Raw genomic sequence first — 72089 nt, 5'->3', positions numbered from 1 at the left:
ACACCGTGGACCTTCTTGACAATGTCAGTGCTGACCACTCAGTCACCTTGGTGTCCCCAAAACACCTTGTGATGGATTTCTTTTCCAATGCAACACAGCGCCCTCTGCAGGTGAGTACATTTACGGACCTTTAGCTAAAATAGAAAGTGATCTTCAGCCAACGGTAGTCGACCACAGCAGCTATCACACATAGGGACTTTGGAAGTAAATGCTTTAAGGTGAACGGAAGTTGGGCTTCATTTTAGAAAAATAAAATGTCAAAACTAAATTTGGCAATATTCCCCTCCGGTTTCAGCGCTCATCTCCAATTAGGACGTAACATACTGCTCGATTTAATTTACAACCCCTCCAAATTTAGAGCAATGACAGCGCCTATACTTTCATTTCAAGGTAATGACAGGCGTCATGTTACTGACATGAAATATAGAGATAAGTTGGGCGAACAGTTTTCCTCTGGCTTGAAAGCAAGACCGCAGTTACTGCACCGAAAGATGAACTGCAGAACAAGCACAGACTTCCAGAGACTTGTCAACATTTTTGAAAAGATGATAAATACCTTCGACTACAGCAGGTGCGCTTTGTTTGGCTTACTCCATCTCCACTTGATAAGTTTCAGTGTCAGAGTCCCTCCAGGCGCTCCACTTCTCCGTGTCGGTCTCCCTCCATCAGCTCTGCAGGGACAGGCTCCGCCCCCCCCCCCCCCCCCCCCCCCCCCCCCCCCCCAGCAGCCACCCTGCTCACGTCCTCCTGAATAATGAAAAACATGCAAAGCATTGGCTTTCCTCATTCTGTATGATGACCTGGCCCAGAGCCATGTCAGCCGCTTTGAAACGCATCTGCGGCTCTTTGGTCAGCTACACAGGACAGCTACACTAGTAGCACAGTAAAGGCATACATCATGTAGCTACTGTAGGATGGTATGTAAAGTATTATAGGGACATTTAAATTCACAATGATTCTCAATGAATCTAAAAAACATAATAAATATTCAAATGATACAAGTGAATAGATTAATTGTAAATGTAATTGAACAGGAATGTCTCAATGAACAAAAATATTCACATTTATTATTTATTTTATTAATCTTTTCAGCTAACAATATATTCACTTATTTTATGTTTATTTTTAAAAGGACACCTGAACCAGTGTCACATAGCCACAGTATTTTTAGTCTGGGTGTGTTTGCAACACTTGTCCCTAGATGGGTCTTTACACAACTTAGCAGAGGGGAAAAAAAACATGAAATCAATACAGAAAACAGTGTTAGAATAAGATATAATAAATGCTTAAAAAACGCCAGATCACCTATGACTATGACTGATCCCTTTTTAAAAACTGATGGAAAATGAACGAGTTTGTCCACATGTACTGCTGCAGCTACTCTATCCACACAGGAGATTTTGTCCATAATAGACTTAACAAGCTTCCTGGCCTGGGGCCTTGTCTGCCATTTCAACTCCACTCATTTGTTGTTTTTTTTTCCATATACACATTTGCGTAATGTTTCCAAATCAAATCAATAAGAAAGGCAAATGAAATAAAATAATCTTGGTGAGATAATTCAGGGAATTTGCTCCAGTGTAGCTTTGCCTCAAACAATACAGCACGGAAGAGTTGGCAATTACCTGCAAATGCCATACAAATAAACACAATTGCAGAATGATGTGTATTGTATTAATGTGTTCAGTGAGTCAGACTGCCACTTTGAACGTGCAGTACCTTTAGTTTAATGAGGATCCAGCAGATGGCGTCAAAGAACCTGATAAAAGTAGAAATATCTTTGAAGAGGAGGTGGGGAAGAGCAACACCACTGATATGTAATTGTAAAACAAGAAGAGCAGGAGAGAATGATTTTCACTGAGATGAAATATGCGAAAGTGCACATATTATAGTTTGACAAGCCTCAATGTTTTCTTTAGTTTACTATGGAGCTTCAAACGCCCACACGTCTTGAGAGGACAGCACTCGCAGATGTCTCTCTTGGCTCTAATAGATGTGTCAGAAGTTAAAGTTTAAGGTCTGAGTTGCTTTCTGAAAAAGATCTTTGTAATGTGTGAACCCAAAGCCACAGAGAGGCCCAGCGCTTGTTCATGAGAGCAGATACTCTGGCAGGGTTGGACGCAGTTCAATGGCTGGCCATCAACCTCTTAGACATCACGGTTTTCGCACTCAGGGAGAGAGAATGTTACTGATTCAAGATGATAGCATGCCCAAGAGCTCTGTCCAGACCAGGACAAAAAAAAAATTGCTTTGTCAACTGTACACACACACCAGGGCTGGTCATGATGACAGCAGAGCCTGACAGTGAGCTATAGAGCTATAGAGCACCAGGTGCACTGCAAGGAAAAACATTAAAAAAAAACATATTTGTGCATGGAAATAATTGTATTGCTTTGATAAAACCAACCTGTACTGAACTTGAATGAGAAGTAGTACTGGTACAGTGCAATTTATTTTATAATTGAGCTGTGGAAAATGCTTTCCTGTGTGTTTTTTGTTCTAAAGTGAGCCAGGTGTTCTTGGCTTGCAACATATTGGCTGCTGTGATAATTCTGTTAGGCTGCCCATCAATGAAATAACACATCAGTGCCACAGCACAAAAGACAGACAGACTCAAAAGCAGCTGCAGAAGTCAGCACTGCAGCTCTGACCTGATCCAAGTGCTCCTCTCTGGTTTGTTCAAGGAATAGAGCAAATGCAGGATAAAGGAGGATGTGGATTATTGTCACAGCACAGCACATTGATGCACATGCAGGTAGTTTTCAGCTCAGATTAAAGCCTGCAAACCAATTAAAAAGAGATTCCATAAACCGGTTGTGAAAGCCATGACCCACACAGGCATGTGTAAAATCACATTAGCCACATCTTCTTCAAAGTAAGTCATGCTTCACTTTGCGCTTGCGGGGAGTAGGTTCAATGCCGTCCTGACATTTTTCAGGGGTATTCTTTGGCTGCTGACACTCCTGCAGCAACTCCACATTGGAGGGATTTCTTGTTATAATATGAAAGTTTCAGCTTGGCAGCTGAAAGTCTGAGGCATGATGACCCTTGATTCATGCTTTGGCTCTTTTAATGGAGAATATGGCTATGCCTTTGAAACCTTTGAGTTACAGCACAAGAGATCAGTCCCCCACACAGGGCAGGGAGGGAGAGGGCACTGAAGCGGCAGGTCAGGAGTGTGGATCAAAGCTCTCATGTCTTGCAGGGATGCTTTGACTGCATGGATTGGGCTGTGCTGCACAATTCCACAAACAATATTGATGAGGCCACAGATGAGCTGCGCAGCTTCAGTGAGCCTTCAGTCAGTCTGCTAAGTATCTGAGCGAGGACACACAGTAACATTTTGATGCCACAGCCCTGTAATGGATTTATGATGTTAGAATAGATGGATGATGTGTCAGGTTTGTCTTTATTTAAGGACTATGATCTAGATTCTGCCAGCAGTTATAAAGCTGCCCAGACCTTAGTCTCATAATTTGAATTACCATCAAGAGTGAGGAACAGAAAATATCATTAACATTGTTCAGATAATTGGAGTCGACTGAGATATTTGCCATTTTTACCAGAGAGAAACTTGGCATGATTAGTGGTTTCTCGTGGAGAAGCCTGAAAGCAGCAGGTGATGTTGTTACTGGAGAGGAGGAAAAAAGAGAAATGAGGTGAGAGTGGATATGTATAAGAATGAAGCAAGAACTTTAAAGCTACTTAGAAAAGCCAGTGATTTATGTCTAGTTATAAGTCTGGCAAACAGCTGGTCGATGCGACTAATGGTTTTAAGACAGATGGAAAGTGTATGAGATCCTATATGATTTGCATACAGGACCTGGGGAGGTGTAAAGATGTCACCTTACAACATTGATGTTTTTATACCAACATCTTAAGGGCTAAATACTCTATCCATGATTTTTCAACCATCTCCAAAGCCTCACTTGGCAAGCTGACAACTCCAAATAGTGGCAAGAAGTAACTGTTTATACCCAGAATTCATGTATCATCAGCAAACTGCACACAGCATGTTCATGTGTACTAAACCAGGCTTCATGCCACAGGACACCAAAAAGATGAAGGAGGCAAAAGATGAAATGAGACCAGCCTTCACTGAATGTAGCGGTCACACACTTGCTGTTTGTTTGTATTTGTGCTTTTAAATTTGTTTTTCTTCTGCGAGCTGACAAGTGTTCGGTGTCTTACTTAGCAGGGGTGGGACGCTCTTCTCCACTGCAGCTCAATGTTTTAATCTGGGCTGCTAAAACAGGTGCATTTTCCCATTAATATCTTGCCTAGTGTGGTGTTAATGCTACTCTGCCACCCTAATTATGGGCTCTAATGCCACCACGGCAAAGGCATGTTTAATGTGCACATCAAGACTATTTGTACATGAGCAGAAATGATCAATGCAAAAATAGTAAAAAGATAATAAATTCTGTAAATGGAAGTATGAATGTATATCTATGGTGCAACTAAACCTGAAACCCAGTGATACTTACCCCGTATGTAAAATTTGAATTTTAAATAGAAAGGTCCAGAAGGAACAGAAGAGGGCATGTAAGTAAAAGACAATATATCATATTATTCAGATAAACCAGTTACAATTGACTTAAGTGCAAATCAGGAGCTGCCAGCCTCAACCAGAGCAGTGATTTCCTTTTATGCACAGCTAGCCACTTGGCACACTGTGCACGGCACACTGCAGCCCCGATGCTCTGCACAGCTAAGAGGACTTTAATGGGTTTTTCTTTCCACTTTAGGTTTAGCAACAAAACCTCCTGCAACTCGCTGGTCAGGACATCAGTGGCGTAACACCTGTCTTGTTTGAGTGCATTTTGCGTGGTCAGCATTTCACACACAACAGTGTAGCCTTGAGGTAATTTATAAGGACCTTGTAGCTTTACACCCTGATTGTTAACTTTCAAGTGCCTGTGATTACCTGATGTGTGGATGTCCTGTCTATCTATACTTGCCTGCTTGTCACAGACGGTTGAAGTCAAGGCTTAAAAAGTTCAGTCAAGTTCATAACTTTAAGTGCATATATAGCAGCAGTGTTTTTAATAATATGCTGTGAATTGTGCCAGTATCCATATATTTTGCAAGAGGCGGTGCCACAGAGTTGTCCTCTGGGGATGAATACATTACTTTCATATCTGTAAACATATGATGGATCTGTTCAATTTGCATGTTTTCCATTGGTGGCTACTCTGGACATTGTCATTTTATCTTTCATTAGAAATGTATTAGACAGGCTTGTCAAACTCTTAATGTAGTTTTTTTTACACACACTGTAAAAAGAAATCAGCCTTATCTGCTCTGTATCATCTCACCCTGAACATCGCTTTACTGCAAAATTAAAGCTGATTGAAGGTTGCTGCCTCACTGCTGTTTAGCTCATATCATTATTCTTAATAAATATAATGACCTTAACATCTCTGTGTCCAATTCTGGCCTAATTTGCACAATCTGCAATTATTGCATCTGCTTATTTTTGACCTTGATGTTTTTGTTGTTGTTATGATGGCTCTGTAATGCTAACTGACTGCTCCACATGTGAGGCAACAACAGTGGCAGCTGGAACATCTGTGTAGTGTACGAACAGCATCAGTCTTACTGTTAGGACTCTATGGGAAAGCAAAGGTGAGTACTGTGGATAATTTTCCTGAAACGGATGCTCCAATTCATCATCCCCTCTCTGTCTGGTTTCAATCTGTCCTCTACCTGCTAATCTCCCCCAGGAGGGATAGCAGGCCTAGGTCTGGCACAAAAGCATGCAGGAAGTCCGCTTGTTTATCTTTGATTTTATCAACAATCTGCTTCTCTGGAAATATAACACACCACAAGACAACACAGCTTCAAGTTATGAGGCTGCTGTAAGAAATATCATTCAAAATTGCAACATAAAAAAAGAGGACGGCCAGATGGGCTTATCAAATCAATTTTGGAAGGAGATTATTCTTGGGCATGGTGTAACTCACTATAACTGAGATGCATCTTCAGAAGCTGAAGATGCAAACGAGTGATCAAATCTGCCTGGATGCACATATATAACTCTCAGAATTATATAGGGCACAGAGCTGAAAAGGCATCAAATGCATAAACAAAAAAGCAGAGTTATAGACTTATTGAATTTGTCATCAGACAACATTAACAGGCCTCTGATAATATTAAAGAGAATCTCGAATCCTACTTGTCATTTCATTGATTGAGAGGCTACTGAAAAAACACAAACATCCGTCTCAGTATCTGCACATTTTGCCACAAGTAAGATGCACTCTGCATGTTTTTAGTGTAAGGCGTGAAATTTGTCCTCTAGTCATTTCCTAATTTAATTTCTGAGTACAGATCTAAAGGATGAAGGGCAGTGACATCAGATCATTAAACGCCGGAATATGTATCACTCTTTGTGTTCAACACAAATTTGCCTCACATAACCGGGTTGGACAACTTCAATCAGAGCCTCTATCAGTGACTGTAAATCTCTAACAGATGCCAAGATGAATGCAAACTAATATTATTAAGAGAGTCATTCACTCACATTGAGTACACTTACAGGGAAGCAAATGCAGACAAATTATACCATATCACATACAATATATACTTAATGTTCTTACAGCGCGTATAATGCTGCTATTAGTCATGAGCATGAAGTAATCCAGTAAACCAAACAGAGCTGAACTCTATTTTTTAATGTTTATTCATTTTCATGCGGAATTAGTTGTCTCACATTTTTAACAGTGCAATATCGTTTCTCATTAACAGCATAAAATGCATTGCTAATTACATCTGTGATGTTTTTTTAATAAGGATTTAGATAAGAAAACAGACCACGAAGCCTGTCAATCCAGAGGTGACTGCAATACAATAAAAATCCATTACAACTTTGGCAAAGCAATCATGTCTGGGTGAGAAGGTTAACACAAGTATGCTTACTTGCATCTGAACTTTGTTTGTCTTTCACTGCTCTGTGAGTAGCTTTTAGCGTGATGTTTTGGTCAAAACTGAAATATCTCTAACTTTTTGGCGGACTGCCAAATTTGGCACGGATATCCATGATGCCCTGATGCAATTTATCAATTGTAATAACTTTGGTGCTCGATCCCTTTTTCCCTTTTTCCTGAGGACCACCAGCAGGTCAACATTTTCATTTATCCAGTGAAACATTTATCTACAAGATGCATTGGCAAAAAAGTTTGTGCTTGGGAAGAATTGTAACTTTTCATTTAGAACTATGATCAGGTTAGATATACTTTGATGTTGACTAATCAAACTAATAAAAATCCAGTCAGGGTCAAGTGTATTTTGTTTAGTGCTAATAAGCAAATGTTAGCATGCTAAAAAATAAACTAACTAAAATGTGATCATGGAAAACATTATATTGACCTTGTTAGCTTAATAATGACATTAGCATTTAACTTGCTCAAAGGACTGTTGTGCCTATGTACAGCCAAGTTGATGTCCCCCTCAGGATTAATTACAACTTTAGTTATCTCCTTGCTTTTCATCTGGCACCACCATCAGGTTAATGTCTAATTGTGCAATGCTTTGATTTATGACCTGAAAAGCTAATGACATTTCCATTACCCTCAGATGTAGTTTGTGTTTGGAAAATGTCAGCAGGCAAAGACACTAAACTAAGATAGTGGTTTACTTGCTAAACATCAGCATGTTAGTATTGTCATTGTGAGCATAATAGCAAGCTGACGTAAGCACAACACTCAAGCGGCAACCTCTGGAGCTGAAAAATGAAGCCAACAAAGGCGAGCCAAAAACTGCAGTTCTGCGAATGACCACTTGAGGCTGGCTCAAAAAGCGAGTCAATCCCAATAGACTACCATGTTTACAATGTGGTACAAAAGACAGTCCTTGTCTCTATAGCTAATTTCCCCCTTCATGACAACTGTACAGGGGGTGAATTTTTATATAACTCACCCGTTTAAATTTTATTGAATAGACAGGTGGGTGCTGTCACAGTTGGCATCACCTCAGCTAATTCGAGTCACTGAACGTGACCTCTTGGCCGTGTTTGTAGTGTTGGTGCCATTTGGAGGATTAGTCATGCAGATATTGGTGGACAGATAATATGACTTGCTGTGCGGTTAATTGACAAACAGAACATGAGACAGTCTATGCTGCTGTATTCTAAGGTGAGTGCAATTACATTATTTTATTTAAATGTTAGCACTAATTAGCAGTGTCTGTGTTCACCATACATGGCTTGTTATCTTAACTCGTTAACTAGCTAATTTGCCAGAAGATGAATTAGCTTTGGGTTAGCCTTTGAGCAAGCTGCCCAGCTGTGCTAACGATGCTAATGAGAGCTAATGATGCTTTCCACACTTATTAACTGGCAGTGCGCCATATACACCCCCACCTCTTTGCTCATTTTTTGATTAGCTAGGAGTTAGGTGGAGTCAGACACTGCCAAGATGGCAATAGTAGAGCGGCCCACTCGGAACCTCAAAACCGCTCTTCAGAAACCTGTGGGTGACATCCTTCTTTATATACAGTATGGTACAGCCTCACAAAGCTGCTAACATGGCTGTCTTTTTTTTCTTTTTTTTTTTAAGTATTTCAAAGTACCTAGAATCATAAACTAACCTAGTTTTGACTTGAAACAGGCACATACAGAGAATACTGAGATTACTAAACAAAACAAAGGTGGAGACATAGTGGCTCCCTTCAGAGTCCCTGGGCAGAGAGGACTGAGGAAACGACAGAGCTTCATTCTGCTTTAAATGTCTTGCTTAATTAATTTTTTCCCTGTTTCCCTGTTTACCTGTTAAAACTTTATGCACTTCGACTTCATTGCTGCTGTATGAATTTGCATGAGCCCTGACTTTCATGGGGCCAGAGCAATAATAATAGAGACAATAAAGATAATGTAATACTGACGGCAATTTAAGTGATATTAATGACCACTGGGACACATTACTGCAGACATACTGGACTGATATAAGGAGATTTAAGGTGAATGACAGAATAGATTTATCCCCAAGCATTCCAAGTCACCTCAACACTGACAAGGGACATAAACTCTGAATGTGTCCTCTGTGTGTGTTATGTTTGTTTTTCTGCTAACATGTTGGCAGTGTGCCTATAGAAGAATTATACCAAGAGTCAAATTCAGAGCAGCTACTGACAGTTTCATTGCTCTGATTAAAATTTCAAACACGCTTGAGGATTCATCGTAATTATTCTTTCACATTCATCATATGGTGAAACTGAAGATGCAAACACTATAGGGAAAGAGTATTTTCACTTCAAACAATTCCAACCTCTTGTTTCTGTCACTGAATCATACAGACTATTACAGATTGGCCTCAAAAAAGCAGGACCAGCATCTCTGCCTTTTATAGTTTCATACTTGAGCTATACTGGAGGGCAAACTCCTTTTAAAATAAATTCACTATAGGTGCTTGATCTCATTCCCCTCATACTGTAGAAGCACAGCTCTTACATCTACAGTACGATCCTACGTGATGAGGGAATTAATAAAGCAGAAAACTGGACCCCAGCTTCTACTGAGCCATGATGACAGTTGCTTATTTTAGTATGCAGTTGAAGAGAGCAATCTGAAGTTATTTCTAATCACCTCCTGAACCCCCCCATGTGCAAATTGCTATCTATCTTTTGTGCTCTCCTGTTTTAGATTGCCTAAGTGGGCACTAATGGATTCAGCAATTAATGTTTTCCCTTTATTATGACTGATTGTTATGTTTGTTTAGCTGCTTTTATTCTACAATACAGCATCCTTGGGGCAAACCTGTTGAAATCTGGTCTTATACAGCATCTCTGTGGACTGAGCGTAGCGCTGGTGGTAGAAAGATTTAGAGGTTTAATTCCCCACCGCTGCTATCCATGCTAAAAAAAGTATTCACTCATGAGCTCTTTGAATAGCCCATAAAAATGCATATATTAAAAACCTACATTTGTCTAGACTTCAATATGAAACTTTGCTTCACCACATCTTACTGCACCTTTCCTATAAATTTACAGAAGCTGCAAGATGAACAGATAATAATCTTAAAACATGTACGTAATTCATCATAAGATGACATCAGTGTGATGATTTAAGAAGACCAGGAAGCAGCCAGGAAATTTTGATCAAGAGTGCATCAAAGAAATCACTATTCAGTTAGTTACTATGCTGCTTGATATTTGATGGCAGTTGTCACCATACAGAGCTGGGAGTATTCATGAGATTTGCTTTCTCTGTATGGTGCCACCAACACAGTGCCGATTCACAAATCAACAACAGCTTAAAGAGTGTATCCTGGCGTGCTTTGTGAAAAGCCGGCACGCACGAGAAAGACAGTGAACCGACCGCCAACACCAACAACAAACCCATAATAAATTGTTAGTTGCAGCCAAACACAATTTGCAGTTTTTTGAATTTTATCTTTAGAATTCTTCCTTCGTACTCCGGCAGCGCGTAATTAATTCTGCACTTCATTAAAATGCAGGTTGCACCTTGTGTCAAAACTGCTCTCCCCTCTCTACCACCACACCATATCATTGTGCAGTTTGTTCGGGACAATTTTGTTAGGTTTTTGAGCTTGCGAGTAGACATATCACATAAAGACTAAAGACATTATTTTCATTACTCTATCACATTCATACCTGCATCCTCTCTGGTGATTGATTGAACTACATACATCATAAACCCAAACAAACAAAACAAAAATTAAAAAACAAACAAAAAAACCCCACTAACAATATCATACCATAAGAGGATTATGAGCTTTTTTGAAATTATTTCAATTTTAATTTTCACCTTTGATGTCGAACATGAAATGAGGGAAGATTAAGACAAAGAGCTGTAATTATTTTATATTTATTTATTACTTACTATGATAAATATTGTTGCAGCAAATGGAGGAAATTAAACCGTTATCTCTTATAATCTTTGCAAATATTCCATCTGTAGCTTTTGTGTTTCTGGCGACTGTTATCCTACAATATATCATCCTTTAATGACACAATTCCCATGTGGATGAAGTACTGTTGTTGGATTTAAAACTGATAACGGTAATGGTGTAGCCTGACCTATTTATAGCAACATGACAGGTGAGGTCACTTCAGTACACAGGAAGTAGGGAACCTAACCTTATGAAAGAAAAACAAAACATCTATTACCTGACATGAAATGAGCTCTCTGTACTGTGAAAGCTGGATTCACAGCAGACTGTGAAAGAACAAAATTATTTTTATCACCATCGCCACCTTACTAAAAAGCAGGTTTTGTTCAGCTTACACCATCTTGCACTCTGGGTAATGAAATCCTCCGAGTGAGAAGTTCAAATAGCTGCCTCCCGTTTTTGAATCCAAAATGTAAAATTATATGGAGCAGATTTTCCAGACTTTTCTTCTCATATCAGAGACTATAGCAGAGACCTATGGAGCTTGTTCCTCTCTGACTTACCCACACCTCTCAAAATAATTACATTTCATGCGGAGATGAAAGTGAACAGGTGGCCATTTTTCTCTGCTTTCTGTGTCTGAAAGATAAATGAGGGTTAACATGTGTGGGAGGAATTCTGACTAGTTTCATCACACCACGTTGTTTCATTACACGGTTACAGTATTGAGGCACCTGCACACAGAGCTGCTTTGCAATCTTTAAATCCTGGTTCCTGAATAACTAGGCTCACCACCATCATAACAGTGGTATTTCTCACTGTCATTTGAAAGCAGACCAGTGTTGAACAGTATTTTTCTGACACACACTACCTGAATATAATATGACTCGGTCAAGGACAGTGGCCTTAGAATTGGAGTTGCTCCCCAGGTGCAGCAGTGTGGCTGGCCACTGCTCCTAAAAAGTTGTGATGGGTCAAATTCAAAGACAAAATCACCCTCAGGCATTAGTTAAGTACTAATGAAGTCACAGAGACACACTACCTTTGCACCATGCAGTATTATACTGCTGGAGCAAAACCAGACAGTGCACATTTTCCTCTGTGACATACAGAAGTCTCCTCCACTCCTGCAGCAGGACCACACCTCCGTACACTACGTGCAGCTCATACAGTTTGGGGAACTGGAGGTGAAACCTCACATAATCAAATGCTCCCACTCCTTTCTCGCTTAACAAACTAAGCCTGTTAAAGTTAGCACTTTCCCTGAGCCCATGACTATCAACACAGCTGCTGTCAGTCTCTCCCCCATCCTTGTCAATTTTTACACAAAAAAAAACAAACTGAAAAATACTGATTGAGTGTTGAACATTAAAGGCGAATTTCACTGATGTTACACACAGAGATCATTTTTTTTTATTCATGAAGAGTACCACTCTTCAATTTTTATACATTTTTATACATCCCCTAGGGGATAAATAAAGTATCTAGCTATCTATCTATATATATATATATATATATGCTGTATAAAAATGTATATGTTCTGTGGTTCTGGTAGGAGGCAGATAATGAAAGATCCTGTTGAGTTGCTTTATATGGAATATAGGATCCATCTTATACTTATATAAGGGAGCAAAAGTCAAGGTATCTCAACCTCTGCAGCTTCAATTTTGACAATTTGTTTTGAAAACATTTCTCTTGCAATTCCCTAAACTTTATGGATGTGCAATACTAAATTATGGGAGTTCTCCTGAAGAGCTTGTAAGACCACCAGCAAACAACAATGTTCTGCAGCTAAAGAACATGTAGTAATTCAGGGTCAGCTTGTACTGCCATCAATGTACAGCTGTTGAAGGGAACCAACAAACAGTGTTTCAGTGTAGTGGGCCATGGGGACACAGTAAAAACTGTGTAAAAACTCACAACTACATTGAAGTCACACAGCACAACAAGTTTAAGCTTTGCCCACAGGACTGACTTATTTTTTAACTGTATGTGCTATGCTGTATTTTAGTGATCTGTCTGTGAATGTTCTCATTCGTCCAGGTCATAGTTATCTCTCTCTCAAATTAAATCGAAGGCAACTGGACTTGTATTTGTCTGTGGAAGACGTTTCGCCTCTTATATAACCTCAGACGACTCTCAACGATCGTCATCCACCAGGGGCTCACCTGACCCTAACGACTGTCGTTCACAGGGGACAACAACAGGGTCACCTGACCCCTAACGACGGTCGTCCACACGAGACCACAACAATGGTCAGGTGAAACCAGTACTTTCACAGGTACTTTGGTGGACCCACCCACAAGAGGTTAAATACCTGGGTCCTACTCCATTTTCTTGGTCAGACTAGTGCGGACTAGAGAGACCAATACATGATGAACTGATGAAGCCGCTTGGATAAGAGGCGAAACGTCTTCCACAGACAAATACAAGTCCAGTTGCCTTCGATTTAATTTGAGAGAGAGATATTTTAGTGATTTATGTTGAGGTTTGTTTTTGGGATGTTTACCTCTTGCCCCAGCTAGAGGTCTTGTCTCTACTGTGTGTGTATACACACACATAGAATAGAATATATAGTACATCTCATAAGCATATACTGTATATATATATATATATATACATATATATATATATATATATATATATATATATATATTATATGTAAGACAATAGACTTAAGAGACTGCTAATATCGTCTCTCTCCAACGGGCAGATGATACAGTGTCCCATGCCGCAGCCTGAACAGATACAAGGAGTCTGTTGTTCCCCTGCCAATAAAAGTGATTAACTCAGAATGATAGTCTGAGTCTCCACTGCACAAACACACACTGCCTCACATTCCCTTCCTTCCTTTCCTTAGTTCCTGTAATTTATTTATGGTTTGGTAGAAAAATTGGACAAGATTTTTTTCCAAGTTGTGTATCATTAATTGCAATGCATATATTATATATTATGATTCTGGTCTGTACTGTTGGTCATTGTACTTTCCTTTGACTGTTCCTTGTCCTTGCCGCTGTGACTTCTATGACAAATTTCCCTGCAAGGGCAATAAAGTTTATTTGATCTAATCTAATCTTCTCTTGGAATAAGCAGCTGGTGAAGGATAAGTATTCAGAAATATTTTAATTGCTATCAGTAGACTGACACTATGACCGCATACTATTTATTTTACTGTTGAACTAGCTATAAAATCAATCTTGCGTTACAGATAGTTAAGAGCCAGTGGCATTTTGACTTTCAACACTTGTCCTTGGCCTGTGTTTAACAGCAACCTGCCCATTTACCAGCACATCTACACAGGTTTAACACCCTGCTGTGTTATCCACTTTGCCTTTTTAAAGAGACCCTTCTCAATCTCAGTACTGTCATTTCACAATGAGTTTATACTTTTGGGCTAAATCACTGAGCTACAATCATATTATCCATAGCAGTGTTGATCTACACATGTACATGAAAATAATTAATTTGCCAGCCTTGCCAACATTCATTATCATGATTTTCTCATTGACGTATGTTGTGAATTGGCGCTATTCTTACAAAATTGACTTGACTTATTCCAGATTGACAGGTGAGGGGATGACTCCTGCTGTGGTACACCCTTTGAATGCATAATGTTCAAAATCAGTGCAACGTGATTTTATTGGAAAGCATCAATGAAAGTCCCCATCGGCAAAACAAGATTTTAGACTACAACTTCTGTGTCTGCATCTAGAGTGTTTTTAACTGTGAACTTACAAACCATGTACACATCGGACTTAGAAAACTGGCAAATATTTGGACCTGTGTGTGTGTGTGTGTGTGTGTGTGTATGTGTGTAAGTGATTGAGTAAGTGAGTGAGTGACTGAATGAGAGAGAGAGACAGACAGAGAGAGAGAGAAAGAGAGAGCGAGAGCGGAAGTGGAATTGGCAGTAGTCTCATATTAATGACAAAACATTAAAATGCAATGAGTGATGAATGAATCTGTTGCACTCTCAACTTGACCCCTAAACTGGCTGACATTATGTAAATGCTTACTTTGTGTTTATTACTAAAAGATTCAATTTGGCACACAGTGCTACATCTATGCTATTAACACGACTCACTTAATTACCTGCAAGCATGAATAAAAAAGGAGGAAAATTACAATTATTCACAGAAATACAATTTTTATAATACATAGAAATATGCGTGGAAGTTTTATTTACATTTCAGCTCGGTGTGAAATCAACTGTGTAATTTACAAAGTGCTCTTTCACTAATGTCAAAAACGTCAAAGATGGTTTTTGGTTTGGTTAAAATGAATGGAGCCAGAGTTTACTGATATTTAGCAGGTATAGTGTTCTCCATCTCAGTTTAGCATGTTAGCATATTATCATTTGCTAATTAGCACTAAGTATAGAAAGCACACCTGGGGCTGATGGGAATGTGGTTATTTCTGCAGGTGTGATGGGACCAAAGTAATTAAGATTCATCCTCTGAGGACAAGAATTTCATGCAATCCATCCTGTGGTTGTAAAGATATTTTAGACTGGACCAAAGTAGTGCACCAACCAACAGACAAAAAAACTGCCATCCATATAGTATGTATAAATACTACAGCTGAAATATGAACATCGTATTGTAGAGTACATGAATCACCGGGCTTCATTTTACCCTAACGAGATCACTGTAGCTGGGGAGAAGCTTCTGCAGATCAAGACTCGTAATTGTTTTGCTAAAGAGATCTTTGCAGTCGTTGTTGTTGCCCTGAAGGGATGGGAAACAGATTGGCAACAAGTGAGAAAAACGGAGTGATGATAAAAAGTCTCAGCAGAGCCAGCTGTGACAGAGATTTGAGATGGCACTGACTGCCGCAGTTCTTCTCGCTTCATTTTGGAGGCCCTGCTGGTCACAGTGAATCCTCAGAGGAAAACGCACTCATATTCACACAGCCCCAACTGAAAATTCAAAACCCTCCAACGGCTCTCCAGCCAGGGCTCTCCACTGCTCACACATGCTTTTATTCAAATAAAGCTTTATGAATATTCATCTGTCCATGTGACCCAAAATCTACACTTAAAAAGACACTGAAATATGATGTGAACCTGGACGTTCTGTACAGATAATTTGTTATCTAGTGAACAGCTTCAGAGTGAGTGTCACCTCCTTGCTGCTGCTCCCAACTTAGCTCACTGCAGTTTTAAAGGGCTGGTTCAACCAAATTACAAAACATGCTGCCCAGCTGTCATTGAAAACCAGGAGATTGGAGAAAGATTTTGATGTTGAAGATTTTCATTGTAATTTTCCAGCACTTTATGTACACAAATACAATTCCATTCCAAGAGTCTTGAATCTTAGAGGCAGATATCTAAACACCAGGACACACAAAACTGAAACTGACTGCATGACTAGATACGTGAAAGTTAGTGCGAAAACATTTCCTGTAATTTGATTTAATCAACCTGCTAAAAATGAACACAAAAAACCTAACGGAAGAGTATTGTCAAGGTCATGATTCCATCATCTTTCCATCAGCATAATGAATAAATCACAAACCCCTGACTGGATAAAATGCATGAATTATGATGAGGATGAAATGAAAAAAAAAAAAAAAGGCATCAAATGAAAAAAAAAAAAAAAGGCATCAAATGAAAAAAAAAAAAACTTACGAGAACTGAAACAGTTCACAGAGCAATATTGCAGCATAAATGATTGGAATTAGGTAATGTAGGCAGCTGTGATGTTTTTTGAAGCACATGATGCAAAATCCCTTCAGTGACTTAAATAATCATCAAAGCTGTATTCATAGCTGCACAGCTGATGTTTTAAGTCAGGTTTGGACGTCACTCTGTAGACTATAGTGCTCTTACAACCGAGGACATTGAAGTATTTTTTTTATGTGGAAACTGAAATTTCTCTTCAGGGGCATTTACAGTTCGAGGTGACACATGGTGGAGTTTTAAGCATAATTCCATATATTTATGTCAACAAAATGAAATATAAATAATTCAGTATTTACCCTTCAGAGTTTTCAAGAGGCTATGAAATAACATTTAGACCCTCACGTAGGGTATAAAATCTATAGAAAATATAATCAAACATTTCACTGAAAAAAAGACAAATGTTAGAAAAAAAAAACAAACTCTTTTTTGAGTGTCTGGTCAATTTTCTTCTGAGGGGTTGGAGTGAACAACCTCAGTATCTCTAAAATCCTGGAGACAACTCAGACTTTCAGGAAGAAGATCTGTTGAGGCAAATACAGCAGTACACTCATTCTCCTCCCTCACTGCGTTGGACTTGGATTAAAGAATAAAATTCAACACCAGACAAAAGTCTAACCTGACTGGGACGCTGTTGCTGACACGCTAGAAATACTGGCGATGCAAGCATGTTGTGTGGACCTACTGTGAATTATGCAGAGGATTTCCCTGAGTGCAAAGCACTGTCTTACCACCACTCATCACTCCATGTGTGGGTGAGTCCCGATAGGAATTTAACTTGTTTCCTGCAAATAGGTTACAATTCATAGGTGTGTTACGAGATGTCTACTTGACTTATTGCACTGCTTCAAATGCCTGAGGCTAATAGACTTTTCATGATCTTGAGCTGGCCTACTGTGCTATCAGGACAGTGTAAATTTAGCACCACAAATACTGACAAAATCTTGGGAGTAGAGCAACAGCTTCTGCGTTACATTGTGCATTTGAGTGACTGACAGTAATGAGTTTTCCCATATTAACATTTCAGGTTTTCATTAGGTCAGTGCAATTAATATTAGGCCTTTCTTAATCCTAAGGTTTTATACAGCTTTTGCATCCATTATGAGGCAGCAGTTTCTTCAAGTTTTTTTTTTTTTTTTTTTTAAAGAGTATGAAGAATTACAACTGCAAATTAACTTTTCAACAGGGCAAACAGCCAGAAGAAAGGTTTCTTTCTACATCCGAGGCTCAAGGTCTTTGAAAGACCTTTAATAATGGTTAGCAAATCATTGAGTCTGCCAATTAATTATCTGAGACAGTTAATTTTATGTGGAAAAAAAAAAAAAAAAAAAAAAAAGGAAAATGAAAAATTGGTACTGATGTTGATAAAAGCAATTTCCACCAGGATATCTACTAATGTTTTACAAGCATGTCCATGAAATTATGTCAACGTTTTTTTTTTTATTTTCTACTGAAACTCGGAGGTCAGAGTGAGCTTTGAGAAACACATGGTTTTGGCCAAAGACATAATGAGGGTGTTTAGTGAAGTTCAAAGTAAAGGTAAGACGTTTGTCTGCCTGAGCACCAGTTGGACCCTTTTTAAAAACTACATGTTGGGAGTAATTAAAAACCTTTATGCTTTAGAGCGCTTTAATGCTGCTGCCTTTTAGCCGCACCACTCAGTGTAAGTACTGTATTTTCACCATTTTAGTCTGAGCCACAATTAACCTTAAACAGCCGCATAATTTATACATTTGGGTACTGGTTTAGACTAAATCCTATAATAGGCCTCCAGTGGAGTAGAAAAGCAAAACATTCTCAAATATTCATACTTTTATGTCAAAATAGACCACATTGTACAGCATTGGTGATACTTGTTGAAAGATACAGTATCTCCCAGAGAAGAAGATATGCTCCTCTGTAAGGTTTTAGATTACTATGATATAAATATACACATATTATATTCATATTTCCAAAATAACAATAACCTCAACATGCAACTCAGTCATGAAAAGACCCACATATTAAGTCATGGACACACACTTGCATGGTCCCTCTTAATAACAGCTCAACATTAACAATACAAAAACATTTACAACTGTGAAGGACAACATTTCAAACCCATAAGTCCGTAATACACAATCTCTCTTTGTCTCACACACACACTGTACATACACACATACTCATACAGGCTAGTCATGTGCTTAAAATTATTATAACTCCGTCTTAGCGCTCTTATTAAGTCCACCTGAAGGTTTTTCCCTCAAGTCGTCCTTAAGCCATTTGTTGAAAACCGCAATGGGGTCGATGTTCCAATGTTTATGGAAAGAGATGGGCACCTGGTGAGCTAAGAAGTCTCTGGCATAGTCCTCCGGGCGCGCCTGAAAGGTAAGATTAAGTACAGTAATTTATATTTGGAAGCAGTCACAAGAGGCTGCGTACTAATGCTGCAGAGAGCAACAGTGAAGGCATGAAAGTGCAAGTTTGTGTTCAAACACACACTGCATACTGAAAACTGAGCAGCCCCTGCACTTATGTTTATTTTAGTGGCTGATTCTTTGACATAGTGACCTTTAATTTGGTTTAAACGAATGCAATGGTTTGTCAACTCTATAGAAAATTGGTGCTTTATTATAGGCCTGCACTCATGGTGCACTCACACAGCTGATTTTACCTATCTCTGCAAATCAGCTTTTTACTTTCACGACGGTGCAGGGGTGTATACGGGCTACATTTGATTGACACCTTGCTCACTCCTCTGTGGTTTTGTTTGGGTGGGACTAATTACACCCAGACATTTTGACATGGCAAGGTAATAAAAGCACAGGTGCAAGTAATAAAATTAAAGATCGGCTAAATTCCATTTAGCTGCTTCAGTTTCAGGATGCTGCTATTATGCATGCAGGCTCTCACGCTTGAATTACCATAATCACCCATTTCTGATCTGTAAATACTGTTCACATCAGCGTCCCAGTTATAACTAAGAACGGGAAACTCAGATTGCTCTGAAAGCTGCAAAACATTCGACTTAACAATATGGTGGGTTAATAAATATTCTCGTATCAAAATTGTTGTTTAATTTCATTAAACACAAATTTAATGGATATACACAGTATATATGCACAGTATTTTTTTAACACCACACAACCAACACTGCAACCGCCTTGACATGTCCGATGATCTTATGATGTGAACATGATGCTGCATTCATGATATGTTGGCAGAACGGGGAAACCTGACGTTATTCCGAAATTAACCAGACTGCTAGCTTTGTATTCACCATAATACCAGACGGCTAACATATTTGTAAGGATGCAAATAAATAATATATAACTACTACAATTTAAATGAGTTGAATTTACCATATTATTGTTAGTATTGCCTTTTACTTAGATTTAAATGCCAGTTTTGAGGTCATTTTTCCTCTGTTGGCAGGAAATTGTTGCCGTCATAAATTCTTGATATTTAAAACTGAGAATTACAAGCACGCAGAACTCGTAATTACAGACTCTTAGAAATAACTTTAACACAGCTTCAGTATAATCAGCAAGAAAAACTGAAAACACCTGTGTGGGTGTGCAGGTTGTCAACTAAGAATAAGGTGAGGTGTCTATCTGTCTCTTGATAATGAGTCTGTAAAACCTGAGAAGAAACTTGACTTTCTTTGCACAGTTTAATTGTTAAAAGGCATCATGTATCTCGCTGTACAATTTCCCCTATGACTGAACGGGTGCTGGGGAAATTTTAAACGATGATTGTTTACCAAGCCAAAGAATTTCATTCTCAGCCCCACGTACAGATACAGAGAGAGAGAGAGAGAGACACACACATAAAGAATGTACTGGAAGGGTGTGAATACAACCTGATGGAAGAGTGGACTGTGTGTGACAGGAAGTCCAAGAGCATTGAGGCACATTCCCAGCACCATGTCATCTGGCGCATCATTGCTGTAGCACTTGCAGCCGCTGTCAAGAAGTTGGACCACAGCCTCCCTGCTGAACACCATACTGCAGCAACACACACGCACAAATAAACACATAACACAGCCGATTCAGTTGCACTGTAAATGATTAGTTCATTAGCACGTGTTGAAAACAGGCCTAATAATATGCATGTCTCTCACTTATCATCCTAACAGCCATCATGCTTACTTTATTCATCTGCTGAGAGGGTGACAGTGTAAGTAGTGAAACTGCAAATCAAACTGAGAGGGAGATGCGGTTTTTCTGTGAATCGGCTCTGCACAACAATGATGTGACAACTCTTTGAAAAGAAAAGCAATTACACATGAAAAAACAAATCTTAGGCTGCCAGGAAAATCGCTCATTGCCACTCAAAACAGTTTTTAGGAGATATCACTTTTGGGAAAACTGGCAGTTGCAGTGTTGTAAAGTGACACAGCAACTGAAGTGTCCCTAAATAGAGCTTCTCACACGGCTCACTCACAGCTCGAGATTTATCTACAGTGTAGCTGACAGCTGACATATAACTTTGCTTCTTGTCCAATTTCACTTACATGCAATAAGAGGACTTTAAAATATGGATGTTATAGAAATGTGATAATTTTTCTCCTATGTTTTCTTGCAGTAACCATCAGTTTCTATCTCTGTCTCGTCTTATCATCTAATGACTGTTTACTGCATTTTTCAGATATTATATTCAGTATGTTTACTGTAATGCAGTCTGCAAGATTTCCCTCAAAGGAGTAACTCACTTTTAAACTTTACTGAAAAGGTTTATCTGTAAATTTCAGATTACAGGTTTTTCATTACACATTTTACAGTCCCTCTGCAGCATCTGCATCTTTCAGCATTACTTCCCTGAGCATCTGAGCTGTGAAACTCACCCTCCACCTCCCGTGATGTAGCTGTAGCCGCCTTGGCTCAGGCCGTAGCCGTACCTCTCCCCGAGACACACCGGTTCAGAGGGGTCGTAACAGCTCAGCAAGACGCGCAGTCTGGGGAGGCTGCGGGAAGTGCAGATCAAGCTCATCACACACTCATCACACATATACAGTATGGATGGGCCTACACATGTATGAAAATGTCCATTCAGAAGGTGAAATAACTGCTCTCCCTCAGGCGCTGTTACACATCCAGAGGGCTCCACATGAAGGGGAAACCTGACGGATATAAAGTGAAGCCAGCTGGACTTGAATTCATATACTGAGCTTTTCAGATGTTTGACAGGATGGTTATATCTCTGGAATGTATTTTCCCCAAATGAATTCATTCTAAGTGTTTCTCTCTTTCACTATACTAACTTTTTTTTTTTTTTTCTTATGGCTGTGAGACAGAATCTTTTATCAATAAATGTCAATCAAACGATGAGGAAAAATGAAACCATGGCATGTAAAGATCAAAACAGTGTCTCAGATGAAAAAAGGAAGAGAAATACCATGTTTAATAACCACTTCCAGATCACAAAAATATACCTGATGAGTGTGTCATCGTCCACAACAAGGAGCCACCTGGTGTTCGGGACAGTGCTGCTTAGAAATCTTTGAAGGATCGCAAATGTTTTCCCGCAGTGGCCTGTAAATTGAGACATGCTGTCAATAGAGTGGCCGGTACGACTTAATCACATATTGACCATGTGCTGTATTCTGCTTTATAAAGATAAACGACCCTGTTACTGAAAGAAAAACACAACTTGGCATAAGCGGGAATTTACATGCACACACACGAGTGCATACGAGGGTTAACGGCTCGGCCACAAAAAGAAAAAATTACGGTCATAAATTAAACTACCAGTAAAGGATTTGAAAGGTGGCAGGCTAACCAACAGTTACAATTTTACTCAGGCGAGGATGTTCAGAGAATCATGAATGGCTCCTCTGGTGATCCAGCCTGAACAATGTTAATATCGTGCTAAATATAGCCAATAGTAATCTATTCAAATAATATGGAAAATATTGGAACAAACTAGTTATTATTAATTAGACTCTTATTCTCTAGATAGGAGCCGTTGAGGAGGTAATAAAAAAGCAGGACTGCTGTGCTCAGACCTAACGGGGGTGCAGCACTTTGCATTTGCCACTTTTATTTATAATTCAGCATTTACTTGACAGCCATGTGGACGATAACTTACAAAGTCTGAACAAGCCTCTTTTCTGCATTCTGCTCAAGGACGCCTCAAATGCACATGTGGCTATGGGCGGGCAAATCAGCTACTTCAGCAATCAAATGAGTGACCTTATGTTTAAGGGGTTGCTGTTTTAAATAACTTTGCCACTTTGTGACATTTGAATTGTGGTAGCATTAAAGAAAAATCTTTTTGGCTTTTAAAGCCTGACGATGTGTCTTCTAGAGCTTTGTGAGCAAAAAGAAAGCTGTTGTCTACAATCTGACATCTCAAAAGACATAATAAGGTATGCTTGGCATGATGGGCTGGGAAAATCAAACTTTTACTCTGGCATGTTTGACATGACCGCCAGATGGAACAAAATGTTCTGCCAACTCCTGAAAACAAAAAGAGTGATGTGGAGGTACACAACAAACACAAGTAACCCAAAGAAACGTACCCATCAGAATCCAAATATCTGCACACCATCATGGCTGAGAGCTGAGACATGGAAATCCCTGGTGGCAAGCATAACAAAGAATTCTGAGGCCCTACTGTTTTATTTATAAGGAACCCAAGGTGTGTTTTCTCCTTGTATCTGAATATAGAATAAGAAAGGACACCTTGAACTGCTGACGGGAATAAAATCCAAAAACGCATTTTTAGAGGTAGGTCTCCAGAAAAACCCGGTAAACTTATTTCTGGTTGAAGGAGGTTAGTGAGTGGCATTCAGGGGTCCGGAGAGATGCAGTAGCTCCCCCCCTGGTTATGTGTCATGAAGTATCTATCATAAATATATCAGTATAAAAGCGAGAACCGCTGCTGCTTCCTTCACTTGAGCATAACGCTACCATACTGCCACTCCGACACATTTGACCATGAATAGTTTATTTACTTGTTAAAGTTCCTATGCCGTGTTCCCATTTCAAGGTCTTGCATCAACCTTCCTCTCACTTGCTCAGACTGTCTAAAATTTTTAACCTCAGACTGGTGAGTGCATTTTTCCTTTTTCAAAATATGTATACTGTAAGGGTTGTGTTTTCTTCATCAGACGTTTCTTTGTGACTACAGAATGTGGCATGGTTACCCCGACAGCTTTAAATAAGGTCAAACCCGGTTCTACAGGCAACCACGATTGGATAAAATTTTGAACTATGCCTTTTAAATATACAAAAATACTGTATTTTTATAGTTAGATGAATTAATGATGTGGTTTTTTGAGTTGGCTCTGGAAGCATAGACAAATCAAAGGGATCAGTGGAGTAGACTGAAGGTAGAGAAGAAAAAATAAAGTTGGTGACTACAGATTCCTGACATTTTGATGCTTGTTGACTGTTGATGAACTCCCAGGCTGCTTGCGGCGATCATTAGCATAGACCTCGAGGCCTTGGGAAAGGAGGAGAAAGACTGAAACAAAAGAACTGGAATTAAATTATGTACGTCCCGACTGCAACTCGATTTTTAGTCTGATAACTGACGGATAAACTACTAACTATTTTTCATTTGACCTCAATCATATATCATTTCATTGCATGTTTATCTGATAAATGTGGTGGCTTGAACTCCTGACCGACTCCCCTGCACATTTCTCTTTAAAAGATAAAGTAATACTCATTTTATTTTCCTGTTGTCATGGTGTTTCAAGGCCCAATCGCTTTTAAAATCACCCTTTTCTTAGACTCACTCACACCACTGTAAAATCCAATCCACTGTACCTACTCCAGTATGTAAATGGTATAATGAGTTCTGTTTGATTGACATTGTGCATAGTTATTAAACTGACAGTAGCTTCAGTTTTTGGCTGCTTACCAAACTAGAAAAAATCTTCCTGCCTTGATGATGGACTGTGGAAAGCTGCCAAAGTTTCAACACTCAACTGTTGTCTCCAAAAAGCAAAAAGTAAAAAAAAAATAAATAAATAAATAAAAAAAAAAAAACACTTGCATGCAGTGGAAAGAGAAATTAAAAGGGAAGGAGATACGCTCTCCTGGAATGAGAACGACTTAGCCAACACTGGCTTCAAAAAATACCAACACAAACTGTTTGAGAGGAGCAGAGCTGTGGCTTTTTCTGGAGTAACATGTCAAACTCAGAGGTAAATAGTCCCATTGGGTTAGTTATGCAAGTCAGCAGCCCGACAACTTCCACTTGAAATTTTTTTGTCATGGTGTAACCAGCTGCAAACTGAGAATGTGAGCACACATCATCTCTTGCCCTGATCCTGGCACAATATCTGCTGTACAGAAAGAGTATATCACAACAAACTTAATTAATGCTGCTCTGCAACTGAACACATGACCATTCAACATATCTTTCAGGTCAAAAAAGGTCCTCTACACTAAGCAGCACTTACTGCACATCCACGCTGCAATTAAGATACCTGCTGATCTATCTCTTTACCTACCCACTAAATCTGCAACAATTAGTTGATTAATCTATTGATTTCTTGAGCAAAAATGCAAAACGTTCACTGGTTCCACCTGCTCAAATGTGAGGATTTGATGCTTGTCCTTTCCTTATACGATAGTGAACAGTCTTTGGGTTTTGGACTGATGGCTGAGTGATTTGAATACATCTTCTAGGACTGTAGGAAATGTCCTTCAGGCATTTCTTAAAATTATCTTCTGACATTTCATACACTAAATGATTAATTGAGAAAAGAATCAAAAGACTTATCACTAGTTTAACTAATTGTTAATTGCAGTCCTATTTCCAACCGAATCTAATTACCTGTAATCTAATGTAATCTGCTTGAACAGCTCTGCAGTAATCCTTATGAAGATTATAATGTGTCTTTTTTTTTTTGACGTCACTGTTGCATGTATAGTGACGATGTACTGGACTCTATTATGCTCAGCGGTGTCAAGTATTTAGTGACTGTTGTGTGTAAAAGCAGGTGGCCTGGGCATTAGAAACACCTCTCAGTATATAATTCCATCTATAATGCAATCAGTTAATCAATATGATGAACCTCTGGTAGGGCATTGCTGGTCAGTCCCCGGTCTGTTCCAACCCAAGGAGACGAGGCCTGTGCTGTCAGGGTCCCTAAGACTTTGGAACAACTTGCCAGAGGAGATCAGACTTGCAGAGTCAGCCCCGGTTTTATCTCACGTCTTATAAAAAAGCTTTTATTGAGTGATGTCTATTCAGTTTCATTTATATTTTACTTTACTTGCTTGTATGTTTTATATTGACTGGTGTGAAGCACTTTGTTACTTGTATTGAAAAGTGCTAAACAAATAAAATCTTATTATGAAAGTCTTATATTATAAATATATAGTAGCAGGAAGAGTTCAGATCCTTATTTACACTAATGGGCTCTTATAGGTGTAAATTCAACAAGGCTTTTTAAAACTGCCCCTGCACATTATTTCTGCCCTGTCAACCCAACGCAGTCATTCACTGTATGAGACAATCAGGTCGCAACGTTTAATAATTTCTCTGGGATTTTAAAGTTCCTAAAATCAATGTGTGTTTTTTTTTTAAGAACTTAAAGCAGGTTGAAGCAGTGGTGCATTATAAGCTGCAGAGTGACACTATAGTGGCCCAGGGGACTGTACTGTCACCTTCCTTTTTACTCTTCACACATCAGACCTCCTTCAACTTCACACTAGTTGCACCATCTCAAGTGATGCATCAGTGAGAGCAGAATATACATAGGTAATTGTAATGATGAAAGCTGCACACATATTTGCATGGTTACCGGTGTCATATTTTACAATACAGAAGGAAAATAAGAGGCTGGATGAAAAACAGATGTATGGTATCGCTCTTCACAGACCTACAATATCTAGCCACAGTGTGAAACTCTTCCATCACTGCTGATTACTGCCGCTATAAAATCATTCTGCATGTGGCATCAAGATTTGTTTTTGTTAGCGATGTAAAAGTTTTGAAATCAGTTTGAAATTGGATTTGTTTAGCTGGGGTGAGACTCGTCTTCAGAAATATGATCAAACTTTCTGTTTCCCTGTGGATATTTCCTGTTCACATCTCAAAAAACCAAAAAAAACCCCAAAACAAACAAAAAAAAACAAACATCCGATGTGATGACTCCAGTGAGGATACAGTATGCCCGAAATCTGAGAGCGCTGACAGTTGGCGCAAGTACAACTGTCTGTGTTGCAGTGTCAGGCAGGCTAAGGAGCAGGTAGTGGTTTTCTTGGAGAGCGAGAAGCCGCTGAGACCTGTCATTATCCACAACGAGGAGGTGGAGATGAGGCGGCCCTCAAATATGGAGGTTGCATATCAACAACGGACTGGATGGATAACAGGGTAACTTTACAAGAAAAAGTTGAATTTTATTCTTGATGAGGCTCAGCTCTGCAAACAGACGAGTTCACATGTTCCAGCACGTAGCCGTTAGCAGTTTGCATCCTTCCCTGCCACCATGCAAATAGATTGCAAAATACACCCTTGTTAAAGAGCTGAGCTGCCTGGACACAGTAGCTGAAGGGAGACTGGAGACTAAACCACACTCTTTCGAACAACAACCCTCACCCTTTCCATAGTGGTGGGCTGAAAGTGGCTACAACTGATGCATCATCCCATCAAGGTGCACCAGGAGAGGTCGTAGGTGCTGTTTTGTGCTGACAGCCATCAGACTGTAAAATAATTTGCGCCCAAATGGCCCCTGCCTCAGGCGACCAGGAGGGCGCTGAAGCAGAGAGCTTGAGCTGTCTTTACAGAAGACCCTGGATTGCTTTGAGCTTTCCTATTCACTATGTACATCTTCTTGTACTGTTTCTGATTATTATACATTATGCACTCCCATAAATTCTATATGAACTGGCACATGATGTGTTTTCTGTGCCTGTTACATCTGGCCTTGTTCTGTCCTGAATCTATCATGGCGCTGTTTACTGATGCAATAAGCCGATTTCTTATGAGGAAGTTTGGAAATTTTTTTAAATCAAACTTTGATGAATTGATGAATTATCCAGTCGAATTTTAAATTTGAGAAGCGTCTGTTGGAATTATGAATGAAATGGCCACAGCGCTTCATCAGAGAATCTCACCAGCAAAAATAATGGATCTTCCAGACACGTTCACTCCCAAGTGACAGAAGCTGCACTCAGAATCTTGCCTGGAGGATGAAACCTGACATGTGGAAAGATTTATGTGATAAAGAGGTGACTATGCATATTGGAATAACAATAATAATATGAATCACTTCTGGGCACAATAAATTACATCCATCCATCCATCCATCCATCTGTTTCTTATCTGGTTCAGAGTGTCATTGGAAATAGTCCTGCATCATTTTACCCAACAACATCATCCTTCAGCTCCTCCCATCATCCTGCAGCTTCTCCCTGGGGAGGAGCTAGAGGATGTTGTTGAGTTAAAGCTTCTCCTGAGGGACTGCCAAACCCTGAGACCAGCTGGGGGATGTGTTTTCCTTCTAGAGAAGTCTAGTCTGCCACAGGGTCTCCTTCCAGTCAGCCATGCCCTGCACACCTCCAGAGGGAGCCACCTTTGGGCTTTGCTACCATGTGCAGCCTCTTAATGCAGAGGAGCAGTGGTTGATAACCTCTCAACTCTTGATTGGCTCTGGGATTTCACCTTACATTTGTAATGTAAATGTAAGACCATCATACTGTATGATATATGTTTTTTTTTGTGTCTGCACTGTGACATGAAATCAAAATATCAAAGATATTTTCTGCATCTTTTTAAAAATATTTCCTCAAACCTCAACAATTCCAATATCTTTGATAATATTAGGATCTTGTGAAATGTACTTTTTGGCTTTCTTGACCACCTACACCTACTGAGAGCGACTTGCTCGAGTGTCTGAAGACTGCCTGGCAACCATGCAGTGATGATGAGAAATTCTCTGCTCCTGGCCAAGAAATTGTCTTGCCCCATAACCTCTATGTGAAAAACCAGTGAGCTTTAGAGGTCTCAGTAGGTGGATGTTGTTACCTTTGGGCAGGCCAGGCTAACTTGTTCCCCCTGTTTCCAGTCTTACCGGCTGCTGGCTATAGCTACATATTTAACAAACAGATATAAGACTGGTATTTTATTTTCTCATGTCTCTCTCCCTAGCCTTCCAAAATGGCAAACTATTCCTTTAAACATGGTCCTTCAATAGTAGGTTGTAAATATGGGCCTGATAGTAAGTCCGACAAAGTTCAAAAGGATAAAGTGTCCTGTGGTTAAAAATAAACTACCACGAGTGGTGAAATGAACTAAAGCTCTTAGACAAACACATATCTGCAGCAAACATTTTGGTTATTAAATGCTGACAGTCCAACAGTCTGTGGACATCAGCAGGGGACAGTGGCCAGGCACGTGGTGAGTAAATGTGCAGTTTATAGCTTTCAGTCAGAGGAAAGCTCCTTAGATTCAAGAACAAACAGGAGACATAGATCCATTCATCACCTCAGAATTATTCTGAAAAAAATGTAAATACAAAGAGAGCATGCAATAGTTTTTAAAAATCTCAACATGATTAACTAAAAACTCCATCATAACTGACTAAAATCTGTTTTTTTTACACAAGGGGCTGAAGAACAAAATATCTAGTTGTTGAGGAAAACACACTCTCAGGGACAAAAAGCTGAAATTCACTGCTGACTCCCATTCGCTTTAGTTCCAATTCTCCTGCAATGTCAGTTCGAATCACCGGCACCATCCCCCTCACAGGGTGTCAGGTTATAGAAATTTCAACTTTATTTTGCCATTTCATTTTTCATGTACCTCCGTATATGCAGCTTACCCTGCACCATTACAGAGGTCTCACTGAATCTGTTTGGTGCCACTGAGGCCAGGAGGAGCTCTTACCTCTTTCAGTATTGGGTACTCCCAAATTAATGGTTGGTATCGAAGGATCAGCATGGTCACTGTAGTACTCTAAAAATAAGGCATCTTTTTCCCAAGTCTTCTTTATCACTGGAACTAGAGCAAAGGGGAAAAAAAAAAAAAAAAAAAAAAAAAAAAAAATCAATGTAGCGTTCACAAACTTTCACAACAAGCAGACCTCTGGATCTTTGTGGTGCACACACTGAGCTAATGCTTATTTCATATTTATTTCAATCCATGTTTTCTCTGATGTTTCTGACTGTTTTTGGTAAAATATTCTATGAAAGACCACTGAATGTATTAAGCAATAAATCATCAGTAGAGACAAGAGGGAAAATAGATTAAATTTAAAGAGGACAGTGAGATGAAATGCTGCGCTGCCTTTAATCCTTCCCCTCTGTTGAATGTCAGGATTACTTCAAAACTAGATCGTATGCGCAGATGCTATTCTGCTCCGTTTTCACAGGGGAAAACACCCCTCATTATTTCAGCCTGACAGAAGTTGAATCCTTGGCACTTAATGTTTGATTAGTCTTATCATTGTTTATATTAAATTAAACCATAAAACCTTTAAAGTCTAACCTCTAAAACAAAGAGAATTTTCTTTAGTTTCAGCAGTTAAATTTCAGAGCTATGAATCCTGGAAGATCTCTCCTCTCAAGAAAACATTTTCTAACTTCTAGTTTTTATCAGGTTGTGCTCGATGCCCTGAAACATACTGGGACCTGTTGACCTCTGTTGAAAAAGAGCAGAGAGGTAGCGGAGATGAGCAGATTACTGTGTCTGTATGTACTTTTTCCCTTCTATTTATACACACCGTCTTTAAGCTGAGCTATGTACTACATTCAGCGCTCATCTGCCACTGACCTAATTCCTGACATCATACTCAAATGGCATCAAATTTTCCTATAGATTGGGATCTGACTGACGAGATCTGGAGATGTGATGAGTTTCTGAGTTGTCGATGCGAGAGCACACGGGTGCTGAGGAATACGGAATACTCAGAGATGTGCAGCAGCGGCGGCTCGAGGCTGTGTTCAACTCTCATAAATCAACTAAAGTGAATCAGAGAGGCATATTTAACACTGAAAGAATGTACCAAGAACAAAAAGTTGACTTGGCTGACCATCGCTGCCTCTTAAGGTCATCAGAAGCTGGAAACCATACTGAGCTCCAAATATAACACTGCTATTTTACTTTGCCACAGTTCAGTTGCATTCATGTAAACCAAATTAAACAAGAAAAACCTGCCTTCCTCCAGTACATAATCAATACATTTTGAAGAGCCGTCTGAAAACTGACAAGAATCTAACAAAATACAACCCACATGCTCTCTGAAAATGACAGCTGTGGCTTCAGTGTTTGTCAAATGGGTTTTCACTAACCACTTATCAAACATGTATGTAAAACTTTATATCAGGCTACTGGTAAAGCAAACAATACATGTACGTTACCAGATGATGGGAGATACTTGGAATGTCTTTTTTTTTTTTTTTTTTTTTTTTAAATGTGTGGAAAGTGAAGAGATGAATGAATGTACTTAGTGTTTTCAGAAACAAACTGCTATATGTATAATACAGAAGACTGAAAAATAAATAAGTAGATAAATGAAATAAACCAATATGCCATCAAGTGCACCAAGAATAATATTAAAAATGAATACAGACATTAATTAATACAATGTGACTGATGTTACTGTTTTAATTTGCTTCTATATTAATTTACCTCTGTATTAATTTCCCTATTTATTTATTTATTTATTTTCCCATCAAAATTGCCATTTTATTTCTTTATTGTTTATTTTCTTATTTATTCTTTATCAATCCACTTATTACTTCCCATTTCTTGATGCATTTCTGTTCCATTACACAAATGAGTGGGCTGTTATTCCAAGTGTGTCATGGGTTCAACTTTTCACATATTGGTTGATCGACATCAGAATCGGAACGCATAGATCGACTGTCCATGCCTCGCTCCCCTGACCTGTGGCTGGGCTCACAACAGATATAGGTGCCTCCAGCCAGGATTGTTAGACAGCTGAAGCACTTAGCTAATTTGCCTGAAAACAACACCAGGTGTAAACCTAGTGCTTGGCCGGACCGTGTATGGGTGTGAACCGTGTGCCTACGCCTCTTGTTGCAGGCAGTCGGGCAGTCACCCAGCTTCCCAGCTGCTCGGGAGTTGCAGGAAAGCGGAGTTGCACTTCTGATGTGGCATGTCGAAGGTAAACTTAAGTTCAGAGCTACTGTAAATCTGCTCATTATAGTGTTTAGACCAAAGATATTACTGTTACCAAGGGTTGTCATCTCATACGGCAGTCACGTACCACATCAGTGATATACTGAGCGGGGCCTTTATTTACCTAAACTTCTGAAGCCCTGTTGAGGGCTGTACTGCATTTCAACACTCCACCACACAACACTACATTATACTACAGCATGGTGAAATGGAGCAGAGGAACAGCACTCCTCAATTTTTGTGTTATAAGCTATTTGTGGTTTCTTTTATTTCGTTTCAGCTCTCAAACCAAATACATAAATGCACATTTTCATGCTGATATCTTTGTTTTTGTACTATATAATCATTACAGATAATGAATATTAAAGAGCCTTAACAGTTACTGACACAGCAAATTAAATGTGATGTTCTTTCATGTCTTTTGCTTATTGATCTGAGCTAACCTTTGATATATAAATTTAATATTCATTTTGATCCTGTCTGCATTTGAAACTGATAATGGCAGCTTGGCAAAGGAAATGGTAATTAAGGTAATTAGTGCAATTACTTTTTGAGCGACACCCTCTGAATGTAGCGCACAATTTGTCTGCTCCCTCTCATATGAATCTGCAATTTGATCTATTGACTGAACCTGCAACGTTTTCATTAGGTAACAAAAGAGGCAGATTTACTGCAGAAAGCTTCATGTCAGGCAGAACTTGCAAATTAATTGCTAAACATTAGCAAGTGATTTCTTAACATCTGCGGGATTGTTGCGTGATGATTTCAGGCATTAAGGGAGGCAGGCAGTTGAGTACTTCAGGGTATTTTCTTTAGCCTCAGCACTATTTAATAATTTCAGAATTGATGGTGGAATCGTTTTATGAATGAATTTATCACGATTATGAGGAACAGCTCTTACACAGTCAAACAAATGTAAAACAAATCCATAATGACACGACAACAGGACGTTGCCGTTTACAGGGATACTGCGGGTCTTTGGCGTAGTCTGTGAGGGTGGGAGTGTGACTCACCTCTTTCACTGTGAAACTTCCTACACGTTTTCACAGCAACAAATATATCTTCGTTATTTACAGGCTCCCCCTTTGATGACAATAAGAGAGATGAATCAAAGAAATGCTCGCATGAACAAACCACATAAATGACACATGATTAAAACAGGATCTATACTATATGCAGTCAAATCGCTGAAATTCAGTTTTTTCAGGCTATGTCTAGTGTTCAAGTGATCAGTGGGAGTTGCTATCTTCAGAGTGAAATTAGAACCGGATATTTCTGTAAATTGTCAGAGGTCATTTGGCCCTCTGGTCGTCTTAGGCTTTCCCTCTGAATGTAGAGACACGCAGCAGCTGATAACGCAGCGCATGTTAAAATTTCAGGATTTATGCTTAATGAGGTGAACATTTGAGGCATATAAAAGGCCTCGAAAAAGAAAAGGATGAGCAACATGTGAGATAAGGAAGGGTGATAAATTGAAGGAAAGTGAACTAAACTAAACATGGAACATCTTTGTCTGTGTGTCTCTCTGTTCTTTGTAACCACATGCAACCCACAATAATGGAAGATGCTGGAGTGTTTTTTTTCTTGCGTTCAAACAGTCACAAAAAAAAAAACTGACTAAATCAACAGCGGACAGAATACATTAAAAATGTACGCTACATTATAAAATGTTCTCAGCTGCTGCACAAACGTCTTAGTTTTTATAAACAGAATGTGATGTACAGTAATAATCATGATCACACCTGAGCACAAACAAAACAAGAGCTGGAAATATATGGAAATATAATAAACAGTTTAGGGCTGCAACTAATGATTATGTTCATTATTTTTTATAGAAATTTGTAAAGATATAAAAACAGGAAACAAGCACATTTTCACATTTGATCTTTTCTGATTGCCACATTTGAGAATCTGGAATTTTTTTTATAGAATTTTTTGCTTTATAAATAACTTCAACACTTAATCCATTATCAAAACTGTTGTCAATTTATTTTTCACCTCGGCGTTTCAGTGGTAGCAAAACCAACAAATGTTAACTATACAACAGACTGTCATCTACAGAGCTGTCACAGAGACGGGTAGCATCTGCTGTGTGTGTAAAAACAGATGCTTCGTTGACCCAAGACCCAAAAAACTTCACGAAGGCTCTAAACACATTCTTATTTTAGTCCTCACTGCTCACTTCCAGTTTCCTCCTCAGACCTCATTGTCTCCGATTTACTCATTTTTGAAAATGACTCACGTCTAATGCAGTCTGCACAGGCTCCTGTCCTGAAATATCCGGCCCGCACGGCTGAACAACGGCTCAATAAGTGTAGTTATTGCCTAAAATAAAAAGGACATGTTTTGCTGCTGCAGCCACTTTGTTGATTGCTGTCCTTTGCCTCCTTGAATCTGCCTCTAGAGGCACTTGATTCTTTGTTGACACTGCAGCCAAGTGTGGCTGTGGCCCCACTTGGCAATTTGTCTTGCAACTGTTTCGAACACAGGCCGATTACGATACGTCCCCTCTTGTTTTGTGTGAATGGAAACTTCTCCCTGAATACTTATTAAACCTGTGACCTTCATGTTCCTCCGCTGGCTGCTCCAGTCGTTGCCCTGTTTTCTGGTCAAATGAATGCAGTTTTATGAGGATAGTGATTTCCACTGAGAGGGAGCTAAAAACCACATGAATATAAATCTGACAGCTCAGGCTGCAGCAAACATGTATCAGACTCTAGACCACATATGCACATGCAGTATGAGATTTGAATCACAAATGAAAAGATCAGAAGGAAAATTCGGTCAAAAATAGGAGGGGAGGGGGGAAAATAAGAATTGGGACACTTTCAGCTGCATCCCAAATTCAACTCACCTCACCCACTCTCAAAAAAACTACAGTCACACACACATCCAGGCAAACACTGTTACCTCTTCCCAACATTAATGCTCATTTTAGAGCAGGCTAAAGGATGGCTGACCCCTGCAATCCTACACACCAATATAATCAAAAAATAATAATGTGCTGTAAAGTGTAAGCAAACATGACTTAACTTGACTAAAATTGTTCTTTATAAGACACTGAAAGTGCTGACCTTACTTACTTTATGACCCAGTCAAGATGTTTTTTTCCTCAACCACACCCACTGCCCAGCTCCCACTCAATACAACACAACATAAAGTATGAGCGTAAATCAATGCCAATTATTCTCTGCAGGATTTTTCTAAGAAATGTCCTGCCTCTTAGACATTTCTCCCTCCCACATCAAGCTGACTGTAATATATTTTCATTCTATTATTTGGTAGGTTACACATGAAATCAATTATTTAACAGCTGACAAACAAAACTCATTTTGTAAAAAAGCCTTCGTTACACAATGACGGTTTCCATGCATTGTTATAATTGATGTTTAGCATCAGTTCCTGACTATTTGAACAGTGTTACTCCTCTTGGTTTCATTTAATTAACCACATTTCTAACACCTGGTCTCCCAGCACATTAACCGCTGCAACTGTGAAGCTTATTTATATTTACACAGATATCTTTTAGGCATTCAAATTCATCACAAAATATGCAGGACCGTTAATGTTTGTTATGACAAATGCAACAATTATTCTTATATAACGAAAGTCTGCAGAGCATGTGTGTAAAATGAGAAAAACAAAAGAGATAAAGAGGATAAAGAAGAAAGGGTAACTGAAAGCTGGTTAGTCACCAGCTGTGGACGACATAAATTTGCATGTGGATTTTGATTTCCTTCCAGATGTGATGAAAGGATGAATCTAACAGAAGAGGACGAGCCAAAGTCAGAATCAGAGGAAGGGATGAGCCTGTAAAACTAATGTGTTTTAATGTTAGTATTAGGAGACACCCAGTCAGTGCTGGAGATGGATAAACCCCAACACATTTTGATAAATGGAAAAAAAGTCAGAAATAACAGATGTGCAACTGGACGCAAAAGGATGTTGCTTAGCAACGGAATGGTATTTCTTTCTTGGCGCACAACTAAATTAAATTTAGCAAGACAAACCCAACACTTCTGTCTTTTTAGGTTAATGCACAGTGTTGAACTGAAAGGTGTATAAAGGCAGTAACATTTAAGGCTGTACTGCTTGGTGCTGCTGTGATGCGGCCATGGACACAAAGGCCATAGCACTAACCTTCTCAAAATAGCTATTTTCTGATCACCCTCTGTTTTATTGTGTTGTTTAATTCTGTGCCTTTTCCATTTCCTGGGAATTGAGAGCAATCAAAGTGATGTGGAAGTAGAGCAGATACTCACACACAGTGGAGGCTCGCTGCTCAGGGTGGTGGCACAGGGCTGGGCCTGAGGAGAGTCCTCTGGCTCAGTGCACAGCTCAGGAACAGCAGTAAGATGTGGACCCTTCCCATTGTCCCAGATATACAAGGCAACCTGTAAAAACACAGAGCAAACTTGTTCACCAGCTAAAGATAAGATGCAATCTCTCAGACATTAATGCTTTATTAAAAACTCAACAGAAGAGATGTGGGGTGCTTTCTGTTTTCTTTTATAATAAATATGACAATTTTGCTTTCACAAAAAAAATAACTCCAATAAGCATTTTAAACTTTTAACTTGACTGAAAAAAAGGATAAAGGCAATGGAAGATAGGGAGAGATGGAGAGTTGTGTTACTGTACGTCTTTCTGAAGAGGAGCAAAATAAAATCTAGGATCTAGTTTAAATATTCTACAGGGGGAAAAGGAACATTACAGTAAAAGAATCTGTGATGAGGACAGTACAATCAGCTCTATCTGACTATTGGCAACTATCTCAAAGAATGAGAATCTACAGAAACTGTAAACTTACAGTCTGGAGCTGATCTACTGACAGTGAGCTGGACTGACACTGAGGATTCATGTTTGTTTGTGCTTCTGTATATAAATGATCTTTATTTTTGCATGTATGAGGTTGTATGCGCATGTAAGTGACATGAATGGTGTTGTTTAAAGGCACAGTAATCATCAAAGATAACTTAAAATTCCTTTAGAAATCTCTTCAGAAATAAAAACGACATTGCATCCCTTTTTGTTAATATGTTAAGAATGTGAAGTGTTTCAATTGAATGTCTAGGACTGAACTCATGCCATCTCTAACTGAACCCTTTTCAGACTGAGCCTGATAAGTCTGATGCTGTGTTTACTCAATAAAATCCCTCGATGCCTCCCTGACTGAATTTCAGCGATAAAAAGAAGAACCTGCACCATGACAATTCTCCATAGTAATGAGATTTGACTTCAAGGTTAGATGGATTTCATGCTTCGCTCTTTTTGTGCAAATAAATTACAGTAGGTTGGCGTTGGCTTGAATGTGTGAAACAAGAAAATTGTTAGAAATGGCTTAAAAAATAAAAAAAAAACCCAGTAGCCTCATTATCATTATCCAGACAAAACAGGTCTGAAGGCGCTCGTGTGACTTGCTTGTTATCTTACCTCATGCTTCAGGTCAATGGTGAAGTCAGATTTAAGTGGCTCATCTCTCACTTTGTTTGCAAGCCTACAAAAAAAAAAAAAAATCATAACTTTATTAGCTGAAATATGCAATAAACACAACATATACCTTCCTCGAAATTAGGGAATATGGAATAAGCAACTCTGAACAACTCGGACTTACTGCACGTACTCACCGAACAACAAGGGGGATGCTTAAGGCCCAAGCAGCAGCAAAGTCTGGATATTTGAAGACGGAGGGATTCTCCGCAAAGGCGTAGTGATGGATGATGGTCGACTCCTCGTCATGGAGCGGCTTCCCAAGAAACCACTCCTGGCAAATAAGTTAGAGAGAGACACATTTCAATGCGTTAAAGTACAAGCTGTTTTTCTTTCGGTTAATATATTACAGTGAACTTTCATTAAAAAGGAATTTGAGCTTCTTGTCTAATTTGGGAATTTTTACACTGCACTTGGCAGAAAATCTTCTTTCTTTCCGGTGGGTAGGTTTGTTACTGGCTGGGAAAATAATGAGATTTCTTGACAAAGTTCAAAAGATGCCAGATATTGTAGCCTCAAAGGCTCTCATCATAATTCTTGACACATGTGGAGTAAAAATGATCAGACATTTAGAGAAAATGCTCCAACAGTTAAATGAGGCAAAGTTTAAAGGAACAGTTCAACATTTTGGGAAATATGCGGATCTGCTTTCTGAAGAAGAGTTAAGATGAGAAGATCAACATCACTATCGAGTATGTGCGGTCAGTTTAATGCTACAGCTCGCAGCCGGTTAGCTTAGCTTAGCATCAGCACCTCTAACGCTCACTAACTAACATGTTATATCTAGTTTGTTTAAGCCAAAACCTGAAGCGCTAAAACAACTCTTCACATATGTAGGCTATGTATAATGAAGTCAGGCGAGCTCATGTAGTCATTCTGCTAAAAGCATGTGGTGTTGTTATATTCTATTTTTTTTTATACCAAGAGGTGTTCCTAATATTTTGTCCATGTCATTTGTATCAATCATTTATATCAAGGGAGACCAAATTCAGCTGGATACACTGAAAGAACTGGCAACTGGCTGTAAATATTTGTATCAAGAATTAACGTGCGGTTTGTTTACTGCTGTTTAATACAAACAGAAACACTGTTTCCCTTTCAAGAGTTATATCTGCCAATTAATCAATATATCACAGATGTATCACAAGTCGTACTATTTGTATTTACTGTCACAGTTTAGTTTCTCAGTATCTAATTGCAAATCTGACCACACTGAGCTGTAACACCTGAGAGAAGCTTTCGCTTCAGGGTGTGTTGTAATGAATCAAATCATAAGGTGTTGCATCCATTGTCGCTTCCTCCTCCAGAAAAGGTCGCGGATACTCACACAGGAATGAATTCCACCTCTGATTGGGAATTGAAATACCATGCAAGGTTTAAATAGTTTAAGATGACAGTGAAGTTAGTTTCCATTAATTGAGTTTTTTCTGAGACAGACAAAAGCAAACTTCAGCATTTACTGATAAAAGTAAGTGTTTTTTTCCTCTGCAGGTTTTATTACTGTTTCCCATACATCAATTTATTTGTGGCAGCCCGGCACAATATCGACACTGACTGCCACATATTGATTTTTCACAATTTTTTTTTTACCATTTCAAATGGGCAACATCTTATTTCATTGTAGCTGTGTACAGTGCATTGATTCTCTCAGCCCCTCCTTGCTCTTCTCTCTCTCTCTCTCTCTCGCTCTCTCTGACATATGGGTGAAAGTGTAATTAACATAATTTTTTGCTCTGTTTCACTTAAAAGGCAGCTCAAACTTGTGTTGTGAAGGCTTGATAACAACTACAATTAGCAACAAAAAAGCCACTTTGCTAAGCTTGATTAAGAATCTGAAGATTGGCGCATGAAATATTTAAATGCTTATCTGCCATATGGACTTTTTTATTATTTATTTTTATCTTTATTATGAGTTTTTTTATTATTATTATTAATAGCTCATTTGCTTGTACTGGTAATGCCTGTCTGTGCATATGTATGTTCTCTGTCTGTTATTACCTACTTACCCAAAATTAAATTGCCCTTGTGGATTAATAAGCTGTATTGATTGATTGAAAGAATCTTTTCATTACATCCCAAATGTATGATTTCCTGACTGCAGCGATTATCCAGTATTTATTCGACCTACCTCACCAACCAATATACAAGAAAAATAATTTCATGAGTGGAGAGACAGGGCTTAAATTAGGTCTACAGCAGAGTATGGAGTGACATGTCTGACAGGTTATACTGTGAGCTGGCAGAGATCAGTACAGCTCGGCAGCTGCAGAGGAGCTGGAGCTGACCTGATACTGTATCTCTTAATTGAACTGATGATCAGCTAAGCTGGAGCTTAAAACAGGAAGCTTTGGTCTCAATGATGAATTTGGCAAAGAGAGACATTGCAACAAAGAGACAGAGAGAGAGGAAGAGAGAGAGAGAGAGAGTGGGAGACAGAGAGAGAGAGAGAGAGGAGAGAGAGAGAGAGAGAGAGGGAGAGAGAGGGAGAGAGAGAGAGGGGGAGGTTTAGAAAGAATATTGCATACTTACTTTACTCTTGTCAAATTTTGCAAGGACTTGAACGAGCTTAGTCATCTTCACATTTGTTTCCTCCTCAAGAAATACAATCCAGGATGAGTTTTTCCCAAAAGAGTACGATAAGCTGAGGACACACACACACACAAAAAAAAAAATGGGAGTATCATCAAAACGATCGTTGAATAATAAAACAAGAATAAATGGAACTTTGCCATTCACACACAAACTCTACAAAAGTCTGTCTTTTCATTTCAGTCCAGTCTGAGGAACTATCTAACTGAGGCTCCTGACCCACTCAGATAAAGGCAGGCACAGAGTTTTCCCTAGAGGGCAGAGAGACAAGAAAACATCACAAGCACACAGGCTTCTTTTGAGAGGGATGGGGGGTGGGTGGGGGCTCTGTAGTGGTTTGGGGTGCTTTTGTTGATCTGGGTCCTAAATCTTTACGATGGAAGAAAACGGATTCAGATGTTATTTCTCATTTCCCCAAAACAATTATTGAAAACATATTGGATTTTTGAGAAGGCCCAAGCATGAAGACGACTATAGCGATCGTCATTATCATGCTATTCAGACGGCAGTAATAGGTTTGTTGTCACAGTCATCGGCACATTAGGAAGGCATTTATCATTATGCGAAGCAATCAATCTCAGTTATTGTGTTAGTAATAGCTTCTAAGCGAGCTGTAACTTCAAAACATGGTAAACAAAATATTCTCAAAACTGAAAAGTCCAAAATTTCATCTTGTAGGAGGGACACAATGTGTGGAACCCTTCAGTCTCATTTTTAATCACATGCTCAACCAATCCTGAGAGTTGAGTTCAGGGATACTTACTAAGGCAGCAGAGGAAGGATGCTCCAATCTCCCTCATTATCTGACAGATTGTGAAGAAGTAAAACTGCCGGTGGATTCTGAAAGAAACGCCACACACACCAGAGATAATTTTAATAACCGTACAATAGCTGCACAAAGCTAAAGACAATTAAAGCAGCTTTTCTGCAGAGATGGCTAATGGTTTGATCAATGCTAATGAGCCAAGCCTGCCAGACTGTCCCAGTCTGTCTGGTAAGATCACTATCTCACCCTTACCACTGGTTTTGGATGTTTTAGTCCATTTATTACAAATTGCATATACTGTGAATTAAAGCTAACCACTTTACAATCCAGGCTGGTGTGATTCATTTCTCTATGCAGCCAAACACTTTACTATTCATGTCTCTAAACTATAAAAATCTATTAGCAGACTGTCTAAAGTTGCTTGAGTGGTGTAATTTATCACAGCGAACTGGATCCATTTGTTTTTGTTACTGTTACATTATCATTGGATTATTCTACTTCAGTTTGAAAAATCTGCACTTGCCTGACCTCACAACAGCATTGTGTAACTTTGACAAACATAAGCACAGACTGCAAAGTCAGAAAAGTCAGATAACGCTGGTGATCTTCTATATTCTTTAAAATGTCAACAAATCCCATGGAAAGGCCAGAACCAACAGTAACTCTATCCTACAAGGATTGCCTGTGTTGCTAAAGCCTGATGTGCTATACACTTCCATTGTTGTCCAAAAGCAGATCACTGCTACACTGATATGCTCCTTCAATACGGTCACTGCAGTTTATTTTAATCCCCCATACCCTGTCCTGCTGCCTTAAATATTCTCCAGAGCACCACATTTATTAATTAAAATACACTCCCCCATACATGCACTATTAACATTTGTGGAAGAAATACAGTGCCCTGCTGGTTAATGACATTGTTTGCCTCTAAAAATCATCTTCAGTAGGAATGAGTCAGTCAAGGTAAACAAAATGAAATGTCCTGAGAGAGGGACTAATGCCTGGTTTAGCCTGTTGGATATTTTTGTCTTTCAGATGGTCACTGTATCAGATTTTCTGATCATTCATTTCATTTCTAAATTCTTGCTATTTCTTGGCTGAGAGATAACAGACCCCAACCAATCATAGCTTGCCGTCTTGCACAAATAGATCAATGTTAAAGTGCCGGGGAACCAACTTCACTGGTCCACTTGACAGCATCCACAATGAATGTTTACACATGTAAACACACTTTTATGAATGAAAATGAACCTGGAATCATTCATCCGCCCACTGGTCAGTCAGTAGAGAGACGGCAACTCTGCAGGTGCACAGAAGCTGTGGGACTAGGCGAGAGACGGCTAGTGTTTTTGTTGGGACATTGTGGACATATATCAGGTCAGGTCATTATCACACTCATATTATGTAGTCTGACCCTTACTTTGTTTTTTTTGGATCTTCCTGTGACTGGTCGACAATATGATGAATGTGTAATAATGCCAGCTTTATCCTTTACGGGGATAAAATTTGTAAATACGCTGGTATGGTGCATTTAATCCGATAATGCCCTCAGAGTTGCTGCTCCTGCCTGACCCTTACACCACAACATAAAATTTTGGTAAGACAGAAACACCACCGGAAACAAGAGCAGGATACTTCAGGACATGGACAGTGCACACAATCACGTCCAAATGAGAAGAATCTGTTTCAGCAAAATTTCCCATGGTGAGCCTGGAGAGTGGAAGGTGTGTGAGGATTGTATTGGGGAGCCAATGTTTCACACTGCGAGGAAAAACAAAGCAGCAGAGCGGAAGACCCATTGCTTGATTACTGCATGGTCCACTCATCATGCAGGAAGTCAGAGGGAAACGTCTCCTCTGAGCCGTTCTGTCTAACAGCAGCCTGTTTGATTTAGGCGATGGGTCTGACACTGTTTACACTTATTAAACCCTTTTAGTCAGTTGAGGTTTGTGAGCTCTCATCTAATATGAGTTTAATCTTCAAGCTAATAGCATAATGACACCTACCATGTTTTATTAAACTACTCTCTACTTGACATTCACACCATTGCTGTTACATAAGGGAAAAGTTCAGTAGAAAAGAAGGATAGTATTCCGATAATACAATCTCAAAAATGGAGCTTTTGCTTCTAAGAGCTATTGACATTCTTGTGATAAAGGGGACGTTCAAGAAGAAGAAGAGGCTGGTTCTTTTCATGGCAATTGTGTGCAAGCTGCAGATTCCTAATCAACAGATAAGAGCTGGTCATTGTGTGGACATGCCTGCAACGAATAAGACACTGATTGCTTGGTGACTTGGGAGATGATGGGGGTCACTGAGACCTGGTTGTGATGGAAGGACAGGAAGCTATGCTTTTAAGCACAGGAGCGGCTGGAAGGGAGAGCGAGGGATTGATTGAGCTGCCACCTGTCAAAACTACTTCAGCGATGAGCTGCAGTCAAAAAGACATTTATGATGGCCAGTTGAGCCAAGCCAGTGAAGGACTAATCTATAACTGAAGAGCACATTAAAAGATTTTCATCACAGTGGCTCCTTACGCACGACAAAGCACTCAAAATACATGGTGTACTGGTCCACTACTGAGTTTAATGTCATTCTGTTGGACTGTGCATCTCTGTGGATATGAGCATTGGCTAAATGACAGAGATACTATATAAATGTAGCGTGAATTCCTCCCAGAAGGCAGAATGTCAAGACAGCAGGAACATGGGCTGTGAGCCGCCACATAGAATACACAAGTTCCTATCTGTGTAAATCTGTGAATATCACAAAACCTTCTACAGTCTGACGAGGGCAAAACAAAACAGAAATATCTCTTGTGGGTGAAAAAGGCTCGGCAACAGAAATACTGATCATACATGCGTTTCCTGTCTCGGAGGTGCAATGTGTCATAAAGCTACAAGTTATCAGTGATGTTGGTCTGAAATTTTACATCTTTTGTGACACTAACTCAGCTTTATACATTCAAGAACCTATAGCAATGCAATGCTTTGGATCACAATTCTGGTCATTCTTTCCTTCTGACCTACAGAAAAGGAAATCTAAAGACAACTGGTTAACAAGAGTTTATCCTAAACCTGAACCATCTTTCTTGAATAGGAATAAAAATCAAAGCTTGTCTTAGTTCTCTAATGTCTCTGCTGTCTTTCTGTATCTCAAACCTGTGTTGGGCCTCAGCACACTCAAAATAGTGGGTGAGAATAACCTTTCCTTTGTTCCAAAGACAGAGGAGGGCCGTTGAACTCCCAGGATCCTTTGCCTTTTCACACCTGGGTGCTACTGGTCCAGCTACTACTGGTCACTGTGCGACCTAAAATACATTATGTCACCAGGTCAACAAAACCTCTGTCTCCCCTGCTCTCCTCTCTCTCTTCTTCACCCCAGCTGCAGAAGCAGCAACAGCTCCCCTTCTCTTCACTGCTCCCACAGGCGCACCAACAACAACAACAACTCCTCTCTTCACAGCTCTCTTCTCCGCAGGCCAGCTCGGAGCAGACTGCTGCACTGCACTCTGTCTCAACGGCACGACACGAGAGCCTGCATGAGATTAATCAAGGGTGAACAAGTTTAAATTAGTGCCTGTGGCTACGACACAAAGTCTTCCAGCTGATTTTTACAAGCAACAGGAGCCACAAAGCAGAGGTAGCATCGAGTGGCTAACTCTGTAAGAAGAACAAATGAGCGATGAGTGATCTCAGAGAAAGCCACGTAGACAGACTGGCCTACCCCCCCCCCCCCCCAGGAAGCCACACAAGCCTGCAGCTCACTGACTTTAAACAAAGCAGCACGGTGGAAAGGACCCCCCACCCCCCTCTCCATGGACTGGTAATGTTAACTGGGCCTAGTGTAGCACACAGCCCGGCTAAGCTATGGACTGTTTAACTCTCACAGTGTTTTGTATTGATTTGGTTCAATGAATTCCCCAAGCTTGGCTTCTGTGATGTCTGTTTACAATTTGGTTAACCTTTATCCTACATGAACTGGCCTTAAACAAAGAAACACGTTCTCTCTATATCCCACATGGCTTGCGGTCCCAGCGGCCATCTTTGATTCCACCATCTCATTTATACTTTCCTTTGCTTAATCCATGTGGTCCCAGCTGGCCATCTTTGATTTTTTTTTTTTTATAATTTTGTTTGCTTCCCTTTCACAGTGCCATTTTGAGTCGTCCATTTTGTCTTTATTGTCTGTATGTTAAATCAGACAACTTCTACCTCCTGTAGCGTCGGTGGGATCACAACAGCGGCTCAGCACGCGGCATGTACAGCTGTTCTGTGATTTTTAAATTAAAAAAATAGTGTGTGAGTGTTACCCTCAATATGTCAGACTGTTTTGTAAAACCTGTACACAACGTTTTACTCACCCAAACATATGTTGCTCTAAAACATTTTCAAGTTTACATTTTGTGTTGTGAAAACATGGATTAAGGTGTATGAGGGTAAAGTCGACCATGGAATGCTTGTTAGAGCAACACTTTTAGAGAGATAACAATTCTTATTTCTTTCTGTTTTATTGAGGATGACAGACTTGTAGGTCAAAGATATGACCAACAACAGCATTAGTTCTTTTACAATAACAAACTCCTGAACTAAACAGTTTTTACAGCTTTCTCTCTCTCCAAAATTAAATTATAGTGTTGGTGCCCATATGTAAAAAATGAGCTGCCAGAAGGAGGAGATCAAATAAATTCCATCCCCGTTGGCAGAGAGAACCATGGGAAATAACAGATCTGAAGTTCTAAGAATAAAAAAAATCTGTTTTGGGCCTCCAACCTCTGCACTGCAGAACTCCAAATCCTTCAACCTTTACAAGCTATTGATGCTGTAATTTTGGTTGTAGTCATTAAGTTAATTATCAATCTGTTTCAATTTTATATCTAATATATTTTATGACACTGAATCAGTGAATTGGCTATTCTCCGTTATTCTCCATTTTCAAGGATGGTACCCCCAGGTGGATTTAGTGTAAATGAAATCCTATTACTTAATGTAATTATTTATCATCTCTGATAGCTATAACTGATAAAGTATTCTACCAAATCCCAAACACTGGATTTCATGATATTTTCAAGATATTGCAGGCCATTATGCAAAGCTTTCCAATGGCTATGTGCCAAAAACTCACTGTACATCAAACATGTTTCTACAAACTGAGCAGATCTCCTCCGTTTGATCTCTTTCCTTCAGCATCACAGGAACACCCTCTAAGAGTGTTAAATGGCAGAATTATAAGCTTTTGCATGGTGTGCCTCGGAGGTGGGACTGACGTGGTGGATGGCTGGTTGTAACTCATTTTTTGCTAAAGAAGTTGGGGGTGGTAGTAAATAAGCTAAATGGGAGTTTAAATCTTATCTATATACTCTGATGTTACTAAAGCAATCAGTTTTATGCATCCAATGTATTTATTTGCTGCATTTTTACTGTGACATCCAGCACCAACAGAATCCCATGGTTAAGAAGAAGTTTTTCACAACAGTCGGTAATTGTTATCTTAGATTCTTAACTTATTTCCAGGCACATGAGTGTTTGTAACTATGTACATTATGATGCAGTTCTATAGAGGAGGATTTTTTCCAAAATTTAAATATAAAATTAAACAAAGAAATAAAACAAAAACAAATGAAGTATTATTATGTTGTATTAAAATGGGAAATAAAACAGAAATGGCCAATGGATATTGTGAAAATGCAAAGTGCAATTTAAAATCCTGATAATGAAAAATACTACATGCAAAAGCGTAAATTGGAAAGTGCAATGGAAAAGGTTAAAACATAAATAAGAAAATTGGAAAGGGAAGATAAACTTTCAATATATAAAGTTATCATTTGTTTTTGTTTTTCCATTTTCCTCTCTCCCTTTACTGCCCTTTTCAATTTTGGCATTAAATATTTGGCTTTTCATGATGTCTAAATCAGATCTTTTACTCTGGGTAAGATCATCCTCCATACTGATCCGGATTCAGATTCAGCTACTTTCTAGTACACATCACTCACTCTCCTTTCATTTTCTGTTCTATCAACATTTATTCTGTGCAGATAACTTATCTTGATCATGAGTTTGGTCTTATATCGTCTTGAAAAGTTCTCCAGTCTTTACTGCAACCTGTTTGAGAAGTTGCGAAATAAACTTTTCCTCAGACTTAGTTTGTGTAATCGCATGTAACAGATACAAAAACACCAGACATCTCTGAGATCATAAATCCAAATACAACATGATGTGGTATTCATTAAGTCTGCCTTGTCTTATAAAATCTGATGTCCATTAGTCTAACTATTTTTTTCATGACAAATCTTATCTACCAGCAAATATTGATGCCACTATTCATTACAGGAAACAGGAAAAAAACCTTTCCAAATTGTGGACAACCAGAAAATCAAAACTTGTGCCCCAAAACTTTGACTTGTCAGATGTTATTATTGATAATACAGTATATATGGAATTACCTTCAAATCACGGTAACAGTGCTAAGCAGAGAAATAATGACTCACTTTGATTATTTATATATTTTTCTCTGTCAGTTTGGGACAGTCAGTAAATAATGTAGACAAAAGGCGCATGGCATCCAGCAGTGGAGGAGACAAAGACAACAATAACATATGAACCCAAATAGAAGATCTAAATTGGTCTCTTGGTAGAGGAAAAACAGCAAGTTTCAGCTAATTTACTGTAATATTGTCATTAGTGATGCTGCATTCCCTATTTAACCAAACGAAATATAAGTAATGTATTACACCACATTTCATCCAGCTCTGAGGAGATTTAATGAGCAGAAGCATGAGGCATTTTGACCTGCAAATGTGCTCTCTGTCTTCCTATGACATGATCCTCATGTAATTTGTAAAACTTCAGTGAGCCCATGAAATGACGAGTTTATTTCCCTGGAGAAAGTATATATTTTCTTTTCCTGAAGCCTTTTTTTTGTGAAAATCTGAATTATAAGCAGGAATTACAATATTCATTAAGATGAACATATGCCTTTGGATGATCATCACGTCTCATTAAAAATTGAACAGAAAGTGGCCAGAAATGGAAAGTTGACTTGTTGAGTAGAGCAATACATATCTCAACATCAAAGCCGCACAAATGTCTGGATTTCCTAAATCCATAAAATTATAAGTAAGCACACGATTTGATGTCGCAAGGAGCTGAGAATGTTGCATATTTTAAACTACACTTTCATATTTTGGACTTGAATGTACTTTAGAAGTTTAATCTGGAGGGTACCATGAATAATTCTTCATACCATCATTCAATATTTAAAGTTATGAGTACTGAGTAATAGTGTAATAAATGGAAAACACTTGGCAAAGCTCCATGTCTATTTAGTCAGATCATGCCATATGTACTTTTTCCCCAATTGGATTTCCAATTAAAAAATTTAAAATACTTGACTCATTTTTAAAAAAAATCTGTGCTGACACCATGTGGCAACATATACAGTTTACAACAACTCATATATTCAGATGTGACTTTCGCTGCTAGTGATGATCACCACCAACAAGTACTTCCACTAAAATGTAAATACGCTCGTCATATGGCAAAATAAGAGCATGTATGTATGTTGGTGTGAGTGAGAGGTGGCTTGAATCTTACCTCTGTGAGACTGTGCGCTTGCTTGAGTAAATCTGCTCTCTGTCTTTCTGCCTGTCTCACATGGAAGTAGTTGCTTTGACTCTGGATGATGAACACTATCTCCCGCAGGTCTGGGGGAATACAAAGGACAGAGATGAGAGACTGCTCGCATGCTGTGAAAAAGGATCATGCCAATCGATGACCTTCTGAGAGCAAGGCAAGATAAGAGTCACGGTCTGAATAACTGAGGTGACTTTTTGCTAATCTCCGTTATTGGTCTGGTTGTAATAACCAGCACATCAAGAGCTTAATTGGCTTGGGGAGAGAGTATGTAAATGTCACAGCCCAGACTGTGTGACTTAATAAAAGATTAACAGTCAGAGGAGTCTTTCTCCGAGGTGCCGTAACACCCAAAAGGTTGACATAGCCCAGCTGTCTACTTCTGGCTGAGCGACACAACTGCATTAATGGTAGAACTCATTATCGCCACTGCATGTGAAGGCCAAGGTTAACAAGCAGACACAAGCTCAATAATGTCTGTTAAAGAACTGCTAATTCTGGCTGCTTTAATGCTGATGACATGTTTAGATACCATCTTTGTCATTGACCCAAGCGAGCTGCAGCTCCTCTTCATGTGAAATCCATTTACAGGGCAGTAATAGTGACACAGCTCAGTGAATAACGACATTGACTGCACAAACAAGTCCACATAAACCCTGTGGCTCTCACGACCAGTACAATCAAAACTAGACCGATGGACCTGGGGCGAGGACAATATAAAAAAAAAATCTGTCATTTTGTCTTTGGCTCTGTACAATTACATTTGACAACTCCTAAATCCTGTAAGCTGTCCCTCACATCAAAATAAAGTCTGCAGTACCTGGCTGGAATCACTGTGACAACAAAGGATTTCAAGGATTTAGGGCTGAGAAGCAGGAGCCAATGTCCAGGTGTGAAGTAAGAAGAAAAGAAGAGAAGTCAGAGTTTTCCTGCTATGACAGGCAGCTCAAAAACTTTGCAGCAATGAGATGTGCAGGCCTTTTTGTGTACACGTTCCTCTTAATTTGAGCTCAAACAAAGATAACAGGCCGTGTGCCAAATAATTCTCACTTGCTTTAGACATTTTAATTACCCACCAAAGTATTTGTACAGAATACTGTCATAGAGGGAATACCATGACATAAATTAGGATTACCAAAAGCTTTGCAAAATTAGCTGACTAAGAGTATGTTAGTGTTTAAAATCATAAATAAGTAACAGCCACTGCTGACAGGTCTGTAATTTTCCCTTTGGAATAGTTGTGTAAAAGCAATACCACAATCACCGCCTCGCAGTTGTTTGCCTCGGCCAGCCTGCCAAGTTGCAGGAAATATGGTCACAATCTCCCCTTCCTGAGTGACAGCATTGAATAAAAGTAAACATTATGATGTCACAGTGAAGTTGTCCTATTAGACAAGACATTTGTGTTAAACTGTGTCATAATCAGAGTAAGAATTTGTGAGTTATGGCCTCAGTGACCTTGACCTTTTGCCACCAAAATCTAATCAGTTCATCTTTGAGTCCAAGTGAATGTTTGTGCCAAATTTAATGAAATTCCTTCTGTGCACTCCTGATGTATCAAATTCATAGGTGAGGTCCCAGTGACCTTGAACTTTTTAACTTTTGCCCACCAGAATCCATATTGATTAATATTTGAGTCCAAATGGACTTTACTGCCAAGTTTAATGCGATTCCTTCAAGGTGGTCTTGAGATATCACATTCAAGAGGCCAAAAACATGTTTTGTGAGGTCACTGTGACCTTAACCTTTGACCACTAAAATCTTATTAGTTCATCCGTGAGTCCAAGTGAATGTTTGTGCCAAATTTAAATAAAAATGTATTACTTATTATTATTATTAGTTACTGAGATATCATATTTTTACGAGAATGGGCGGACGGATAGATAGACGGACAGCCGTGCAAATGGACAGACATACGTACAGACACGAGGATGTACGGACGGACGGACAAGTCGAAAGCATTATGCCTCCAGCTCTGGCTCTCTCCGGCGAGGAGGCACAACAACAAAGAGAGGGGAAGGGCGAGTGCTGACAACGGCAGGATTAGATGAATTGCCTCCTCCTCAATTACACTACTTGAACCTATTTCCTTCCTGGGTTCAGATATTAGCACCAGGGTCAGGGGTAGACACTATGTCAGAGTACAGTATCTGTGTCGGATCTTTTTAATTAAGTGTTGGTGGGTGTGTCGCTCCTTTGCTACGCTCATAACAGAGACCCCATTGATCCTGGAGCCGTGGTGAGGGGGTGGATTTACTTGCTAAATCTCAGCATGTCCATCTCCCAACAGATCTAACCTCTGCCTAGAGCCCAGCTTAGAGAGCGAATACCACTACACCACCTCTAAATGTCCTTCTGCTGAGTTTGCTAAATGAATGACTATGTATGTGTGTGTTGTACGTGTGTGTGCATTTGGTTGGACATAAAGCAGTGCATTTTAAAGCCCCAGGTGATCCTCCTGATACTGCACAGTACAGCAATAATACCAGCTGCATGAGACTAACAGCAAAATCAGATAAGCAGTTTGCCAATCCCTCATTGTGTAGATAATGCGTACCCCATGTCAAAGCAAAGGAGAATGAGGGGTAAAAAAAGAAACTAATTAAGACTGAATTCACTGGCCTTGGCTCCACACTAATGGGTTTCGATTAATCATCAAACAACGGGGAGAAAAGGGGAAAAGGAAAAATCCTGTTACAGCGCTGTTCTTCCTTCACCTCCATCATTCCCTGTGTCCTTCTCCTCTCAGGTAGAAATCACCTTTGTGCACTCCCTTGGCACTCATGGCAGACAGAAGTGTGCAATGAATATGTCTACCTGTATTTAATTATACAACACATATTTAAAACAGTGTCTTTGACGCCACTGATGCCACAAAGCACGTTAGTATTGAGATTATCCAATGATGCCTCCAGGCTGGGAGGAATATTAATTTATATTTTCAGAAGAAGATGTACATGGATTGCACCAGCACTGTAAGTGACTGCTAATGTTTGGGAGACAGGTGGCTTAGCTGTGGTGAGTGGTGTGGTTGCTAGGGTGTTGGTGGATGCTTGATTGGATAGGAGACAGCTACACAGTTGCTAGGAAATTGTGGTACTTGAGTGTGTCTACTCTCAGTGGTCTTTAGGTTGTTGTGCCATTTGAGCAATGAGAGGTATTTCAGGTGTTCAGAGGACAGCTTCAGAGCTTTTGCTGCTCGTATATATATATATATGGGAAAGAGTCCTTAACATTGAGAGAAGGTGTACATCTTTAAAAAGCATCATTAAACCCAGTGGTTTTCTTTTCTTTTTTTTTTTTGGACTTTTCAAACTTAGAATTAAATTTGTGGTGCACATTCTCGTGCTAGCAGCATGGTTGTAGGGTCCCCATGGTCCCAGAATAATGAATCATATACATTTTTCCACCAAAATTGGCAGGTATGAGCAGGTTTTTTAACCACGGGTAAACTTGTTGATAAAAGCTCATTGACCCCTTTTCCACTACCAGTCGAGTTTGCCTTTCTGTTAGGCCTGAGGACACACAACGGCAAGGAGTGGTGTTATCACATGAACTTACAGAGCACACACACTGACGCAAGGGAGAAAGAGTGAACTGCTCACCGCCGTGAAAACTGGTAAAATGGAACTGTCATGTCTCATCTCCGGGGTTGGTGCTCCCGTAAAAGTGAGATGCTGCGATTGGCGATTGTGTGTTATTTATTTATTTAGAGAGAGAGGATATCCAGGGAGAGAGAGATAGGGGGATGACGTACAGCAAAGGGCTGCGGGTCGGACTCGAACCCATGGCCGCTGCTGTTAGGGCTAAGCCTTAATGGTACGAGCTCTACCAGGTGAGCCAAGGCGCCCCCGCAGTTCACTCTCTCATCCCTGAGCGCAAGCTAGCCGCAGTGTTTCTGGTGTAACAGCTGGGCAGGTGACAGGTGTGTCTTCAGTGTGTGTGCTCTGAAAGATGTCACAGCAGGAAAAGGGGTGAAAATTAGCAGGTTCACCCGGGTGTTGTGTTTACATCAATGCCGATCGGAGCCAGAGCCGATAAATACCTCCATCTACTGCAGACTCATTTGACCCGGGTGTAAATGCCGATTACACCCTTTTACACTGCTGACAAAAGCCTGATGTTAGCGGGTCTTAGCGGGTTTTTTTAACCAGTGGAAAAGGGGGCTATACTTTGTTGATACCCTGAAGTTTCCTCTACCACCGTCATGAGATTCACATTTGTTGTTTCTTAGTGAAATGACAATGTCAACAACAATTGCATGGATTGCTATTAACTTTGGTACAGACCTTAATACCCCCCAGCATGAATACTAATAACTCCTTCCTTGACAAATTCCAATGTGTCTAATGCTTTGGTTAACGACTAAATATCAAATGAAAGAGGGTTACAGAGGATTTGGTTAACGACTAAATAACAAATGAAAGAGGGTTACAGAGGAGATGAAGCCAAAGCCCCGATCACCTTGGTACAGACGATTTTATTTTTGCCAGACCGATGGAACTAGAAAGCATGAGTGTAGTGTTCGCTTATCTCGCCTCACTTCTTCTGTATTCCATAGAGGCCACTCCACAAAAAAAAAAAAAAAAAAAAAGACAGTATCAGCCTTGAAATATATTGGTTGAAATGAGACACAGGAGAATTCTGCCTCCTTCTCTCTCTGATCTGATGCTTTTCTCAGAGCATGGAGCCACTCTTTAAAGGCCATCACCATCTGGTCTATGGGCAAACTCTGTGCGAAGGCTTTGAGTGCTGTGTGTACTCACTTCCTCGCCGTCTCTGCATATAAGAGGGGAGAGGATCAGACTGATTAAAGAATCAAGGCTGGTAAACTAAAATGAGTTAGTATTCCTAGGGGTGCGCACACACACACACACACACACACACACACACACACACACACACACACACACACACACACACACACACAAACACACACACACAGGATGGTGTAGTAAATATCCGCACTTGAGTGTAGATTGTGTGCTGTCGTAGTGGCGTGGCCCTGCAGTGTTGTCACCTCATTGACACAAATCAATAGTGACACTTCCTTAGAGCAGGATGGCAGACGTTGCCAAGTGGCAGAGAGGCTGAGAGCACACTGACCTCTAGGCACTCCTGCAGCTCTGTCATCTCCATCAGTGTCACAGAGCAGGTGTGTGAAGTCACCAGAACTGTCACAGGGACGCTTCATTCCAGCCTGGAGTATCTCCATCCACTCAGTTAAATAAACACAAGTCCACATTAACAATGAACAAATAAATGTGTGCCTAAATTTGGAGTGCAGGATTTGAAATCCGGTTCAAACTTCAGCGAGAGAAAAGAGGAGCAAAAGGATGGGAAGCAGATCAATAGTGCAATTTCAATGACAAACGTCTGCAAAAACCTAGAGGGATAAGATTCTGCGAGTGGGGCCATTAGGCTGTTGTGAGAACAATGAAACTGTCATGGCAAATCCAGAGCTCTTCATTGCCAGCACATATTCAGAGATGACAGAGGATGTCAGTAGCTCATTTCCATAGTCGGCAGGTCTGACTCCCCATCCAGTGGCTGATTGTGCTGGTGTAAAACCTGCTACACTCCAGTGACTCACATCATTGGACTCCCCAAGACAAGATGGCTCAGAATCTGCCTCTTCCTAAAAATCCCCCCTCCATCTCCCTTCCTCACATCCAAAATGGTGCATCTGAGAGACAAAGTGCACCGAGGAGAATGAGGTTGCAGTTTCCTGACCAAACTAACCATGACCGTCACACCAGATAGCACCAGGATTTAATAGCCAATCCACAGACATATGGTGATATTCAATCTGGAAGCCGAAATTCAATATAGCTAACTTTTTAGGCTGTTGAGAGTTTGATTTAGCCACATAAAAATAATTTACTTTCCTATGGGCAATCATCTAGTGTGGCACAGGCCAATGTGTCATGCAGCAAGTGAAACGATTTTCTATCAGCCTCCTTCTCATATTAATACAGACTTATAATTGCCTTGCACAAGATCAATAGAGAGCATGGTGTATTTAACTTTCAGCTTACTACTGAAAAGGTCAGTGTCATAAATATCTCAGTAAAACGGAGAGAAGGAAACAGCGGACAGAAAGGGAGCGAAATGAGGAAGCAAACCAATAGAGAGATAGGGAGATGCACTGAGATTGCAAAAACAAAAGAGGAATTGTGTGTGTGTGTGTGTGTGTGTGTATGTATGTGAGATAGAGAGGTATGCACGAGACGAAAAGCCATCAGAAGGAAAATTCACTCTCCTGTAAAAATGAGCTCATTACAATTTCCTCCAAGTAGTAACACAAGACATACATACACAACTATCGCACGGCAGATGCAACACGTACAGGTTGGAAAGAAGGGTCTCCAACCTGTGATAATCGCACTCATTAGAGGTTCTCTGGAGTTCATGACTCCATGGACAACTCTGCTGAAGACTAATGAGTGCTGAACTCAACCCTTAAACCTCACTTAGCATCAATAATTCAGGAAGCTGAGGCAATTAATGCTGAACAGATTCCAGGTTTTGTATTAGTAATTTGTATTACGAAAACGGACGAGACACCACTTGAAAATAAGCTTGTTTTTCTCGGATTTCTGAAAAGTTGATTTTTTAAAAACATGCAGGATTTCTAACCAGTGCTGTGCCTGTTCACACTTGAAAAGAACTAGTTCAAAGTTCAGTTCATACAGATGAAAATGAACTAGTTCACGTTCAGAGTAAATTTTTTAAAATTTTAAACTAAGGTCACAGTTCCAAAAATGAACTAGTTCATGTTCATTTGTTCCGTTTTTCAAATAAATAGGCCACTATTCTTTTTCAATAGAACGTCCTCCAACCCATCCATCACCAGCCCCAAATCATTGCCACTCCCAAACTGAATGAATTATAGTATACCACTGAAGAATCACAGACATTAGTTACATTTAAAATCCTTATATGAATATAATCCATCTTAGTCTTCACTTGTTTGTTCATAAAACTGCTTCAAATGCCTCAACTGGAGAGTGGCTTCAGCAGTAGTAGATGCGTTTGTACCATCTGTGCACCAGCCGTGCTGGGCCGTGTCTATGGAGACGTCGTGCGGCGCGCCGTAAAACTGTTGTAAAACGTAAACTGATTGGTTCAATTCAGTGTTCACAAAAAATATGAACGTGTTCAATGAACGCCATTCATTGAACATATTCATGCAGAATGATGAACGTATGTGTGCTGTTATTTTAATTTGCAAAATAAAGTCATCAGCCGTGTTCAGAATAATGAACAAAGAAAAGCAGAGTTAATACAGTTTTGTGACAGGCAGGCAGCCAGGCACTGTAAGGACAAGCGAGGGGAAAAGAGAAGGGAAATAAGGACAAGTAAACACACAGGGAATGTAAGACAGCATGCAAGAAGAGTTCAGTCAACATCTTGTGAACACTGTAGCTTCTTGAAGACACAATGCATATCCCCCTGGCCTGAAGAAGCCGACTCCAAGCCACTGCATGAATATAATAGAACTGTGGAGGGGACAGTAGCACTGCTTTCCTTGGCTTAATTTTTGTTATAGTGATAATCTGATTTAAATTCTGGCACAACATCTCTACTCTCGAGCAGTACCATTCACTGTTTGTGCTGCAGAATAGCCCCATACCCTCAACTATCAAACGCTATACATCAAAAAGAAAAATCCAGCTTTAATAAAATGCTTTTGGCATTGTACCTTACATGTGCTATTTGCTGGAACATTTTTCTTTCTCCCACAGATAAAGAACCAAACCTATAGGTCATTTATTTTGCTACATCAACAATACACATGTGGCTTGGTGTTATTCCCTTAAAGCCAGAGAGCAAGGCTTTCATTTCTACATTTGCATTTTTGCAACACACTTCAACAATCACACTAAAAAACACAGATACTGGCCATGAACAAAGTAAACTGGAAAAACAGAGAAGAGGCAGAAATACTAATTTCTCCACCACTGAACTATGACACAATGCAGCCATGAGTTTCCTTTAAAGACCCCTCTGAGGAAAACCAAGTTTTTGATCTGGTTAACACGTCAATATGGTGTTTTTATATAATACAAGACATATCATTAGTGAAATAAGCAGTCTACACCATGGCTGTATATTTCCACCTTGGAACTGCAGTGAACCAATGACAGTCTCATAAAAACGGATTCAGACAGCCAGGGTTTCATACGTCACAAACCTAAGGAACCAATCCTGGTGGGAGCAAAATAAACCCGAAACCTTGCCAGTACAGAGAGCTAGAGTTTATATTAGCACAACCACTAACACTGTGTCAGCCTCTGCCAGTTACAAGCTAATAAACAGCATGATAAAATAAAACATGCTATCTGTGCTAACCGTTCTGATACGTCTGCTATTCGCCTCATCCGAGTCTGGGTCTGACTGAGGCTCAAACATGTGACTGACTCTCACTGATGTTTCCCACACTAAATGTCTTGATATGTTCTGCTCTTTCACCGGTCACCGAAACCTTGTCAATACAGAGAGCTTGAGCTGAATACATTACTGTGATCTGGGTTAAAAGCCAACTGAATTTTAGTCAAAACCACCTCATTTAGACATTACATAAGAGATAAGAACATTAATGCCCTGGATCTACTTACTTAAAAAGCTGTGCTTGGCACACAAGACATCAAAATGTCTGACTCAATTTCGAACTTAAGACTTTTCTCCATTCATTAACAGTTACTCTTGTCTAAATGCATTATCTTTATACCATACATGTATGTACCCTAAACCAGGAGCAACACTGGACATGACCTCAAACTACTTTCTATTAAAAAGTTGCTTTAACTGAAAATATTCTTTACATGCATCATTATTGGTTACTCTGACTCATCTACTATGACACTGTGCACATAAAAGATAATCTTATCCATGTTATCTCTTTCTTCTTCAGACCATGGGTCTGAAAATTACAGAAATTCACTGAATTTATTGGGCTAGACGGCCAAACACTTTAAACATTTATATTACTATGATGTTTGTTATTGATTTTTTATGATGTTATGTTATCCTATGATATAAACTGATTTAGAGAAGAAAAATGCCATTGAAGTGTAATATTCCTACATTTATAAAGTAGTTTTATTGGCCAACTAAAGAAGAAGTGTGCTCCTGTCAGCTAACATTTATACTGGCACTATGAAGCTACAATGAAAGCCCAAACAAACTACTGGATAAATAAAAGGTGTATTTCTGGTTCCATTTTTTGATTGTGTTGTAGGAAGTTATGCTACATTCAACAGGGACTTAGGGTTTTGGGCAATGACGGAGAATGTACAAATGTATGCACGTTTTCAATGTAAATCTCCCACACGTAATAGTGCAGCAACAATGTTCAGCAATGCTGAACGTTTTGTCTTCCTCGGGCATTTAAGGCAGGTGATGTTCTCCAGGGTTTCAGCTATCTGAGTTGTTGAGGTGAAGCATGTTGATGCAGTAAAATATGGCCAGAGGAATAACACTGCCATTTGTTTATTCTAAAGATATGTAATAATGTAGACACACTGCAGTATGTTCATAATGTGTATAAATAATTTTTTTTATTTTGTTCAGACTTACGAGACATCATTCTAATCAGATATGGCCCCCCCCCTGTATTCCCTCTAAAGAAACACCATTTTATTACTTCACATTACTTCTAATACCTTCTAAAAGGTCACCAGCTCCTTTAGAATAAACAAGCCAGTTATACCTTTTGAAGTTCGCTGTATTGTTTAAACAATTGGAATTCCAACTTTCCTTTATTCCTCTTTTGAATTCCTGCCCATAAACAATATTCTCTGCAGGCGAGCGTAGCTTTTCTGGTGTGACAAAGGGAATTACTATGGCAGTGCCAGATAGTGCAGCTCCATTTTTCAGATAGCTGTCTGTTTGTATTTCCTCTCTGTGCTGACGTGCCAAATGAGAGCATTATGAAGTTGCTTTTGTGTGCTTTTGCGTCTGTAGTGACCCAGTTGAATGAACAACAGGCAGAGGTCCAGAAAACTGGCTCCAAACTCCTCTGCAGGCTCCCGAAAATCACACTCAAATGGTGATTGTATGAGCCCCCTGAAGCATGAAAGGCATGCATGAGATCTTTTATTTGCTCTACTTATGAAATTCCTGGTTGCCGTCAAATCGATAAAGAGATGGGACTATATTTGTGAAAAAGTCTGAGGAACTCTGAAGATTAATTTTTCAAGGTAGGCATCAGACAAAAGCCCCTCGCACCGTTTTCATTTTATAGCATTTGCTATTTAAATTTCACACTGCCCAACATTTCATTTCAAGACTTACTATTCATGATGATATCAAGTGATAGTGTATTTCAATCCTTTGAGCATACAGTTCTTTTAAAACTGAAAAATACTCAGTAATAGTTCATCGCTCTGAATGCCTCCAACAGTACAAATTAGTTCCACTGATGGAGACAGATCCACATATCAAACACAAGAACAAAGTCCCAAATATGACCGGCGCTATGAACAGCAGCTTTGAACACAGGTTCGATCAAAGACAGCAAAAATATAACTGATAAAAATGAAATATGAATACATATATAGTTTAATATACTGTATAATAGTCTTTAGTAAGACCTTAAATTACAGCCTGAAAATGACAATGTTATTATTTAGTATATACAGGGTATCAATAAAGTACTTCCTGGGTACTATACATTATTGAATAAGGAGGTAACAACTTTGTGTTTGAGACTTATATATATATATATATAGTACATAGTATAGTATATATATATATATACATATATATATACATACATACATTTATTCATTCATTTATAGTACTGCAAGTGTTTTGCTACTTTTATGACATAGATATTGTAAGAGGACATAAAGAGTAAGTAATTAATTAATATGTACTGGGTAATTAGGAAAGTTTGATAAATGCTAAATGCTAATCTGTTACTCCCCAATTCCCTCTTGTTACTAATGTCACAAAAATAATTTAAAAAGACAATTATAATTTCATAAGGACTAATGTAATATCAGCAAATGTCTTGTTTTGTCCGACCAACAACAAATACTAGTTAGTTAATTATCACATTAGAGACAATTAAAGCACCAAATGCTCACAACAGAGAAACTGGAAATAGTTTGCATTTTTACTTTAAAAATGACTAAATCAATTATTAAAATAGTAAGACAATTTTCTTTCAATAGACCGATTGATTTATCGATTACGCCCCATATGTAGAAAACATTTACACTGCAATTTGCAGGCTGTAATCTAAATCGTTACGCAATATTTGACACACATTTTTTTTTTTTGTCTTTCTTACTTATACAAAAAATGAAGACTTACCCAGTTGATTGTTGTGGATGACATGCACATCATCTTGGCTCTGAAAAGACAGAGAGAGATTTTTTAATAATTACAGCATCAAAAAAAAAAAAAAGTTATTCAAACACGTCTTCAAAGAATGACCTACATACATCCACTTTTTTGTTTTAACAAAAGATGTAGAAAATGGCTTGTGTGAAGATGCTCAGTTTCAGCTAAATACTCTATTTCCTCTTCCTAATCACTAATTAAGACTTAATGATACTAAATATGGAAACCCCTGAGGGTTATTTGGAGAAATAATGGGCGATACTCCACGTCATTAGTCCTTCTTAATTGTGTGGATTTTGTGCCTGCAGCATTTAAGCTGTGAGCATTCAGCTCAATTAAGGCTTTGAACACTGTTCCACCTCCAGAGCTGTCAAGCACACGCGGCAGACCATGGAGGGATGAGTAAATCAATCACAAGCCGAGCAAACTTTGAAGAGCTGTCTTTTACCTCCATCTTTCAGAGGAAATCTTTCAGTCTTGGGAGAAGGCAAGAGCGTGCGAGTTCTGGCTGTTTCCAGAGCTCTAGAACGAGAGCGGCAGAGTATTAATAGATAATGACAAACCGAGGCCTGTTTTGATTTATGACTTCCTCTAGACTAACAATCATTTCACTGGCAAGCTGTTGCAGCCTTCAGAGAGCTTAACTAAGTCATAAATTCACTCTCAGCGGGTGTGGTGCAGTGGTTACAGGGAATCACAGTAGTTTGGAGGCAGTTGTGTGAACCAGCCTATACGTAACCCACAATATCAGCACATTCAGAGGACTACCAAGTTTCATAATAGAGAGCAACCTATTAATTTAGCCAATTTCCTGCCCATGAACAGCTTCCTGCATCTGTCGTGACTACACATCACTTCAATTTTTTGTAGGGAATATGTTTCCTGCACTTCCTATCTATCCTATTATATTCATCAAATCAAGGATTGAGTGTTTTGACAAGCATCAAACAAGCACATTTTCCAAATATAGAAATAATAGCAGAAAGGTCACCAACTATAAACATGTACACGGAGATGGTTCGTGCGTATGTCACGCTCTGTCTTCTCTTATTTTTCCAGGTGATCAGAGTTAGAGGCAAATGTATGCATAGGCAGACAAGATCATATCAGGGTGATTTAATTCAGTGGGTACAAGACATCAGCTTAATTGGACTCAGTAGCATTAGTCATGCCCACAAGGTTTCTGTCTCATCTCATCACACACTACTCCTCTGAAATCATTTCCTTAGCTGAAGAGAGAAGGCATCTCAAGTAAAAAAAAAAAAATGCATCTCGTAAGTCAGGAGAATCCGACTCATTATCAGATAATTACTCATAAAATCTTTCAAACTTGAAAATATATATTACGTAACAACAGGTTAATGTAGACGGAAAACTTCTCAAAAGGAGGTGGCAAGTAAGTCGAAAAACAAATTAAGCAGCGTAGGAGTTTGTCTGGATGAATCTGGTAGATGGTATAAAGAGTGGCAGGTGCAAAGTTTTTCACTCTGTCTCCTGCAGCACAACACAACTCTCCAGCAGAGAGGAAACAGTAAATCACTGCACTGTCGCTGCCAAAGACAATAAATCAAGACCTCCATCGTGACGAATTAACTGATTGGTGAGACGTTACCAATGATATTGATTATGCATGTGCAACTTTGTGTGTGTGTGTGTACATCATATGTGTATTTGTGATTTTATATGGCACTGAAAAAACACAGTAAAGTCTTATGACAGATTTTAATGAGGCCTAATGAGAAATCTCTAAATCTAGCTGAACTGTAGAAACTATGACACTGTTGTATGTCAATTTGTAATGTTTTGTGTATTTGAGGATTTTGTAATGAGCTGTTGTAATATAGGGGAAAAAAACACCCTCCTCATTCATTTCAATTAGACCATTATTTTGACACAGGAGAGGTCCCAACACAACTGACTCTGGCAGGAACCACAGGGTCATCTGGCAAAAAAAAAAAAGCTGCACCTGGCTCAAGCTTTTACACAACATCACACAGCAAGACATTGATTTGTCCAATCAATTACATGCAAATGCACATTCTTTGTACTCTAGATGACTCTTTACTGGTAGATTACTGTGTACCGGGTGAGCTGTAAAATCCTGTTTTGCAGTATTACAAGCCACTGTGCAGTGTTTTGTCAACTGTTTACCATTCAAACCCGCGGATGCATTACTCAACCTGGACTTCTTGGATCTTATTTAAAAAAAAAAAATAAAGCCCTGGACTTGTTTCTATCATTGTTCTTGGCGTTTACGGACCAATCTATACTACAGAAAGTGATATGACCAATGGTCACTTTATTACATGTTGACATTTTATTAGATGGATGTTTCTTTTGAAATTTATGGTCCAAATGTGAAAACATGGTAATAACAAGGTGAATTCATATGACCAAAAACTTACACAGTGGGGTTTTAACAAAATACCTCATTGCAATTCCTGCTCCTCGGTTGCACTTCATAAAATCCCAGCAGCTGAGTGACAGGAATGCCACAAATCTTTCTCTGGTAAATGATCTAATATTCTGCGGCAGACTGAGCTCAGATCAGGTCTAACATCATTTTCACCATTACTGAGAGACGAATTATTCTCAGCTCACAGAGCTCGGCTCTTTTTGGCCTTCTATGGTTCTGTGCACAGGTAACGCTTTCCTTTATCCCACCTGACAGCAGGCTGTCAGCCATTTGCAGCAGGAATCAGACACCCATAGGTGTTAAAAAGGAATTGCTATGAGTCTACACTGTCCATCTGAAAGGGTTAGCTTCACCATCCCTTGAGCACTTTTGATCTGCAGCAGCACAGTGATACAGACAGACAGAAAAATTGTGCCTCATGTAGCTTAACCTCAGAACAGCAGCGGCACCACGGTGAAGGCTTTCTCGGCTGATATGTACATGTGTAAACTCCTCGGGAATGATCCTCAACCTACTTAATGTGACTGTTGTGTAGTCAAGGACACCTGCAAAGACAACTCTTTGATCCCTGCCTTTGATTTGGAAGCTCTCCACATACAGACACAGCCCCCTGCTACATCTCTCAGTCCCCGAGGGTAGAGACGCTCCACTGATGTGAGTGACCCGTCAGGTCACATTAGCTTTCTGTTCACTGATGGCAAGAATGATTCAAGGTTACAGGATTTTCTGAATTTTGACATGTTAGAGGGAAATGTGTGATGTTTACTGAAGCTGGCTGTCAAGAAAGACTTGAGGTTTGAACACTTAATGACATAATGACTTAATGACTTGAAATGTCTGCCTCCTGTGAACATCTGCTTTTCTTATAAGGTTTATTTTTTAATTTTGTCGACTTAAACTGAAAATTAAGAGGAAAAAATGCTGATTACAGTTTGTATCAAAGGCACAGAGACTCACAACTGACAGGTTCAACTGATAACTCGCTCTTATTGATGCCAACCACATGCACAATGATGTTCCCAATAGTATCTTTTGGTTTTAGTTTTAGTTGGTGTTATTCAATACATTTGTTATTGTCAACAAGTCCCATGAAAAGACTAATCTGCCAATTATTATTTTCATTATTTGACTAATGGTTTGTAAAATGTCAAATAATGAAAATGCATATCATAACTCAGCGACCAAGGTGAAACTTCAAATGTTTTATAATGTTCAACCACACGTCCAAAACCCCAAAGAAAAACAGCTTCTCCTCAGATTTGAGAAGCTGGAACCAAACGTCTGGCATTTTTATTCACTATTTTTGGTTTAAAATTGTCTGAAGCATTTAATCAAGTCAACTAATCAAATAACCGTTTCAGCTAAAGAAAAGACCAAAACCAACACTGAATTGATCCAATCAACAAACAACATTTTTGTCTTCAGTGGTAGCCAATGGTCTTAGGGCTGAGCGCCGCAGACAGAATGTATTGATAGATGGACTAACACATTATTGGTTTTGGTCTTTTCACAGGATTTGTGCAGAGGAAGAAAAATATAGAATATCGACTTACTTACTCATTAAATTTGAGTTGGTAATAGACCTCCGTAATTACACTTCTTGTTTCAATAAATGGTTTGACCAAAGAACTCAATGTAAACACAGAAGAAGTAATCAGTCCCTATACTTCCTGACAGACCAGTATGAAGCAGAGGAATATATCATGAATCTGACTAATGTTAGCTAACGCTAGTCGACATAGTGTCCTTTGTACTAATCAGCTAACCAAGACAAATGACAAAGGGTATGCATCCAGTCAAGGTGACTTTAACATACAATTAACTAGCATAAAATGGCGTGGCTATAGCACTGGTTGGTATCCATAGTAACAAGCATCCTCCCTTCCCAGTAAAACACTGAAGAAAAGAACAATAACCTGTCTTATTTTAAATGACAAACTTTTCTCTTTAGCTGCCCCTTCTTTCTCTCTCTCTCTTTGTGTGTGACACACACACACACACACACACACACACACACACACACACACACACACACACACACACACACAATGGATTTGATTAAGAACAAGAGGTTCAGCTTCATTAATAATCCAGAATAAAGGTGAGAATGAAAGACTAATGTCACTGCATTTAAATTTCACATTTGCAATCTAATGTAATTAGCCAGATAAATTCATTTTTATCTGGGGACACATGGCAAGTCTGAAAAAGGTTCTTTGTTGTCCATAGTGTAGCAAGCAATTTCAAACATTTGCCAGGACCCTGATTTTCTGAGCTTATATAAGTGCAGGTTTGGTTAGGTGCACCGGTTGTATTGCTTTCTTCCTACTCCAATATATCTTAGCTGCCCGTTCTTGTTTATGAGCCATGCGACTCTAGCTGTTTAGCTAGATGAGAACTTGTTTTTCTCCTATGGAAGTATATGTTGCAGAGTTTGTCGTCTGTTTGTTTTTCATTTCTTTTAACATCACAATAATTTATTGCCTGTTAAGCTTTGATGAAGATTCTACGGCCTTTCTTCTTCAGGTCCAATACCACTCTTGTGTGTGTTATTCTGTAAAGCTGATCATTTTACACTTTCTCACACAGTAAAACAGTTCAACGGGGGCATTCCCACTTAGTTAGACTGTTCACAGGGGGATTCAGCTTTGTTTTTCTAGGCACAGGAAAAACTGTTGCCAACAGAGGCGACCAGACCGCAAAAAATTGTTGACAGTGGTCCAAATCTGGTTGCCTGGGGCAACGGGGCAAACGTTGCTATCAAGCCCTGCTGTGGAAGTTATTTAGGGTCATAGTATCCTCCCTGTCCTCTGCAAGAGATGGCTGATAGATGTTTTTGGCCAGATTTTAGCCAAAAAGACTGAAAAAAAAAAAAAAAAAAAAAAAAAAAAAAAAAGGAGGAGATTGGTCACACAAGATAACATGACTCAAGCCAATGCCCTGACTTTCTGGATAATATCTCAGGATAGTGGACTCCTTGTCTGACTTTTTTATGAGCGATATACTGTCCGATGGTGTAAACATGGCTTGCAAGAGCCAAGTGAAAGGGTAACAAAAGGACAAATTCTATATTTTGTTGAATTTTGAATAGAAGTGAATACAGCCACTCCAGCAAGCAGACATTAAAAAAATCAACTTCAAATCTTCATTTTGGCTGATATCACAGCTTGCATGTGCTTTTTGTAGCCAGCTAACACTCTTTCTGTTCTTCATTTAGGAATTTGAATCACACTTTTCCTGCAGATCAGTTCAAGTTCGGAAGTATTTTAGGCTGCACACACAGCATGCTAAAGATATACCAACAGAATTTCAATTATGTTCCAGTCAGGACTGTGCGGACCACTCCAACAGCTTCATCTTGTGTTTCTTGAAGTAGTTCATGGTGGATTTGCATCAAGAACTCAGTGATATTCAATGAAATCTATTCTTCCCTCTGGCTGTGCAATGTTTCCTGTGCCACCGGCAGCCACACAATCCCAAAGAATATTTCCATCTGCCAAAATGATTTGGCACGAACAAGCAGTGTTGTCAACTTAGCACCTTTGTTGGTAGTTTAACTAACTTTTCAGACCACATTACTTTTGTTGTTTTATTTTCTAAAAAGTACCTAGCACTAAATCTAGTGACTTTTTGGACAAACATAAGCTACTTTCCGTAGAAGAGTCACCAGACAGACTTTCCCTCCACAATCACACTGTGCTGATGTGAAAGAGCTTCTAACTTTCTGAGAGATAATTTTAAATGTAAATACAGTCAAAGTCACAGCACAGCTGTTGTCTTTAACTTACATATTTCGTGGTTATGAAATCAGGATTTTAGCAGCAGGAGAGCAACAGCTTGGAAGTGACTGCTGGTTAACGAGTAGTCTGAGTGGCCACGTTTCAGACACTATTTCCTAGTTGTTTTTTTGTCTGACAACAGAGGCAGAAAAAACATAAATGAGAACAGCTTTATTGGCAATTTGGTTGCATTAATAAGACATATTCTAGGATTTTACCTCGTCTCGTTGGTCCTTCTGGGTTTTTAAAAAATAGTTGGTTAATTATCTTTTAGAGAAACTGATGTTTATTTCTGTGACCTGACTGTATGCTAATAAATGAGATGCACAAATAGGGCTAGTCTTGTTTTAGCATGCTGAACGCCACCAAACAAAGATTCACTGGGGAAAAGTTCATCGCGAACATCAGTTTGTTTGGTTACCTGGTGAACTGCAGCACATTAAACAGCAAATGAAATTAACTGCAGAGGTCACTAGTCCGTCTAGATGCTTGTGTGTCTTTACTCTTCAGCCGCTGACAACACACTGTCAAGCACAATTTTTAAAACTCTTTCTCCTGGCAGAGCTTAACCTGCCAGCTGATGTCAATCAAAACAAACACTGACGCTCCCCCTCATCCTGTCCGAGATAAAAAAAAGGAGTATTTATGACGTTTCCCAAAGAACTTTTCTTCCTTTAAATAATAACAATTTTAATAATGATAATAAAAACTATTCACTACAAATTAAAAAAAACTGACATTATTTTTAACTGAAAAAACGATGACTAAATGCGATTTCAGATGGACTTGAAGACAAACTGGGTTACTTTAAGAGCTGAAATGCTTTCACCTAGGGCCGTGTGATATGATGATCATATTACGCTCTATAATTAATTTTGTTGTGTCGCAAATCACACTCTTTATGGCAATACTTTTCACCACTGGGATGGCGCTTTATGTTCTCCCACACGCCACGGATGCAGGCGGGAAATATGCATGAAGGTAACACAAACATGAGGGGGAGTGAACGCGACACAGAACGGCCAAGACAAAACGAGGAGCATGAACGTGGTCTGACATGCACCAGAAAAAACATATTTTGCTATTTGTGCAGCAGACCTGTCCCGACAACAGACTCAAGTACCAATTACCTCTTTTACCACCTACACAAGAATCATGTCAAACAGTACGGAGAGAGTCTGCGGATGAGAGCCGCAAAAGTGTGGTCAAGTGCTAAAAAACAGACCCCACTCACAGGTTACAAGAGGCTTTACCTGTGGCTCACCATGCGGCAAAGAATCATGAGGATGGAAGGAGATGACGGCTGCTGTTGCAACTTACATCTGCAAAGACATGGCCGAAAAATTACACGGTTGAGAAATGGGGGTTTCCTGGGGTTGATGCTGACACTCGACACAAGGTAAACAATGCAAAGGCGAAAGCGCTTCACTCATGTCAAGTTCCTTCATTGATATCACGAGTGTCGAGCCAAATTACAGGCGGAATTCCGCATTTATTTATTTTACATTTATCTAAATGTGCTATATAATGATACGTAGTGTTACCGGCATTTGAAATGGCCAAAACTGAGATATGAGATTTTGGTGTTATGGCACAGCTCTACCCTTCAGCTAATTGATCCAGATGGTGACAAACTGTTGGTATTCACAGTTTTTGTCCACTTGCAGAGAGCTCATTGCATGGACATTGGCAGCATTCATGAAGGTTTGTAATCTCCAAAAAAGAATCTGCCTCTTCTGCTGCAATAAGGTCATTGCAGAGGAGCTGAAGCAATGATTCAGACATCACACTCACACATCACCTCTTTAGCTTGATTTTCTAACAACGATTGCCCGAGGTGAGGAGGAGGATGCTGGAGAATAAGAAAGGCTCTTTTTGCATGTAGTGACAATCATTTAGGCGGCAGAGACGCATTTAAACACAAATCTCTGCAAAATGATGTTTGCCATAGAGCATGACAACCTACAAGGAACGGAGAAGATGCTGTTGTCCAATCAGACATGATGAGTTGAATTGACTGGGTTGTTAAGGAAGGCAACAGCTCTTTTCTTTGAAGACTGGTCATTATGTCAACAACTAAACTGCACTTAAGACTGAGTGCAGGCTACACAGAGATGAAGATCTATACCCCACAATGGACAACACTTAAGTAGGTGGTGATGGCAGCAAATAAGAAGTGTTTATGGCTCCTACTTAATGTAATTCTGGGATACTTGGGAATTGGAGTAACGCTGCTGCTCCTGTTTGAAACACGCCACTGCTTTTCCTGCACAGCCAGAACATGAACCCAAGAAACTGGAAGTCTCAAAAACACATGAAATGACTTAATGACAATTCCATCAGCTGTACTGGTCATGCTCTTGTCTACATCGTACAACTGGTTGTTGCTTTTTCCCCACATCCAGGAAAATGGCCTGAAGGTGAAGCTGACCCTTGCTGAGGAAAGCTTCCCGTTTTGTCCCCGAGAGTTCTTTTAAAAGCGTCCTCATGTATCATTAAAAAGTTCAAGGTATTCGTTGACTTTGCAGGACTCTCAGCGGGAAGTTTGTGAATAATTTCTCACTCAGTGCAGTCCTTATGCATCCATCCCCTCACTGTTCAGAGTCCTCTGGGTGCAGGAGATCAAGGTAACTTTTGCTTACATTACCAAACTTGTACTACACTTGTTGTTTAGGCTGTTTATAAAGCCTGGTAGCGGCAGATACTCACAGTACCTGTGCTTGCCTTCGGCAACTTCTCCAAGTCAGTCTAAGTTCAAACTGATGCCAGTCATCAGAGGCTTCAGGCCGTCTTCAAAGGGGGAGGTAAAGCTGTGATCCATATGCAAGCCACATACTGTGTTCAAAGACAACTACTGAGAATTAGACTGATGTTTACAGCTGCTACCATGTTCCGCTTTACATATCATAAGCCTCTTGTAGCAATGTTATATGCAACAATATTGATCAAAGCGGAATATGTAACATTTTTAGATATTTTTCTCCACTGGAGGGGAGCAAACAATATGCAGGATCATGGTGAAATGTGTTGTTGTAAATTTAATACTACTTGACTGTTGCTGCTTTGCATTCTGATGTCAGTGTTAGCCATAAGAGACACTACGGGGACCCCTGCAGATTAAGCCAGATTTTAATCGAGATGGGATGAGCCCAGCTGTTTGAAGTCAGATGGAGAATCCGCTGTCATGCAGTGCCAGATCTTCTCTGCTGACCATTTCTGATCAAACAGTGGTTTAAAGGCCTACATTGGTGGTTTGACTCCATTAAATGCAAAGTGTGCCTATACAGTACAGTTTACATCACTGGCAACTCCAAAGCAATCTATGATGTCTTCTCCATCCAATAATATGATTTTAATAGAAAACCAAATACATTTTTATGATTGTCATTGGATTCTGTAAAAATTAAACAGTCCTAAAAAGTGTAGCTTCAGTTTCCCTTTTTCTCCTTTTTTTGTTAACTCCATTTCACACCTCAACAGACTTGACCATTTATACAATAAACAATCTGAACACATCTTTACAACGGAACAGCTTCAACACCTCCTTTTCTTTCTTTCACTCTTTTAAACCTCTCCCCCACTTATTCCTCCGACATTGTCTATAGTCTTGTCTCTCCCCAGTGAGTGTATCTCACTCACTGACTAGAGTGGCAATGATTGGCCGAGTAGCATCACATGACAAGTGCCGTAAAGGCTAGAAAAGCTGTGCCACTTCAAAACTGAATAATTCTCAATCATTTATTAGATTATAGGTCCACATATGACAGCATCTGGGTCTGGATCCAGACGGTGGGCCGCCTATTGGTGACCTCTGAGCTCCTCCATCAAAGATTCAAACATGGTCTTTGTGATGCCTTCAAACTATATAAAATTTTACTCTCACTTTGTGTAGTTGCGAAAAATATCAGTCATACTTGGTGTGTCTTACAGCAGCGTTATGGCTGTTGTGCACTGAGGCATGAATCAAAATCATTTTGGATTTAGATTGTCCAAATCCATTGTATTGTATATGAATGTATAATTCTTGATTCATTGCAACCATGCAATCTATTTTTCGCTTGAACAGTTTAAAGCTTCGCTGACAAAAAAAAAAAAAAAAGACAAAAAAAAAATTCCCACATACACAACACTGCAACTTTGTTGGAAAGTCAATAATCCTCTGTAGAGCAGTAATTCATTGTTATATTCAGCGACTGGTTTATTTTTAAGTGTGGCTACTTTTAATTAGAGTCCAGTAATTTATAAGCATGTGTTGCAAAATGATGTGTATGTAAATGAGTGCCAGGCCTCCCGCCATGGCCCTGATGTAAATTCCATGACTTTCCAGAACAAAACTGGAGCACTTCCATGACCTAGAAATTTGTATTCCTTTCTAATTTGTTAATGTTGTTCTTCAGCCCAGGAGAACTTAAAAAAAAAAAAAAGAAAAAAAAAAAAAGGGGGTAACTGGCTTCCATTTTGCTGTTGGGCTTGGTTGTTGAGAAAAATCACACAACAAACATAACTGAATACAACAGATGTCTGATACCAAGTGTAAAACGGCCCACGCTCAGTCTGGGAAACACCTGTCAAAATGTGGCGATACTGGAGAAAAATCAGATGCAGAGGGGATCCTTGATTTGGAATGCATTAAGAAGCCCCCCCCCCCCCTCCATCAAGCTCTCACAGGCTCCAGCAGCCATATGTCAGGGTCAAGAACAGAGACGAAGAGAGAAAGAAACTTTAGAATATTTCTCCGATGCCTTTTGAAGACTTTTACATCTAAGAACTGATGTATTGTAACAGTTTAGACAAAGGGAAACTTCATAAATCAGTTTCTCATGTCTTTTTTCCCCAGCACATTAGACTTGACTTTTATACATGATTATGTTTCCATTGTTAAGAAAACACTGCTCCTTTCATCCTCTTAATGGTTTTCTTCTGCTGAACGGATGCCATTTAAATATTTGCACTATCATTCTGACAGGCAGTTGTCCCTAATCGTTCTTTTATTGAAGGAAACAAAACTTGAGAGTGTGATTGGGCTTTGAAGAGTATCCCTGATAATGTGGCACAATAACTTGAAGAAAACAGCTTAATGCAAACTTTAAACCTGCTTTTTCTGTTCAAATCAGAGGTCTTTGTATACTTCTCATAAATGCAATTAGGAAGATTTTTTTTCCCCACTCATATCACACAGGAGGGTTATTGGGTGATAATTTCTGCCTGACATTGTTCACAGGAATGTAAGTTAAATTAAAAAGTAACAAAGCAAAAGGGCAAAACTTCCTTGGTAGGAAAAGAAGCAGCTGACACCAGTAAAAAGCAAGACAGTAATTTCCCATTTCTGTGATGCTAAGCACCTCTGCCAGGAGGCTTACTGTCAACATCTTCTCACACCAATGAGAAGTAGAGCAACTGAACATGTTAATTATTTATCGAGCGGCAACTGCAGACTTAGAAAATGTAACAGCAAGAAAATTATCTTGCACTTTAGAAAAAGAGCAAATGGATTTGTTTGGCTGAGCAAATTAAACTTCTGATCTGGCTGCTGATAATCTCTCTATCTAAAAAAAAAAAAAAAACAGAACACATGGTTGTTTACTTCAGTTGGTCAGGTAATTAAGGCTATAATAGGGGGAACAGGAAATGAATAATTAACACTAATTGTCAAGAGGCAAGCAACAGCACAAGGCTTCAACCTCATTTGCAAACAGGAAATAAAGAATCACACGTGTCAACTGTTTTACTTACCTGTGAGGCTTTTCCTGAGCTGCCTGCAGCAAAGGTGATGTGAACTGTAGGAATGGAAAGAGAAAAAAAATATATTTTAGTGAATGATACAAACAGAGAGGAATCTTTTCGAGCCAAACAACTCTTTTTTTCTTCAAGCTGCGTCACCTCGCTAACTGAAGAGCTGCCGTACAAAGGCACAGCTAAAAGAAAGCGACATGATTCAAGTTCTTATTTGTGAAAAATTATGAAAAATATTTAAAAAAGGTAATGATTCCATGATTTCTTTGTGCTGAGTCTTGGTCGGATCCGTGAGAGCGCAGTGTACCATTCATCTATCCGGGTTTGTAATTAGAGCACAGAGAGCTTCTATCCAATTACATTGCCATTGATTGTGGGACAAGAAAATCTTTGCAGAAAGATTCCCAGGATTTCAAATCAATACACCCAAAACAGCAGTGTCACTGAGAATGAATTTATACACCGGTTTATATTAAATCAGGCTCCCTGCCCTCCAACACCAGTCAGCCTTAAATCTGACTTTAATTAGGTGATAGAGGCGAGAGAGAGTTAAATTTCCTCCCCTGGCTCGCTGCAGCAGCCATTAGAGGGCAACTGAGAGTGTTGATTAAAACCTAAAAGCAGCAGATATGTTTTCTAGGAACAAGCCAGCTGAAATTCCTGCAATGAATAAATATCCAATATACAAAAGAAGCGCACAAAAACCCCAATAC

The 72089-nt window shown here is 39.3% G+C and overlaps 1 protein-coding gene across 1 annotated transcript; it reads right to left on the bottom strand.

The window, feature by feature from the left end:
* Nucleotides 1-18162: 18162 nt before the first annotated feature.
* On the bottom strand, nucleotides 18163-71690 carry LOC111224418 (beta-1,3-glucosyltransferase-like). The gene is made up of 15 exons (XM_022748891.1): nucleotides 71684-71690; nucleotides 71377-71420; nucleotides 59419-59458; nucleotides 48055-48164; nucleotides 40460-40536; nucleotides 39637-39748; nucleotides 37245-37381; nucleotides 37051-37114; nucleotides 35880-36011; nucleotides 32631-32700; nucleotides 29362-29475; nucleotides 21944-22043; nucleotides 21356-21475; nucleotides 20372-20516; nucleotides 18163-18890 (listed from the first exon to the last, which is right to left on the bottom strand). Exons 1-15 carry the CDS (start codon nucleotides 71688-71690, stop codon nucleotides 18723-18725), a joined length of 1440 nt encoding a protein of 479 aa, XP_022604612.1. The 3' UTR covers nucleotides 18163-18722.
* Nucleotides 71691-72089: the final 399 nt, after the last annotated feature.

The sequence above is a fragment of the Seriola dumerili genome, unplaced genomic scaffold (assembly GCF_002260705.1).
Source record: "Seriola dumerili isolate Sdu_G_001 unplaced genomic scaffold, Sdu_1.0 BDQW01000134.1, whole genome shotgun sequence".
Lineage (NCBI taxonomy): Eukaryota > Metazoa > Chordata > Actinopteri > Carangiformes > Carangidae > Seriola > Seriola dumerili.
The sequence above is the reverse complement of the archived record's forward strand: the minus strand, read 5'-3'. Positions and strand labels throughout refer to the sequence as shown.

What these genes read in the sequence shown, in the direction of transcription:
- LOC111224418 (XM_022748891.1), bottom strand. An exon ending in CATCCACAACAATCAACTGG is followed by an intron (nt 48,165 to 59,418) that starts GTAAGTCTTCAT and finishes GTATTCCCCCAG; the next exon opens with ACCTGCGGGAGATAGTGTTC. An exon ending in AAGCGCACAGTCTCACAGAG is followed by an intron (nt 40,537 to 48,054) that starts GTAAGATTCAAG and finishes CGTTTCTTTCAG; the next exon opens with AATCCACCGGCAGTTTTACT.